Genomic DNA, 60948 nt, shown 5'->3' with positions numbered 1-60948 from the left:
TTACTTCTCTAAATCCACATTTTAAAGGATTTTAAATAAATACATTCTGTAAGACTTTATATAAATATTTTTTAGGCTTGGCTTTAATCCTCTCACCTTCTCCAACAAAAAATACATCATCATATATTAATAGTTGAAATGTTTTTCCTTGTTATATTAGTTTTATTTTATTAAAATAAATTATCAATATAAATATTATTAGTCAGCATTAATATCCCGATGCATTACAATTTTGGCAGCCACTATGTGGTATTCCTCCCAATCTTTCACGTAAAATGGCTAAAATACCTTATGTAGTTTTAAATAGACGTGAAGAGACTCAAAATGTATTTTGGATTTGATATTTTGAAATACATTTTTGGATTTGAGTTTTTAAAATACTTTTTAGATTTTTAATTTTTTTTGACAAATTATTTCTCCAACTTCATATTTTTCATGTACATTGTGAATAGTCGATTGAATGATTTTAATTTTTTTAAATAAAATATAATTTCACATTTTTAAATAATTCAAGTTGCATTCCTGCATTCTCATATATTCATTATATTCGTAACACTTTGATTTTTCTTTAATTACAAATATTTGAGAGAAACACAGTTTCATCATTTAAATGTGAGATGATTAATGAAAAAATTTATTGTATTCGACATTCTTAAGTTCAAAGATGTTTTTTGAAGTTTTGTACTCCATTTTTGCATGTTGTTGATTTTTTTTTTTAAGGTTTTGTTACTTTCTATTGTACACCACAAAATTACCTTAACCACCAAGGTTCACCATCAGTCACCACAAACAACCATCACAAATAACCATCACTACTTGAAAATAAAGAATAAGGCACCACACTTTTCATCATACTTGTAAAGATATTGTTGGAATTAAAACAAAGATGGACATGTTAGAGGGAAGGTATAGAAGTAAGAGGAGAATTTGTCAATTTCATTTCTTGCACTATATTTATAGATTTTATTTTTTAGAATTTCTTTTCTATAATGTATTTTTTTATTTGGAATTGGACTTTGATTTTTTAAATCTATTCCAAATTTTCATTTTCATGACACAAAAATCTATTTTGGATTTCCTTGTTTAGAATTTATTTTTTAATTTTAGATTTTTATTTCCCTAATAAGGGGCAAATTTGGAATTTCAAAAGTTAATTGAGTGCAGCTCTAAAATAAGTGGGTGCAAAAAGCAAATGTCTTAAGAGATGGGCAGAATCTTTGAGCCTAGTGATTTTTTTTTCGTTGGGCTGTGTTACCTGGCTATAAAATTTGGGGTTTTACGTAAAGAATATATTTTGGTGCGAATTAGCTATGATGGAAAGATTTGAGACAGGTGTCAGAAGAAGAGCTAGATACTGAGCTTGCGAAGGTAAGCAAGTGCACATCAAGCAAGGGAGCAGGAGGGAGGTTGATAGAGATGCGCAGCAGCATATAAGAGCGTTTCAATCCCCACTTCCCAAAATGGCTTCCACACTCTGCTCCTCTTCCACTTGTACACCAACACCATCGTCCCTTTTCTCCTCCTTCACGCTACGACGTCGTTTGCCCCTCGTCGGAGCCTTTTGCATGCTCAGTTTGGGACTCTCTAATCTCTACACCCCCTCGTATTCCTCTGCCCTCAAAACGGGGTGCGTTCTGTCTCTCTTGCGGTATTCGCTGTTCCGTCTTCGTAACATCGTCCACTTTCTCTTCCTTTCTCTCTCCATTGAGTTCAATTCAATTGCCTTCACGTGCGTTGGTGGTTGTGCAGGTAAGAAGTTGGCTGAAAGCATTGCCACAGAGAAGCTTGCAGCTTTTGTGAACATTGTACCGGGTGAGAATTTCCCACTTGAGATCTGTTATAATCACTCACAACACACTGCAACTTTGTGTATCTAATGGTTTAAAATTAGTAATATCTGGGAGGGGTTTGGTACTTCTAGATATTAATTGTAGTAACAGAGTACTTTTTCTAATTATGTTATTTTTTGTGATTTTGTCCCTGGATTTGAATTGATTTGATAAATACTTGATTCTGGACAACGAGAACGAACAACAAATGTGCTTGCCATTGCATAACAGTTAACTACTAATAATGTATTGGGCTGTGTACTGTCTTGAGTTAGATTTTTGTTTTAAATGAAATAGCAAGCTCCGGAATAAAAAAAAATTGCTTGTATTATGGGTTACTTTGTTTGCATATACCAATCAATGTAGACGTCCCTCTTTTTTTTATGTTCACTTGATCACTTAAATTGAACGTGATTCTATTAATCGAAAATAGTTTCTCTGATTGAAAATATTTTGAATATTTTTAGTTACCTTCACGCGTGGCCAGAACTTCTTTTTGCATTCTTTGTAATGCCACATGTAGGTAACCAAGACTTGAATGAATTCCACCACTTGACAAGTTTTCTTCACTTTTAGTTTATATACTTGTTTCACTTATGGTGTGTGTGACCATGTCCACCAGTGGCATTGTTCTGGTAGGGTGGAAAAGGCCAGTTTTGATATGGTCTTGACTAGAGCTGCTTAAGGTCTCTTGATCACAAGAAATTGGCATAACAGTTAGAAATAAACAAGCGCTCTTCTAATTGTGAAAATAAAACTAAAGAGGGATACCCAAAAAGCTGGTGGGCAATTGCAAGAGCAGTAGTTGTTTTTCTTCTTCAGTCCATCTTTCATACTGCTCTTTTCACCATGTTTCTCTTTAAATAGTTTAAAAGTCAGACTCCATCTGTTTATACTTGCTGCATGTGTGATTTTCCTCTAAGTACATCAGATACACTCAAAATATTATAAGATATTTTAAGAAGTGATAGAAGTCACATTCTATTATGCACTATCTTATGTATCCATATTCTATTGCTTTCATTTATGTTACAAACAACTTAAGTTTCCTATTGGTAGGCTTAGCATCAGGTTTCTCATAACTGGGTCTGGTTTTAAGTTCTAATACACCAAATGAAGATAGTAACTGTTATCAATCTATCATTAACATACCTCATTTTTCTATATTATGATATGCAACTTCCTAGTAGTTATCTGTACGTTTCATTCCCTGATATGATACTGTGTTGGTATGTTATTGCCTTGATATATGCTGTTTTAAAACTTTTTCTTTTTTCTTTTTAATAGTGTGTGAAAATAAGACGGCCTCAGTCATGCAGAGCTCTCAGCAATGGGTCGAGAAATAGTAACATAAGTTCTCTTTCAATTATTTCTATATTTTATTTTGTACAAATCTAATTTTGAATGTTGTAACCCAGCCGACCAAGGAAAGTGAAAGATGTTGCCCACCAAGAAGAAGTTGTTCGAGTGCTAACAAATACCCTTGAAACTGGAAGTGTAATTATCCTTTTCAAATACCTACTTTTCCCTTTCCTCCTCCTCCTCTTCCTCATTGAATCAAGCTAATCTTGTATTGCAGTGCCCCCACATGCTCTTCTATGGTCCTCCCGGCACTGGAAAAACAACTACTGCTCTTGCAATTGCCCACCAGCTTTTTGGGTATCCCTCTTTAGTTTTATTTTCACAATTAGAAGAGCGCTTGTTTATTTCTAACTGTTATGCCAATTTCTTGTGATCAAGAGACCTTAAGCAGCTCTATCTAACAACTACCAGCTTTGGTTGCTCTGTAGATCAAAATAAACAGAGCTGCTAAATAATATCTAATCAAGAATCCAAGATTGACTACTTGTAATGGAAACCAAAGTGATATGAACTATCTGTTAAAACTTTCTCTTAATATATGCTTTACACTCTTAAGAGTATTTCAATAAACCTTTGTTAGTCAGTTTCACCATGAAATCATTTACTGAGTAAAAAGGAAATCAAATCTAATTTAAGGAATACCTTAAGTTCAAATATTTTCACAAAATTTATATAACTACCTTTGGATTCTTGACATGTTGAGCCATAGAGATCCAAAGACTATGCAAATTGTGCATCACTTTAATAGCAACTTACGGTAATAATTTTACCAGGAATATTTTTTTATCAACTGTTAGTAATGAAAGACCTAATGTTACGCAGTAGAGGATCATTTTGAGGGTTGAATTTATCAAAATGTCAATTTTGTTTGTTTTATGAGTTGGGATTCATTGGTAGTAAAAAATGCTTCCGTTTTCTTCCTTAAGCTAATCTGTTGTGCTGATGGACACAATGGCACATGTAATTTAATTTCTAACAACTATATATTACAGGCCTGAGCTATATAAGTCCAGGGTGCTGGAGCTGAATGCAAGTGATGATAGAGGGATTAATGTTGTTCGTACAAAGATAAAAGATTTTGCTGCTGTGGCTGTTGGTACTAACAAGCGTAGGAAGTATGGGAAATCTAATTCTCTTAAAATCCTTTCCCCCTCCTTTCTCTGCTTGTAAGATTTGAATAACTTCCTCCCTGTTATGGTGTTTTGATATTGCAGGGGTCATCCTTGTCCACCATTTAAGATTATTGTTCTAGATGAGGCTGATTCAATGACAGAAGATGCTCAGGCATGTTTGTTATGTTTTTCATTTCTAACGTTGCTGTCTCAAAGTGTTCTGGTTTCACACCACCTTCAATTGCTGTACAGAATGCCCTGAGGCGTACGATGGAAACTTACTCTAAAGTTACAAGGTTCTTTTTTATATGCAACTATGTGAGCAGGTATCTTGTCTTCCATGCTAATATGTACTGTTTAATTTGGTATTCTCATATCTTTAAGGAGCTAATGAGTATTATAGTCACCATGATGAAAGTAATTAATCCAAATAGTGCCATGGAGTGGTTGGCTCCAAAAACGCTATAGCGAGTTATAGGACAATTGCTATTTTGAAGCTTTATGATACGCATAACATAAGTTTTATACCACACATATATATGCTGAAAAATAAGATAAGAACTCCTAAATTGAATAAATTTCTTAATTAATGACAAAGAAATGAGTTTGAGAGATGAACACATTAATAACAACCAACATCAAGGAATCAAACAAGTCTAAGCCTAAGGTTTAAAGCACCTAAATAAATAATTTTAACTACAAAATTATAATAGATATGTCCATAAGATACCATGACCATGATTTCCATCAATTTTGACATGTAATGCTAATGAAGTTTTAATTATTCTTTTGGTCCCTATTGTTGCAACACTTCCCCTTTTAGCCCTTATAACCTAAAACATCTAATTTTGGTCCCTGTATTTGCATCTATTTACCCTTTCGTCCTCCTTGCCAAGTGTTGGCTAACATTGTTTGAAATGAATGAGATGTGGTTCATTTAATCAACATTAATCTGAAATGTCGTTGTATGACTTTAGAGAACAATGACCCAAAGGGTAAAAACATGGCAATTATAGGAACCAGAAGAGAATGTTTTAAACTATAGCAACTAAAATGGAAAGTTGTTGCAATTGTAGGTACCAAATGGTAATTAAACCTTATGGAATCATAATATATTTGAATTATAGAAAACTTGTATAAGTATTTCTGGTAATATATTTGACCAACCAAATAAAACTTATCGTTTGTGTGAATCATAATTCTCAAGATTCATATTGATCAGGAATCATGATTCCCATGTATGAAAAGTTGCTTTGGTATCAAACGCCATGTTAATATGATATATTGATACAGTCCTTTTCCTTTTGTTCTTGTTAATGGTTTCCAAGGATAGAACACATTGACTTCATACATTATATGGTTGTCATTTTTTTCCATAGGATTATAGAACCACTTGCTTCAAGATGTGCAAAATTCAGGTTCAAGCCATTGTCAGAAGAAATCATGAGCAGCCGGATTTTGTACATATGCAAAGAAGAGGAACTCTGTCTTGATGCTGAGGTGAGAACCTTATGGGCTGTTTAGTTCAGTGGAGGGGAAGGGAAGGAAGAGGAGGGATTTTGATTAGATACTCTGTTTAGTTAAGAGGAAGGGAGGGGAGGGATATCAATAAAGAGGATAAGCAACTTGTTTCTTGTTTGGTTCACAAGGGGAGGGGAGACTTTTTAAAAATTAATTTACCTTCATTTCCTTGTTATTTTGGGTTCCCAAGTGTAAATAGGATTATTTTTGTCAATACATTTAAAATGTTTTAAATGACTTATCTTCCCCTCCAAATCTCCCCAATATTGGAGGGGAGCAAAAATTGAATGAGGGATTTGGCTCCCCTCCATTCCCAATCCACCCCCTCTTAGAATTTGAATCAAACAAAAAAGTTTTATTAAAATCCCTCTTCAACTCCCCTCTCCTCTATTTCTCTCCAACCAAGCATGTTAGTTCTCACACAATGTAGTATCATTCTTAATGTTCAGTCTTTTATCTATAGAGGTTTTGTTACATCATAATGGATTATTTTTCATGCCTTTGCTTCCATAGGCTCTTTCAACCCTTAGTTCTGTTTCTCAAGGAGATCTTCGCCGGGCAATCACATACTTGCAGGTGAGCGGCATTTCCTGATCAACACACTCAATTTTCAAACAATTAAGTTATATGATTTCTATTTTCTTATAGTTTTCATGTGTAATTTAACTGAACCTCTTCACATCAAATAATGTAATCTTTGAATGTGATGCTTTTAACATATTCTGCTTGACTCCACCAGACTAATGAGTAACATTCCAAGTGTGTTAATTCTGTGCTGTTTCTTAGGGAATAATTGTTACAAGAAAAACTGTTATTTTTCTTAAAAATATTGCTTTACAGTTGCATGTTGTCTGATTTTTAGGACATGTTTTCCATTTTTATTTATATCTAGTACTGAATCAACGATTAACATCAATGGAAAGTTGATGCGGTGATGAGGTCAAAAGTTCCCTGCTGATAAGATAGGAGAGCCTGCGCTATAAATAATATTTGTTTGATTGTAGGAACGTATGCTTTCATCTTCATGCTTTTCTAGTAATGGCATAAGAATAAAATTCAATGGAAAGATGCAGTGGAGAGTATATTAACACCAGGTTGATAAGAGAGGAGATCCTCTAGTTAAGATTTTCTATTGAAACTTGGTAGAGCATAGATGTGTTATGGTTTGGGTATTTAGTTGCAACCTGTCCTATCCTTTAAAAAATATTTTTCTGGCTTTCCTTCCTGTTGGTTTCCATGTAGACGTTGCTTTCACTTCATGCATAACTAATTTATTAGCATAAACTATAAAATGGAATTATCTTGTGTGCTATTATTTAATACACATAACATAATGCTATCACCAGGAAATGTAAATTGACTTTTTAAATTCAATCAAGGCAGTCCTACTGAAAATAGAGGAATTGTGTGCCTATTTATTTTTTTCAACTAACTTGGTATTTAAAATTGCAGTCTGCAGCTCGCTTATTTGGATCTTCAATTTCTTCAGAGAATCTGATTTCTGTGTCTGGGGTAGGTTGTTGCAGTACCTTCCTGCGACTTCTGTTTCTATTTTCAAAGACAACAATTTAATACATTAAAGTTGTTTATGACATTATTTTGTACGTTGTTTGTATGTATTCACATTGGGCTGAGGATTGATTGACATAATTATTGGCTGAAAGACAAGGATTTGGAATTACAATTTTGGCTTTACGTTAATCATGTGATTTTCACTCTTGCTTTTTAAGTATCTAGATAAGGGGTTTTTAACTTCTCCTAATAGTGTGGTTTCTTGTTATATAAGTTCACAATTTGCGGTCTATTCTATATGCTATTTTTGTGAAGCATTGGAGGTCAAAATTGCATATATTCTTTGAAGTGACCTCCTATTTGGGGTCTTCTCTTCAAGCTGTGTGCCACTTTTTTGCATCATTAACTAGTTTTCAATTCAATTTGTTGTTTTTTGCATAATTTCTGGTAACTATGTACTAGATGGCCTCTTCTTTTTCTCCCATTCCTGTTTATCTGGGCTTTCTAAAATCCCAATCAATATATCAGGTTGTTCCAGAAAAAGTTGTGCAGGCAGTTCTTCAAGCTTGCAGAAGTGGTAATTTTGATCTCGCAAACAAGGAAGTCAACAATTTCATTGCAGAGGGATATCCAGCTTCTCAAATGCTTACTCAGGTCTTTATTTGGTTGTTTCTGTTTCATTGGGCCAGTTTCAATTAAGACTTCTACTATTTTACTTATTTGAGTTTTGCTTTTCTTTTTTTTCCAGTTATTTGAAGCCATTGTTGAAGACAATGATATATCAGATGAACAGAAAGCAAGAATATCCAAGAAGTTGGGTGAAGCTGATAAGGTTACTTACGACTTTTAGGGAATTAATTATACACAATACTCCCCCTTTCCCATTTACTGTTCCTGGACATGATTTTACCACATTTTCTTTTTTTTTGGCATTTTTAACTTTTAAGAACTTCTAAATTTCACTGAAACGCAATTTGCCTATTTTGGGTTCAATTCTCACTAGTTGCTTATGGAATTGCAGTGTCTAGTTGATGGTGCTGATGAATACTTGCAACTTCTCGATGTGGTCAGCAATACAATGCAGGCTTTTAGCAACATGCCAGAAGGATTTGCTTACGAGTGTTAGATATTAGATAGTCAGCATATCGGAAGGATAAATTATTCTGCTGTAAACACGTTGACTTCTGTATCAGAAAATGAGATTTGGTAGTGTCAGTTGTTAACTTGCTTTATGTGGAATTGGATTGTGAAGATCCATGAGTGGATAATTAGACACTAGTTCTTGAGTACAAAATTGACGCCGCTGCAGATAAAGCGAATACATAACTGATCAATTTTCTGTTTTTGCACTTAAATATTTAAAACAGTTAAAGCACACTCTTTACTTCTCAACTCCTCCTCATCCCATAACGAATTAAATGCAATTGTTGAATTCAATATCAGCGGCAACTCAATTCGTTTGACATGTTACTCATTTGATTTTGTCAGTATAAATCTTGTGTAAAAGAGTATTATGCATTCGTCACTATTAATCTAGTTAATCACATCGGCATGTAGCTAAGCTTTTTGTCTGCAATACTGTGTATATACCAGTTGGAACGCCTCCTCGTCTTGTTCCAAAATATGCATCCACATATTTACTCAATATATTTTCATGCATGGAATTTTTGTATTTAGTTCGTTTTGCTTTCCAACTGGATATAATACCATCGATCAACTTCGGATTCAGCAACCTAATTAAAAGAAAAGCAAAGACCAAAATGAGTAGCTCTAACTGAAGTAGTTAATATAAAAAAAAACCACGGCTAATATCATTGCGTGGTAAGAAAATCTCTCCTCAATTCCAGTAACACTTCAACTATTGGTGTGCTTCTTTGGTTGTATGAACTTTAAATGGATATATGCAATTTCTCATGCTAGTTAGTACTAAGATCATTCGGTACTAACCAAAAAATTAGATAATACACTCTTAATCATTGTACATATGTTAATATCGGTCCAACGGTAAAATGATTCATTAAAGTCATATAAATAGCCATAACAACCAAAACAAAGGTACGTCGGTATTACCGTATTTATTGCATCAGCATACCGAATACTTACTTGAAAGTCGGATAACCTTTTACATGTACACTCTCAAGTGAGAATCGAAACCCGAACATTAGGAGAGGAGTTTGAAAGAAGGAGATCACAACTATTACATTAACTTGTACAAGATATTCTCTCGGTCCCTTACACAAAGAACAATACCTTTTCCATTTTCTCACCCGGCTCTTGCACAGAACCCCATTTTCCATTTTCTCACCCGGCTCTTGCACAGAACCCCATTAGAAGAAACACAATAACTAAGCTTGATTCCTTAAGGAAACAAACCATATGGCTACAACAATAACTCTATACCAAAGGGATTTAAATTCATGTGTTACTACGATAAAGTCAAGACCTCTAAGAAACAACCTTTTAAGCAGTAAACACACTCTAACTGGTTTATAATGGATTATTTGAAATCAACCCTTTTTCAGCCCATGACGTTTTAGGAATAATAACTAACAAGTTCAAAGTTGTTCACCACAATACAATTACAAAAACTTCAAATTTGGAAACAGAACAAAATTCAGTGAGTGCTTTGACAAAGTCAACTCAGGACAATTAATATAAATAAGACAAATGTAATACAAATTCATACCACAAGTAACTCACGCACTCCAACACATCCGGGCATGCTTCCGCAAATAACGAAGTAAAATCATGCATCATAATACAATCCAGTTTAAATTTTTTGCCACATTCCACCTTCACAATGTAAAGATCAAATGTTGCAGCCATGGCCAGAAAGTATTAAATATCAGATAAACTAAACATATATGAATCAGGATAGGATGAAGCTGAGTGCATATAGCACAATCACAATACATGCAACCAAAATTTATAAAGCATATCATTTGAAACTTGGAACTCATCCAATCACGAAGAAAAACCATGGAGCAATTCATGACAGCACAGGGAGTGTATAAACTAAAGTCAAGTCCTCTTAACAGTTACTTGTATCTTTCCACCCGTCACAATTCAAACACGAACACAGAATCCAATCATGAACAGCACGCAAAAAAAAAAAAACATATATAGGAGAAAACAAGGAGAAGAACAATGCCAACTTAAATCAATGCTGTACATTCGGAACTAGGAGCATAAAATGCTATCAGGCTAGTAGAGGAGACAAACCAAAGAGGAAGAACAATAATGAAAAACTTTGACTAGATAATAAGTTGACTGAATAAAAATGATAGAAAATTTATGAAGCTACTAATTAATTGAAGGGTCAGCACGCTGATTATTATTATGTTCTGGAAGCTGTAATTGGTAAAAAGAACATGGTTAGTATTTTTTTGAAGAAGGTTGGTGTTGAATGGGAATGTCATTATGAGTCATTGAGCCTCTTCTAGTATACTACTACTCATAACCTACAATTATGGCCATTGTTGGCCTACCACCTGACTTTGTCTTACTCTCTACTGGCGCCAAAAACAACTTCCTTTCCCCTTTCAAATGCCAGTGACGTTTTCATCTAAAATGATTACACATGCCCCAACTTGTCCCAATGAAAATGCACCCTACATACTGCTCTTCTATCTACCAATTTGAACCTTGTTTTATGCAATTTTTTACTATTTTTTATCTGATATCTTTTTCCAATCTCTTCAATAGAGATCATTTCTTGATTCATCATATTGTCTGAGGAACAACCCCTTTTATTACATTTAATCTCATTGCTTATGCTGACATGACCAATTGACTATAATTCATTGGGGCTGTTTGAACGTTCAATTGTTGTACTGAGTCTAGAGCTCATAAAAAGACAAGAACAGTAACTAAAAAATGGAGAAATTTATGGGTTGAAACAGGAAAGGTCAGTGGTTGATATTTTCAAATCCTGGCAAGAAATGCAGCAATAAAGATAGGGCCATGATGTGAATTCTCAAAAGACGTTTCAATTTTAAATTGTGAGTCCAGAAAGTCCAGTACACAAAGCTGAGTCACATGGTGTGTCTCACTTTTCTCCAATGGAGTTACTCAAGACAACAACAAAGTCAGATACTCGTATCAAAATGGACACGTAAGTCCCACCTCGTGTGGGCCAAACCCAGAGTCCCCACTAATCCATGCCTTTGATTTCGCAAGCACAGAACGTAGTCACTGTTCATCACCCATATAAATACACCATAGTGCCATAAGAAACACACTCGCAGTTCACAAACCATTGCTTTAGTTTTGTAATTTGTTTAGAATAGTAACGATATCAATAAAATCTAATACAATGGGTGCAAGTGTAGAATATGATGATCATGATTCCTTTAACAAACCAGGAGCAGTTCCTTTCAAATGGGAGGTAAAGCCGGGGCTTCCCATTGAGCAGCAAAAGCACCACCATCAGAAGCTGGATTCGCCGTCACCGAAGCTGAGGCCGCCGCCGCCGGCGGGCTCCTACCTGCTGTCTTCGGCGGAGCCACGGACACCGTCCTTCCGTTCCACTCCGAGGGGCCGGTCCGACCGGTGGCGGTTCGAGCGGCCCCTCATGACTCGAGCCGAGAGCGTATCGTCGGGTTGTTTCTTTTCGCCGTTTTTAAGGCGGCTGCAGAGGAGGAAGATGGTACCGAAGCGAGTGGTTGAAGAGGACTATACGTCGGAGCTAGAGACGCTTAGTCGGTGGTCCTTGTCGTCGACGAAGTCGCTGTCGCCGTTCCGAGCTTCCACAGCGTCGTCTTCTGTGGCGTCGTCGCCCCGGCCCGTTAGCGATGCTGAATGGGCCGGATTTGGGCTTTTCTGAAAGAGTAGCTGGGTCGTTTTTTAACTTTAACTTTTTTTGGAGTGGGCCTGCGTGTATGCGGAACGGAATTGAAGAGAGTTTTTTTTTTCTCAGAGTGAACGATATATAGGCGACGTTCTGTAAATATAAATATAAATATAAATTATAAATAAATATTAAAAAGATCATTACGAATGACCAGTGGATCTCTGTCAACATCTTTTTTTTTATAATAAAATATTATTATTAGTATTGCATGGGTTTTAATTATTTTATATTATTTTCAGTATAAAGTAATGAAGTTATATATATAATAAATTTATATTATTACAATTTATCCTTATATTTTAAGGGTTTATGATATAGTATTAACAACAAATAGCTTTCATTCCTATGTGTAACGCATTATATTATTTTTATTCAATTTAGATCTTTTCATCATTGACATTTCAATAAAAAAATTCAAATATATTCTAATATAATTTATAAATAAAAATATTCAATAAATTGGTAAAAAAAAATCATGTTATCTGTCTACATTAAAAATTAGTTTAATTTTAACCCTGGAACCCTCCTTGGACCTTTCCACTCTTTTATGCCAAAAATTGGGATCCCATTCCAATTTTATCTACGATATAATCTCAATTTAAAATTTGTCCACAATGCACTATGCTAAGTAAAAAATAAAAATGCATTTTATTTTTAAACTATAATTATGTGTTACTGAAATGTATTTAATTAAAGAATGATTTTTGATTCTTATGATAAAATGTATAACACAGTACAAAATAAATGTCATCTATTGATGGATAAAAACAAAAAATTGTTGTTGTTGTGTTACTTATGAACTATTTAAATTGTGAACTTTCAAGCAATGTTAATCTAGAATTAAACTAAAAGAGTCTAATGTTTAAATTAAGTGGTGTTTTGGTAAAATAATAATGTGAGTGACGAAGTATATCCTCATGAGATGAAAATAAATAAGATATAAAATATGATGTTAAATATGTTATCCTATCTGAATTTGAATCTCCCCAAATTGTGGAGATGTTGTGGCACAATTCAATGTGCCTATATTTGTGCATATGTTAATACAATTTATAACAAATTTAATGCTAATCTGTTTTGTAGTGTTCCACAACATTTTTAATAGATGGATTCAGCACTGGGACAATGATACTACTTTCTTTTAATACATAACATACAAAAACATTATCTCAATTAACACGCACCATTTATTTACATAAACAACACCAACTTGTTGAAAAATCGATGTCTCAATCTGGTTTTTTAGAAAGATTTCTCTTTTTTTTCTTCAGAAAATCAGTTAATAAAAATTAATTTATAATTTAAAAAATATATATTACTTTGATTTTATATTTTGGTGTTGTTAGATTATTTTTTAAAATAAAAAATAAATATAATAGGATTTAAATTATTTTTTCAAATTGAATAAGTTATTAATTTTGAATTCTTGTTATAAAAATCTAATGACTATTGTACTATTGTCATTTTAAATTAAATTATTTATAAAATACTCATTTTAAAATTGTACTGTTGTCAGATTTTTTATATCATCATATATATTAAAAATTAAATAACCATTTCAACTTTTAGTAAAAACTTATACTTTTTTCAAAGTCTTAAAATTAATTAAAATTAGTTATATTATAAACTAATAACTGGCAATAATTGTTTAAAAAATTATAGTATTTATATTAATAGTTTATTTATGAATTAAAATATTTATATTTTTAATTACAATACAATACCATTTTTAAAATATACATTTTTTTTTTCCATTTTTTCCCATCATCTTCAAAAAATTAAAAAATATATTTTAATTATTCAAAAATATTATAAATTAGTCTTCTCACATATTTTTAAACCATTTCAATAATTTTTTTGAAATTGTTTTAGTTTTGCTATACAAAAGTTAGTAAAAATTAAGTAATTAACCTTAGAATTCAGTAACCAATTGTTGAAAGAATTAAATAACATGTTGAGAAATCAGTTCTTTCAACCTATTTTTAATAGTGATTTGCATTATTTAGAGAAAAAAAAAAGAATAATGTGTTATTGATGTAACTTTTTAATTTTTTTTATGTTATCATTAAAATAAAAGTTGAACAACGACTCCTTTATCCATTTATCTGTTCATCATTAAGAAGTCAACTTGTGAGAATGAATTATCAGAGATGGTAATAGCTTATTCTAACTTCAGAAAACACTCACAAGTCCAATCAAACACGTGTTCTTGTGTCTGTCTATGACTTCAGAACACCTCCATCTCCATGCTGTGTTCATATATTTTAAGAACTGAATGAATCATGCAACACAGAATCACAAGAACATCTAACTATATATTATGTTGTGGTGCATAACGTTAAACTTCAATATGTCACATTCTGCAAGTTGCATATATGGACATTTAACTAGAAACATGCATTTTGCAGGCCACACACAAATTTTCTTGTAAGAGTTTTGAAGCCAACTAATTCCTCTTTGTCATCTTTTAGTTTCATATATGCTAATAAATTCATGTATTCCAGACAAATGGGTGGATTCATTACACAATAAGCCATATGTTAATTAACTATATATTATATAACCAACTTTGCAATGGGGTGGGATAGAATCAATTTATTGTTTTGTTTTCTTCATGAAAACGACTCTCAAACAGATATTGTCTTCAACACAGAATCATTGATCCTCATAAAATATTGAAATCCAATACTGATTTTAACAGTGTCTGATGCTTAAAAAAATACGAACTTTGTAAATTGGAGTTCATTACAAATTAGAAGGAGACAGATTGATGTGTTCTAATTAAAAAATTCATTAACCAACTTCCACATATTGATTAATAAATATCTACAAAATAATAAAAATCAATTTCAGATGCAAAAATAATTAATTATTTTATTTATTATATTAAATATTATTTTAAATATTATTTTAAAAATTAAAAAATTATAAATATATAAAGTATTTTTTATTATTAAAAAAATTTATAAACTAATATATACACGTAAAGTAATTTCTATTATTAATAAAATTTATAAATTATTATTTAATTAATTATTAAAGTTTTAATTATTATCTTTAGAATTTAATTAATTAATAATTAATTAAATATTAATTTATAAATTTTACTAATAATAAAATTTATTCTATATATCAACTAATTTTTTAATCTTTAAAATAGTATATAATTTAATAAATATAATAATTAATTATTTTTATTTAATAATTTTTTTTAGTGTTAGAATAAATTTTCTCTATATATAACTTAATTCCTCCTAATGGATAACAGTAAATTTTGTACTAATCAACTTATCTTCAGTATTCTTCTTTCTATCTATTTATATTTATTCTCTATATATAAATGTATATCAAGGGGAGAGAAAGGGAAAGGGAAAGGGAAAGGGAGAGATTGAGCATTTAATGAATGTTTCATTTGATTGCATTATTATCATATTATTAAAAATAACTAATATAACTCTATTTTTTAATTAGTGGCAAACACACATTATTAAATAATAGTTACAATTAAATACTAATCAACTTATCTTCAGTATTCTTCTTTCTATCTATTTATATTTATTCTCTATATATAAATATAAATATACAAATGTATATCAAGGGGAGAGAAAGGGAGAGATTGAGTATTTAATGAATGTTTCATTTGATTGCATTATTATCATATTATTAAAAATAACTAATATAACTCTATTTTTTAATTAGTGGCAAACACACATTATTAAATAATAGTTACAATACTTTTATTATTACTTCTTTAAATTCACACAACAATGCTACACGTAGAATAGATCTAAACCTTGTCTCAACTTAACACCTCCCATAACGAGATCATAAAATTAATACTTATAATTTTATGCATTAATGTAAATCATTTAATCATGTATCAATATCTTATTTAACGAATTTACTATGATTAACAACTATAGCAGATATTAAACTCATGAAATAATACAAAATACACTATTAACAACACAATTTATATCAACACTAAAATACTTCATTAAATTTTTTACATCAATTAAAAATATAATTAAATCAGAATATATATATAATTGGATACAAATTTCACTTAACAAACTAAATTTATGAGACTGAATTAAATATAAATTTACTTATTAATTTTTTTAACATAATTACACATTTTAAATTTTAAAATAATTACATATGACATAACTATACAAAAGAGGGAGACAAGTTTTTGAAGATATTATAATAAATCATGGTTAGAGAATATTACCTTGTCCAAAAACCATTTACTACTGATATGAGCTTGTGTAGAAAAGATACCCGACGGGGTTATTTATTAAAATGTCATACCAATGATTGGATGAGTATATTCCTAGAATCTTGACGTTGTCTTATTGAGTGCACCTCTTCAAAATAAATGGTAAGAAGGAACTACAAAATAAGGAGAATGTACATTTTCTTATTGATATATTGCAATAGTTTCTTTGAAAAGATGTACATTTTATATTAAAATATGGTTTAATTTATTATCATTAAAAATATTAGAGAAAATATTTAATTCATATTAATTAAATATATGGTCAAAATAGAATATAATTTGAAAAAAAAATTATCACATTACAAAACAGGATTATTGGCAATAAATTAGCTTCAAACTTATTGTAAAATTGTTGGGTATGAAGCCATGACCAACTGGGTTGGGCTGACTAGGCACATGTTTAGTGAGTGAGCTTAATCATTGTGTCTATTTTATAATATTTATTTAAAGAGATCATTGTACATGTAATTGGTGTGCAACAGGATATAATGAAAATCTAATAGTTGTCCGTGTGGATGTAGGTTGCAGTTGGCGACCGAACCACGTTAAATCTTGTATTGTTTATTTTTCTGCAGTTGATTCGAGATTGTGTGTTGCTTCCGCGTGCGTTTTTCCCGTCAACTGGTATCAAGAGCTTTGGTTTGTTTACACACTAGAGATCTGATCAGCATAATTAATCGAAGAGACATGAAAATTGTGGTTGCAGCAGCGTCCCAGAGTCAGGGTTTCGCAGGGGCTGCAGCGGCGTCCCAAAGTTAGGGTTTCACGGTGGCCCAGGATTCGCGACAACCCAGACTTGCGACTCGCGGCAGGTGCGCGTAGTAGGCGGTGCAACGTGCAGTGGTGTGGGTCGCGACAGGAGTGGTGGCGGCTCGCGACGTTGTGCAGGTGGCTTGCTCGGAGTAGGGTTGTGTCCAGGTAGTGCGTCGGCAGATCGCGTTTCGCGACGAATAGGTGCAGGTGCTTGCGGTGAGCAAGACGACACGGAGGTGCAGTGCGATGACAGTGACGGAAGACGTAGGGTGACGCGTGCATTTTTATGCTGGTGCAGCAGTGACGATGCGATGCTAGGCGCGAGGTGTGGCTGTTTTTCGCTACGGCACGAAGTTAAGACAATTCAGTTACTGAGCACATCAATAAAATGAGTTCGTTCTTAGCCAGACTTATGTCAGTGGGCATTAAGTTCGATGATGAAGTTCAAGCTTTACTACTGTTATTGTCTATGCTTGACAGTTGGTCCGGAACGGTTACAACAATTACCAGTTCAGCGGCATCCGATGGATTCACTTTTGAGAAAATTCGTGATCTCATTCTGGGCGAGGATGTCCGAAGAAGGAGTTTTGAGGAATTATCTAGTGAATCGCTATATGTCATCAGAGGTAAGAAAAATATCAGAGATAGTAGGAGCAAGAACAAAAGAAGGAGTCAGTCAAAGACTCGGGATTGCTCAAGTGTAACATGTTGGAACTGCAAGGAGGTGGGGCATTTCAGGAATCAATGCCCAAATGATAAATAAGTCAACATTGCAGAAGACTTCGCGGACGAGGACCTTTTAGTCTGTTGCGTGGATAACAGTGTGGTTTCATGGGTTATGGATTCTGAAGCATTGCAAAATCTAGTTATTGGAGACTTTGGAAAGGTAAGACTAGCAGACAACAGAACTCTTGATGTTACGGGCATGGGTGACATAGTGTTGAAGACATCAGTTGGTTTCTGGACTTTGAAGGATGTCAGAGTCGTTCCAAGCTTGAGGAAAAGTTTGATTTCTGTTAGGCAGTTGAACGAACAGGGACATGAAGTGAAGTTCGGAAATCAACAGTGGAAGGTCGTTAAGAGAAATCTTGTCATGGCCTGCGGAAGAAAGAGAGGTTCGTTGTATATGGTCGGATTACCGTTTGAGGGAGTGACCATCCCAGTTCAGAAGATAAACAAAGTCTGGTTCATAGAATCTCATGGGCAGAAGATGGTTGTCTTTACAAGAGAGAAACCCAAAGCCACATGTTAGATTCAGGATGAACGGGCATGGAAAGGTTAAGGTAGACCAGTCAGAGGTACTTATGGCAGTGGGAGCACGGGTCGTGCTTCAGCTGAGGTTCCTAGATGATAGTGGGTTATGAGAACCAGTATTCCAGCGGTTGAAAATTCTTTAGAAAATTTCTTGTTGAATATGAAAAGTGTTTGTTCTCAGGTTGTTCCAGGATCCGACATTTCTTGCAAGTGGGAGCCGGTAGGAACAGAGAACGGGTCAGTGACTGACGTGTTGAAACTCAGGGGAGTTTTAACGAAGTCTTCAAAATGATTAAGAAGGCTGATGGCAACTAAAGGTGGAACATTGAGTTCCGTCGACAGATTACAGAAGTACATGTACACAATTGAAGCGCAGGTGAACATTGTTCCGTGACTTCAAGTGGGAGATTGTTGGGTATGAAGTCAAGACCAATTGGGTTGGGCTGACAAGACACCATGTTTAGTGAATGAGTTTAATCATTGTACACAGTTGAAGCACATGTGAACATTGCTCCGTGGCTTCAAGTGGGAGATTGGGTATGAAGTTAGGACCAATTGGGTTAGGCTGACTAGGCACATGTTTAGTGAGTGGGCTTAATCATTGTGTCCATTTTATAATCTCTATTTAAAGAGATCATTATACTTGTAATTGGTGTGCAACAAGATATAATGAAAACCTAATAGTTGCCCGTGTGGATGTAGGTTGCAATTGGCGACCGAACCACGTTAAATCTTGTGTTGTTTATTTTTTTGCAGTTGATTCATGATTGTGTGTGTTGCTTCCGTGTGCGTTTTTCCCATAAAAAATGATAAGAAAAGTTACCATAGAAATTCATATTGGACCTAACATACTACATGTTATTGATTCATTAGACTACCCGTGTATGTTTATATCACAAACTTTTCATTGGAGATATATAGTTTTGCAAACTATTAAATTTAATTTTTAGTAAAGTCATTTACCCTGATAAGTTGGAAGAATTCAAAAAAGATAGTTATTATCTTATGTTAGTTGCATATATGTTTTCCTGTTTTCCTGCTTTTTGACATTATGGTGCACTTACATTATCATTTTGTAAGAAAAATGAAAAATAAGATTGTACAGGTAAATTTATTTAAGATGAATGTATTTTATTGAATGTTATATAAATTTATTGTAAAGATATGTCAAAAATGTATATCATTGAAAAACCTGAGTATATATGACTTTATAACAAGTGAAAATATATGTATTATAATATATGCATTATAAACTCTAAATCCTAAACGATAAATTTATAATATATGTATTATATTTTTAGTGTTGTTAATATTGGTTATTTTGATTTGTTAACATTTATATATGATTGATGATTAAGTTTTATCACTTCTGACATGCCTTCTACGAAATTTGGTAAATGATCTACTAGATTTAGGTCTCTACATTATATATGATGCATAGGTGGTGAAAGTACACCACTCAAACTAACATCAAGATTGGAGTGACCTCTAGGGACAAATGTTGAGTCTTCGTTTTGAGATCATGTTAATGAGAAAAGGCTCATGATAGGAAAGATATATTGGTAAAACATATAGTTATATTTATGTATTTTTTAAAAATATTAGTTGGTTTATTTAAAAGAATTAATTGATATTTTGTTTTATTTTCAATATAGGTGCATTATGATATTCCTAATATGAAGACGTTGAGATCGAAAGTTTTTTCTTCAATCATAGTGAAATTTGGTCAACTAAGTCAAAATTGACCATGACTTATGCATTTGGTGTGACACAAGGTGAAAATCCTAATACCAAATTAATTCACGAGGATCGACAAATAATCTTGACAAAATTTTCTTTAAAGACGACTAAATGACAAGTAAAAGGTTAGTACATTTTTTTTTCTAGTGTAAGTTATAATTAAATATATTATTAACTAATATATAAATATTCTTTAAATATTGGTACACAGTTAGGAAAAGGCACAAGCTAGTAAAAAAATGTAATTGGACCTCTTCACTTATTATCTCGAGGAGGTTCTTAAAAGAGCTTTATGCAAAATATCATAAATGAGAAGTACAAAATACAAGATGCACCTATTGAAGATACACAATTCATTATTTATCACCATCTTCCTTCCATGAGAAATAGAAGATAAGTTTACCTAAAACACTCAGACACATATACTTCTTCTGAATCATGTTGATGGTTGAGTAGATTGTAAGTAAATATATTTGAGTTTATTTGATATTATATATAATTGACTATAATCATATTATATTTTGGTTATGTTGTATGATTTCATGGTTTAGCAGAGCACATTGATAAATGTCAGATTTCAATAATATTTCATATTAAAATACAGGCGCTTATGAATATTAGTTGATAAAATAACTATAAAATATCCACTTATTTCTGAAATTAACTTTTTTTACATATTTTGTGATTTTAATTTAAATAAGAACGATTTATGCCTAAATTGAAATGAAAAGACAAAAAGAGAATATACAAAACTAAAATGAAAAAGCTGGAACTCACTTATCTTCTTTTCAATTTTAACTTTTAAAATACAAATCATTTTATTCAAAACTATATAAAATTATAATCAATATAATTATTAAATTATAATTCATTCAAATAAAATAACATGTAATTATTATTATTAAATAGAATATATAAATAAAATAATAATTATTAAAATAGCATAATATAAAATAAAATAACATTATAAAATAGCTAATTATTATTATTATTATTATTATTATTAATGGTGGGACCTATTGGGACGGTTGAATCACTGTTGACTCTATTCTGCAGTGTCAGAAAAATTAAAATGGAGTTTTTCACATTTATATCTGTTTTTGTATTCACCTTACTTGTTCTCTTACCTTTAACGTTTCTGATAACTGGGTTTTAAAGTGTACTAACTATTTTTTAATTATCAAAAAATAGTGTGGACACGTCGATTAGTGAGTGTATATATATATTTAGCGTACTATATTTCTGTTCTTATCGAGGTAGTACAATTTATATAGGGATTGATTTAATTAAGGGAAAAGAAACAAAACATTCCCACTTTACAACTTATTTTAATAATATAATAATATATTTATAATTTATATTAAAATATATAAAAAATATGATTAAAATAATAATATTTTAAGTTGTAAAGTGAGTGTATATTTTTTAACGATATGAACGTTACCTTTAATTAAATTTTTGAAAAATAAATAATTGTATATAATTTTTTATGTGATAATTTTAAAAAAAATCAATTTTTTTATAATTAATTAATATAAAAATAATAATATTAAGAGCTTTAGAATGGAAGTTTTAAAAAAAATGATAATCGATATATCATTCTTTTTAAATTAATTGCATGTTGTTAGTTTTCACTTTGCCCAGTTAATTTATTTTCGAAATAACTACAGTGGTCAAAAGTTTATGCAAATTGTTGTGATTTGTTTGGAGAGAATAAAAATTAGAGGGAAATTAATACCTAATCCATTGACATGTTAACTATGTAGTGAAGGAATCAGAATATGATTAAATTAGAAAATTGTATTCTTGGCACTAATATTTTGAATTTATAAAATGTTAACGAGTTTTTGTTGAGTAAATATCTAAAGATCGAGTGGTTAGCAATAATTGGATGGTTAAAAAAGTAGTAGAATGGTTGCAGGATTATTTTCCTTAAACAATGAAAAGTTATGTAAAAGATGGATATTAGCGTAAGTAAATGATTTAATTATAAGGTGTAGAAGATTCATGCCATCTGCAATAAAATAAAAGTTATTTACCACCTCAATTTTTATACAATTACAACTTTTAAAACTATTATTTTAATATCTTTTTATATCATTTAATAACAAATTTATCTTTTACTATATATATTTATTTCTAAACCTATCTTTTATATATATATATATATATATATAACTCCAATAATTATCAACTTATCATTTTCCATAAAAAAATATGCTATGTGGTGTCAGGTAGCTGAGAGTAAAGAGGCATGAAAATGGAACTCTTAATTAACTTGTCTCAACTCCAAACCAGGCATAACTATTGAGTATTCACTATAAATATAGACACTTTTACATTCACTTAATCACCCTTCATCCTTCACCTTGCATTGCATTGCAAGCACACAAAACTCTTACATGGCTAGCTTGATGCAACAACAACCAAAGGGAGTTAATGGAGGTAGCAGCCGCATAGTCGCAGTCAATGTCACTCCCTCTAACCATCTTCCTGCATCATCTCCTCATGAGGTCCTTCTCCTTCTTAAGATCATTTCTCAAACTTTTATTGGATATGTGTTAATTAACATCAACAATGCAATGAACTTGAGTTAAGAACATGATATATATGTATAACATATATTTCACATTGTTCATCACAGAAGCCTGGGTGGAAAAAGTTCATGGCATATGTAGGACCTGGCTTTCTCGTCTCCTTGGCTTACCTTGATCCCGGAAACAGTAATTCTCTCACTCAATTTCAAAAATTACTTCTCTTTCTAGTTGTAATATGGTTATGTGTCTCCCACACTTTATCATGTTTTCTTGTATCTGTGTAAGCTTAGTGATTCTTTGCCATTTACATATATGCAGTGGAAACTGATCTGCAAGCTGGAGCTGACCACAAATATGAGGTATATGACAACAAATTACCCGAACTGTTATACATGTCAATGTTAAAGATGTTTTGAGACAAGTTTTTGTTTGGTTAAATACATAATAAAGGCTCGAAAACTGAAATTACATGTTTTGTTGTGCTAGCTGCTGTGGGTGATACTCATTGGACTGGTGTTTGCGCTTATAATTCAATCGTTGGCTGCGAATCTGGGCGTAAGCACTGGTAAGAAAGATCCAAAACAAACAATACAAAATGAATGAGATTGATATAGTTTGTGTTTGACAAATTATTATTGTGATTTTGAATTTTTCAGGAAAACACCTTTCAGAATTGTGTAAAGCCGAATATCCATTATTGGTGAAGTACTGCTTATGGTTATTAGCTGAGCTCGCTGTTATAGCTGCAGACATACCTGAAGGTTCTCATTTCTTTTTCCCTTTCAACTTCAATCAAAATCTTATGAGTGTAATGTTCTTAAAAAAAATACTTTCACAACAATTTTTATTTAAAATTTATTGACTTGAAAAAGAAAATTAGATAAAGGATGTCATAACATCAGCTTGAGACAAGAAAGAGTATCTCAACCCACCTCAGCATCAGTTCCAATCCATTTAGGTTGGAAAAAAATAGCTTTTTTTATTAAGTATGGATAAAATTGAATCTAACTTACTTAATCCACTAACTTGGAATTAGGCTGACTCATAACTTATTAATAATAACTCTTTATAATTTTTTTTAAACATTTATGTATATTATTTGAATAGTTTAGATGTTTAATTTATTATATTGCTCATTTATATAAATTAACATTTTATAATAATATTTTTTACTTGTGGTTAGTGTTTAGTGAGATGGGTAAACATCTCACTGAATTACTATAAATAGACGAGATATTGTATCGTAAGAAATTGGAAAAATAAAATATATTTAAATAAATCATCTCAAGTAACCTATCTACCCTTGGTTGGTCAAATTAGGTTAAGATTTTTTTTGAGTTAACTCATTATTAAACCAATTCAAGCCATACCCTTAATTTAAATATATAAAAAAATCATAACTATGCTTAACAGCTTAGAAATGGTTTCTTGATTTTAAAAAATAATTACAGTTTTTCACAAAGTTGGCATCTATATATCTATCTATATGTATATAAATAAATAAATAAAGTTAAATCAAAGTGTAGACATTGACGGTAATTAATTTGATCCAAACTTGATGATGACAGTGATTGGCACAGCCTTCGCGTTGAACATACTTTTCCACATCCCTGTATGGGCAGGAGTTCTGATAACTGGCTGCAGCACCCTCTTATTTCTTGGTCTGCAGAGATTTGGGGTAATTTTGATCATTTTGTTGTTGTAATAATTAAGAATTAAGATCCTAAAACCTCATGATGATTTCTTAATTTTCTTTTTATGCTTTGATGTGTTTGTCAGTTTGTAACAGTAGCAGAGGATTAGAAAAGGAGAATTTAAGTTGGTCTTTTCCACAAATTTGTTTCTAAATGATTACAATTTTCTGAGTGTTGGTGTTGTTTGTGTAGGTAAGGAAGTTAGAACTGCTGATATCAGTGCTGGTTTTTGTAATGGCTGGATGTTTCTTTGGGGAAATGAGCTACGTAAAACCACCTGCATCTGGTGTTTTAAAAGGAATGTTTATTCCAAAACTCAGTGGTCAGGGAGCTACAGGCGATGCTATTGCTCTTTTGGGTGCCCTTGTCATGCCGTATACTTCCTCTTTTCCTTCTACTTAGTTACTACTTTTTTCCATTTTCTCCCCTCAAAAACCACTTTAAACTATCAAACACTCCTTCACAAATTTAAATTTCTCTGTTACATTCATATACTATGTTACAACTCCAAACAGAAATAATAATATACTGATTTCTCCTGAAATGGATCAGTTGTGAAACTAACATTTCTCATTATTAATACATCATTATTTTTGTTTAGTAGCAAAATGATAGCAGCATGTTTTAATTTTGTTTCAGTTTATTAGCATAATGCACCCAACCAAACTAAGTTTATAAACTAGTTTAGCCGCTCACAAAATGCAGGCACAATCTTTTCCTCCACTCTGCTCTGGTCCTGTCAAGAAAAGTACCCAGTTCCGTGCGTGGCATCAATGTAAGCCACTCTGAAAATAAAGAAAGCTTTTAGTAAGTAAGAGTAATATGTGTAACGTATTTGCTTGATTTTACGCAGGATGCATGTAGATACTTTCTCATAGAAAGTGGATTTGCTCTGTTTGTGGCATTCCTGATCAATGTAGCGATGATTTCTGTGTCCGGAACTGTTTGCGCTGCTGAAAATATTTCGGCAGAAAATGCTCATCAGTGCAGCGATCTTACCCTTAACTCTGCTTCTTTCCTTCTCAAGGTTAATTATCTAGTTCACTACAGAAGTTGCCATAGTAAAATCATGATGCTAAGTTTAATCCTATTTCGGCTCCAATTTTTCTGACACCAAAAATTGTTGTCCTTTGCTTGTAGAACGTGTTGGGACGGTCGAGCTCTACCATTTATGCCATAGCACTGCTAGCTTCAGGACAAAGTTCAGCCATCACTGGAACCTATGCAGGGCAATTCATCATGCAGGTTACTTAGAAATATCATTAAACACTGTGTTTTTTATGATTTGATGAAGGATATATGCTCAAGTTGTTGGTTTGATGAAATAGGGTTTCTTGGACATGAGGATGAAAACATGGATTAGAAACTTTGTGACCAGGTGCATTGCCATAACACCTAGTCTTATTGTTTCGATCATTGGGGGTTCTCAAGGAGCTGGTCGGCTTATCATCATTGCATCGGTTTGTATATTCTACAACTCTTTTCTAGTAAATGTTCTAAGAGCATTGGTTAACAAATCAGTGAATAAAATTATTATATTGAAAAGAAAATCACAAAAAACTGCATTGTAAATTGTTTTGCAGATGATACTTTCATTTGAGCTTCCATTCGCTTTAATACCTCTCCTTAAGTTCAGCAGCAGTAGTACAAAGATGGGACCTCACAAAAATTCTATGATTGTGAGTTGTATTCTTCCCTCGTCTACATAAATGCTGTTTAAATTATGGTTTAAAGAATGATAGACTTTAGAGCATTATGTGTTGGAGCAAGATTAAAGATTTTAGATTGAAAAAAAGTGGCATAATTTTGGTGCAGATAATTGTGATCTCTTGGATTCTGGGCTTGGGAATCATAGGTATCAATGTGTACTACCTTTCTACTGCCTTCGTGGGTTGGTTAATTAAAAACAGTTTACCAAAGGTGGCAAATGTGTTCATTGGGATCATAGTGTTTCCTCTAATGGCACTTTATGTGGGCGCAGTAATATACCTAACCTTCAGAAAAGACACTGTTAAGACGTATATTGAGAGAAAGAATGAAGGAGCAGTGCAAACCCAGATGGAAAAGGGGTTTATGGTTGATGGTCAATTAGAGTTGAGTGAAGTTCCCTACAGAGAAGACTTGGCTGATATCCCCCTACCACCATAGGGGACCTGCACTATACTAAAATGCATCACCATCACCTCTTCTCCAATTGTCACCCATGTGTTTCTTCTGTGTACTACATAGTTAACTGCCATGTTATGTAAGCTTTAAGTTAGTTTATATGAAAAACCATTTCAGTGTAAATCCCCAGATCAAGTGGTGCCCAAAATTTTGGAATAAAACCCCCCACGGTAAGTACCTTTGCCATTTTCGACTTTGTAATGCAAAGTAACACATTCATCTTACACTATGCATTTTGTTGTATTAAATCCATTTTCTTCGAGTACAAGAATGTGTTATTCTCACCTGCACACTATATATACATACACATACTAGATTGCACTGCAACACAGGCATGGAGGACACATTTAACCATGTCTGAGTGATACATAAAAATATTCATTTATTTTTAATATAAAATTAGAATATATATTTTTATATTATTAAAGTTAGTTGTTAAGTGGGAACATTTTATTTAGGAATGTCAAACTAATCTTCTTTTTGGTTTAAAAAACATAAACAATATGATACTTTAACATCTATCAAATAAAAAATATTCACTTGACATTTTTAAATAATAATATTTTAATAATATTTACTTTATTTTTTAATTTAAAATTCTAATATATACTATTATATTATTAAAGTGAATTGTAAAGTAAATATAATTTTTTTGAGATAGTGTTGAAAGAAACATTTTCCTTATGTCATTTGATAGTGGAATACGTTAGATTTCTTTTAGCAAACATTTGAAACACCTCTATTCCACTTTTATGTGGATTCTTGAAACAAAGACACCAATGGTAAATTTCACATTAATTAATCATAAATAAATTTATATAAAAAACAAGAGTATTATTTTTAGTTCAAAACTTTAATACAATAAATTTGTAGATCTTTTTATTTTTATTTTATTTTATTTACTTTTTTTTATCTTTATTCAATATCAAATTTCCAAGTCATTTTAACAAATATTTATAATACAGTGAGGTTTTTTTTTTCTCTTGAAACGATTTAGACTATTGCAAAAAATTATAATACATTAATCACAATAAATTCTTTAATTTCACTTTTTTATACAAGGCGTTCTTCTATTTCGATTAAGATTTTTTTTTCAAACTTGATTAATATATACAAGTTAAATATCATATTTAATTTTTACAAAACTTTGACATTGTTTTATTTAAATACACAACATGGACATGATGACATTAAATCTACCGCCATCAAAATTAAGATGAAACATGACCTCTTTGTATTAATTAAGTATAGAAAATTAAATATTTAAATTGTTTAATTTGAACAATTCCATACTCAATACAATATTTTTTAATTTAATTATTTATTATATTAGTATTCTCAAGCTGAAAACTATACTTACTCTGCGCAATGAATAACAACATAATTAAACACACAAGTTATGAAGTATATAATTAAAATACATTTGACAACAAAATTAAAATATTATAATATATTTATTCCTACAAATACATTATTACACATTAAAAATATCATATATGTTCCTTTTATAATGGTCGTTTAAGGTTTATTTACCTAACCAAGGGGGAAAACTATTTTTCGATATTTTTAGTGCAATTTTAAAAGAGTTACTTATTATACGACAAACAGCATGAAAATTGCGATCTTAAAAATTCTACTTTTACTATCCCGCTTCCTACTCCGGTCATTAATTCAACAGTGTCTCTCTACACTTATAGTATCTGCAAAATTCGCATTAAAAAATATTATAAGTTTGAAAACTTGACATTAAAACCCAATCACTGTTTTCTTTAGAACTTCCTTTTGGTAGAAATCCAATCACTTGATATTTCATCAGTAATTTCTTACCACATGCTATTGTCCATCACAGCAGAAACAATGCCTTTCAATGTCTCCTGCATATTGATTGAAATGTGTATGGTTATTTGTTTGTTGATTCTTTTCCTTTTGAGTGAGGAAGAGCAAAGCAGTAAAACATACCACAGAATGGTCTTTAAGACCAAGCGAGAGCACCAATGGCCTGGAGGAGCCAGACAAACTGCAAATCAAGAATTGGAGAGTCAACATGATTACCGAAAACGAATTATTAAATTATACATGAACAAAAAAGGGTCACATATTAACAATTTGAAATATCTCTTTTAAGGGATATTTGAAACCCAAATTAATTTTTGAGGAAAAGTGGAACACTCTAGATGCGTAATAAAATCTGAAAAAGTTGGAGATTTTCTCTCAAATAACAAAAGAATACCTACCTCATGTGCTCAATCAGCTGGCGTCCACATGCTACTAACATTGGCTGCATCAATGTATTCAGTGAACAATAAGCCGAATATGACAGAAAAGATCAAGGATAATCTCAGGCATAGACAAGCATACCTCATCCCGTTTGCCGAACATAACAGAAACGTTGAATGTCGGATTGATGGACACCCCTTCTTCCTTTCTGGCGTTGAAAAGTCATATGTGCAACTGTGTGAGTAACCCTTTCTTTTTGAAACATATCAATAATTTGAAAGTGCATGATGATACATAATTTTAAGCTGACAAAAAAACAAGGATTTATCTAAAGTCCTAGTTATTTTAACAACTTTTTAGTTTGTTAGTTGTCAACAGGGGTTTCCAATTATTTGAGTCAACTCATGAGCATAAGGGTTTGGGTCCCCAGCAAGGGTTTCTAGAAGGGTTGATGGATTCAGAAGAATTAAATGAAAAGGGTACACAAAAAAGAAAAGAGAAGACAAGGAAAATCAGTCAAATCAGTTGGATTACTTCTAGAATCAGTTATGCAGGAAAAGTTAAAATGAGGAAGATCTCTTGACTAATAGGAGAGGCGTAGAAGAGGGTTCATTCAGATTGTAAAGTTTGGGAACTGAACAAGTAACTTGGTCAGGAAAACCCTTTGTCCACGGGGAATCCCAAGGGAGTTGGGAGGATAATTCTCTCCTCTGACCTTTTTATTCGATAAACCATTACAGGGTAGTTTCTTCTCTTTCTCTCTTCTCCATCTCTTAATTCTTTCCCTAATATCTAAGAACTTTATCTTGGATCTACAACAAGATAGGCCTGACCTGCCAGAACATGGACCTGATGACAGAGGCTTTGGAAAATCTTGTGGACAACCCAGCGAACATGGATTCCAATTACATTCTCTAGATTCTAATGTTGGAAGACTTGGAAGTATGTGAATGGAATAGAAAGAATATTGAATGAGGAGAAGGTTATGAACAACTCACTTCTGATACACCAAACTTGTGGCTGAATAAGGACAAAGCTGAGAGCAAAATCAAATTGCCATCTCAACAGCAGCAACCTCATGATTTGGACTGCTAGTGCAGAGAAATTTTTTTGAGGTATGACAGCAGAAGCAAAAGAGTAGGTATGTTGTATTTAGAGGCAAGGATCAGTCATGCATTGATATGGGGGAGGATTTTTAGGCTGCTTGTATGAAAGGCAACCAACTTAGCAGCAATCAAGATCAGCCGGTAATGTATATACAAGATTTCAAAATCTTGGTGGTGCATGTATTGGATGTCCCCAAGGAAAAACTGAGATATTTCTTGGACGGATGAAGTACTGAAGTGCAATACCAAGTATGAACACAATCTTAATAATAGTACAAATTCCATACATCTTGCCTGAGATATCAAAGAGGAGTTGTGTGCCAACACAGTGTTTTGAGCATTGTTGTCAGAACCGGACGGGACCAGCCGGTTCAACCAGTTGAGCTGGGAACCAGACCAGTCTCCATTCCAAAGCTTCCTAAAAACTGAAATTCATTTGAACCAGGATAAAACCAGTTGAATCGGCCATGAACTGGAAAAATAGGGAAAACCAGCAAATTGAGAGATTCAAACAGTTAGCTCTAAAAACTTGTGTTTTCTTGTCGTAGTTGGTGTTTTTAAAGAGACTTACAGTTTCTAATGAACTTTATGTTATTTTTTAACTTAAATATGATGTATTAGATTTGTTTGGTTTCATATATAACTTAATTCTCTAATAGGTTATGTCTTACGAAACTTTTAAGTGAAGTTTAAATTCAAATCTTATAAATTCATGTGTCATCCTGTTTTAATTAATACTACTTGTATATAGCATTATTATATTTAAAATATTAAAATGATATTATTTTATTAAAATTGACTCGATCCTCGTTGAACCTCTGAATTTGAACCTTAAATGCATACCTTCACCAGTTCAGTGACTGGTCCGGTTTTGACAACCTTGGTTTTGATGTCAAATCTACACATAACTCAAGTGAAAGAGGAATTGCAACTCAAACTGGGATCCAAGGAATGAAGTTGTCACGCCTTTTCAAGAATACTACTGGCCCAACCAAAACAAAATTCAGAAAAAGACTGTGTGGAGGAAAACACAGCACCTGCACAATCAACTACCAAGTCCTGTACTATTAGTGCTTATCCACGATGAAACAGAAGCGTTAGTAGCCATATTCCGAATAAAGAAGAAGCAATGAGGGCAAGCGTTTTCACTTTGGCTTGGCAGGTCAGCCATTTAGATGAAGGCATAGATGTCCAAGAAAAGTATCAGGGTTACTATTTTGGCAGATGATAAAAATTGGAGGAAGACGAGATTGAAAAGACAATTCTCAGGAAGGAGAAACTCTGTAGAAAGATCCACCAATTGGATTACATGTTAGATGCTCAAATTATCTCTCTTTTAAGTAGGAGAAATTACACAACTGAGAACTATAAAGTGTCATCATGTGGACAAGTCCTTTTGTTTTGTAGTTATCAAGATAGATGGTGGGGCAAGTCATATTTCATTGCTTGGGAATTAGTAAAGTAATTGGGATGTATTCCCGACCACTCCATTTGGAGTTAGATTATGGGATGGACACAAAAAATTTACCCCGAGGGTGCTGTCAAAATTTGAAGTTAACGGTTTCTTTAAATGACCCTGAAGGAGATTGACTTGTTCAAGTTGGGAGGAGTGGATCCATTTTTAGGGGTGGCATGCATGGTTAGAAGCCAAAGGTGACTAAAAAGTTAAATAAAGATCTCTACATGTCCATTGCACATTAGGGGATGGATTTTCTAATCAAAGGTGACCTGAGTGACTGAGTGTAACAAAGGCAATGATATCTCATAAAACTATATAAACAAGGTCTTAGATGTGGAATTCTCTTTAGTATCAGTAGTACTATATTTATTATCAGGATTAGTTGCTCAAAATTTTACTGGTCAAGAAATATAAATGAAATCAATGATATTGCACAGAAGTCACATGCAGACCTGGCATACACTATTGTCCCCATGGTTCCTATTTGAGTAGCAATAACCTGATAAGCAGTCAGAAAATTAAGTACTATCACCATAAAAACATAGAAAACAACTCCATCGGCACTCACCAGAAAATGATCTTCGTATCTCGAAATAATAATCTCCGTTTCATTTCCCTGCACGCAAGCAAGCAACTTCTAAACATTAATACCAACATTTTAACATCAGTATTAATTATCAACATTAAAAAATATAAATCAAACAGCTAAATTTGAACCTCTAACATTGACTTTGGGAATTTAGAAAATGAAATGAAGATCTGTGTTTAAAACTTCATTGCATCTTCTAAAATTATAAAATCAATGGTAGGGAGTTCAAAATTAGTTGTTGGCTACTAAGAGTTGCAAGAAACGGACACTCATGCATGCATACATTGATTTCCCGAGAGAAATTGAGTTGAGACACTGGAAATTGTGAAGTGGAGCTTTCCGTATTCATTGACATCGGCGCTGATAGGTCACACTCACACTACTCAAAGCGTCTCACAGTCGTTACCGTTATCTCAAAGTATTTCTTTTTCGAGAATCGGTTTCAACGGAGAAGATGAGATCGCCGCCGGTAGTGCCGACGAAGCGGAGAGGCGAGGTTTTCGTCGTTCCTGTTGAGAGAGAGAAGAAATGGGAGAAAATGTGCACTTCTGTCTTACTCTTTGCTACCAAATTTGGGTCTATTTTGAAACAAAATTAAAGTAAAAATTTCTAAACTCAACTAAATAAATATACTTTCATAGTTAGTGAGTTACAGTAAAATTGTGTTATCTTATGGATAAATTTGTGATTAATAAACCTAAATTAAATAAAAATAATAATATTTATCGTCTTTCTTTCTCCTCGTTCAAACTTGAAGAAAACATTAGTTCCCTCTCTCTCAAACCATGACTTATTTTTCATTGTCTTTACTACTTCCTATTAGGGCAACGTATTACTAGAAACAATAAATATTTTAAAGTATTATTTAATGCATAATCAATTATGAGATAATTAGTTATAAGTTTTTTTTCGTTATTTTATAATAATAATATTATTATTAATCATAAATCATTTAAAAAATAATATTAGAAATAATAAATAAAATTATTAACAAATAAAATCATTTTAATTTGTATCTTTTTTCTACTCTTCATTTCTCATTCTAATTCTTTTTCTTTCTTTTATACTACAAATAGAATAAAAAAAGTCATAAAAACAAGTGCTTTTATTGATTATCTTCTAAGCACAGTATTGTTACATTTAGGATATAACAATACATTTAGGATATAACATACACGAGCAGTGAAAACAGCAGTCTTCATAGCGTGGCCCTTTTCATCCAAGTAGTTTTAATGTAATCTAACTAAACGAGATCTGTGCCACTTGACATGATTTCAAGGTACCTAAAGGCCACAAGAAAATAAACAAGAAAGAATTTGGAGCATCGCATAATACTTATTTTTCCATTAAGCAACAGTTTCACAATCAACTGCAACGAATTACAGGATCTACAGAGTAAATAACTTTTTTGGCACATCCACCTAACCTCCTCTTCGCTTCTGAAATAGATGATTACCAAAGAAAATTACACCTTTAAAGTTCCAAAACTCAAAATCTACTCCCCAATTTAACCTAAACCAGAGTTAGTTCCTGATACAGGCCTCAACAATGGATGATTGGTTGTGGGCTGCACATTACCGGGGGCATTGAACATGGCAGTTGAAGAAGCTGATTGTGATTGTTGTATCATAGACAGCGGTAATCTTTGCCCCAACCCAAACATCGAAGGTCGTGGGGCAAAGGACATATGCGGATGAACTGGTTGGTTGCCGCCATACCCTGAGATGCTGGGCTGTGAGGGAGAAACAGAGATCATTTGTTGCCTGTTGTTGCCGTTGCTAGCCATTGAAGGACCAACACCCGATGTAGTCATTGTGGGTGCGGCTCCGGCAGCTCCAAGACGTGCTGATATTACACGAGACCGTTCAGCAGCAAACCTTTGCTTTGTTCTCTCCAGTTGTTCGCATTCTTTCATCAACAATGTTTCAATTTCCGCAAACTGTTTCAGCTTCAACTCTAATCTTTTCAGCTGGCAATAACAGCAAGCCACTAACAAAAGTTAAAAAACATCAAAATACTAGCTCCGCACCTGATTTTGAGTAATCTCCAATTGCTTAATTTACTTTATTCTAAGAAAAATGTTAACTTGTTTGCACACATAGATGCATACCATCCAGACAGAAATGGACAAAATAGAAATTAACTACATCTGACATTTTAGTTTGATCAACTGGAATTACAGTCAGAAAACAACAGTGATACCTGATGATTAACTATGTTAGCACACAACCTCTGAATTTCTCGCTCTTCATGATCGGCAAATAATTTTGCTTTCATCGCTGCTGCAGAGAGGCCTGCTTTAGCTGCATCTTTAACTTTCTCAACAGATAGTGGGGTTGTCCTACCATCATTTAGACTCCATGAACCATGTACCTTTGCCTTATCCTCTGAAACGAAAAGAAGTATTCCCAAGAAGAAAATTACATACTGGGTTTTATTAAAGGGCTGGGGTAAGGTTGTATATCGGCAACATAAAAAGCAACCAAAACTGACCATTACTATTATTTGATACCGCTGTTTCTCCATGAGACCCACCATCTCGACAACGTATGTTTTCGGAATTTGTCCTGCATATGTGAAAAATATTAATTTTTATTACAAAATTCTTAAACTAGCAACTTTACAAAAAGAACCGGACAAGTAGAGCTTAATCTTCCGCTCCACCCACCATACTATTCTACCATCGGAACAGGATACAGACACAAATTAGTATTGTCTATTCTTTTTTTTTTCTTTTACGGGAGTTTTGCACAAGGTTCGATTCCACTTAAAGAATTGTTTAATAAAATAAAAAGCCCAAAAGCAGAAGATAAGATGTACAAGACCAATGAGTAATAACCACGGAGAACACAGTTCATCCAATAAAACTGCACTGGCTATGACAGACATACTCACCTATTATCATGTCCTGGTGCTTCCACCTGTGAACTGTTGCCAGAATTATCCATTGACAATACTGCTAATGCTGCATGAGCACAAGAAGCAGCTACTCTTGGTCCAACTGCAGAGGCTAAAAAGGCAACCTTTGGAATGCACCAACCAAAACAAAACATATAAGAACTGCAGAATATAAAAGGCAGTTTAATTTGTTGTGAAACTTAAAGAGACTAGATACAATATCTTAGTCAGCACATCACCCTTTAACGCTTTAGTAAGCATGGTGACCAGTAATGTGGTGGTTCCATCAAAGAGAAGCGATGTAACTTGAAGGAACAAGTTTTGTTTATAGCTTTTTTAATAAATAAACATGAATAAATTAGTTAAGTACATGATGTTAAGTGCAGAACTATAACCACATCCTATGCTGATAAACATGTTTTCAATTGCCTTAGTTGAATAATAACTTAAGCATATCCTTAGCAGTCACCCACCAAAGCCATAACAGGATTTCCAGAATTTGCAAAAGGAAGCCTGCTGTCAGAATCTCTAATTTGATGGACAGGCCCTGTAACAGCATAGATACTAAATCAAAACCATATAACAAGCAGGTTGAATTAAAAGTATAAGATAGACCTGCAGTATCTCCGTTTGAGTAACAATGCAGTCTTCCACTACCATCTCTATCCATTGCATTGGATGACACAGAGGTGCTTGGAACATTAATATTTTCCAATTTTCCATCTTCCATGGGTAGACGGAGAAAGTGAAGAATGCATTGTGCTTTTGACTTGGTACCAACATGCTCAGCAATTTCGTTCCAATTCTCATTGTAAATCTCCATTGCTTCAAGAAGCAGTAAAGTTTCTTGATCAGTCCAATTATCCCCGTCTAGTTCACCATAATCCCTTGTCGAATCCACCCTTAAAAAATCTATACTTGAATGACCAATGACAAATCTCCCATCATGAAAGCAATCAGTGCAGAGTAAAATATCAACCTGTAACAAGAGATTCTAATTCAATATGATGGAAGAGGTGTTCAAAGTTAATCTGCAGCTTACTTAGTAACCAGGGTCAACTAATAATGGGCCCATAGTTTACAAATTTTCTATTACTATATATCAGGTAAAGGAACACTTAACTTATAACATTTGTTTTTCTTAAAACTTTAATAGTCCTCTTTTACGAAGCACAGACTTGCATACACTCAAAATAGTAAACATTTCTCTGCTGTGAGATCAGTCACTATAATGGCTATAAGACAGATGCTCCATTCCAGTCTCGATACAAATCTTAATTTCAAGACACAAGTAATTGGGATAATAATCATAGTGCATGAAGGGACCCAAGATACAAGAATAAAAGACATTGAGCCAAAGAAGTTAAAGTAAAGTAATTATAGATAAGTTAGGTACAATAGAGTGGTCACACTGTTGACCAGATTGTTTAAATAGTTTAGGATTCATTCTGAATAGGACCGAGCACGGAAAGCTTGGAAGGAGAGTTCTCTGCTTTACTGCTTGTCATACTATATACTTCACAAACGCAATTGAATGCTTTCTTGTTCTCTGTTCTCAGTACTCTTTTATAAATCTCATTTTGTTTTTTGAGTTTGTATTTGTAATAAATAATAATTTAGTTTGACCTGCATGATCTTTTACCATGGAAAAAATGGGTAAAATTGTTAGACAAATTGGCAATGTTTTGAGTCACTGACCATGGAATGTGATTATGGGCAGCATATATAGCAGAAATCTGGAAGAATATGGATGGTATAGAATTTTCTTTGGCAACTATTGGATAATAGCATCAAGAAACAGGGAATTAGCCTTGAGATTGAGGAAGACAAGGAACAACCAGTCAAGAGATGCTGAATCTGCAGCTGAATAAGCCAAAAGGCAGGCAGACAATATGATGGTAATTGGCAATTTCGTGTACATTGTCAATGAAGGCAATCTTGGGCAAGAAAACACCAACTTGCCTGATTTCAGTGGCAGCAACCCAATAGTGGTGGATTGATTGCAAAAAGAAATCCTTCAAGGTACAGAAGATCAAGCTGGAAACGAAGGTTACTCATATTAGCATGGAAGGTTTAGCAGGACACTGGTTCCAAGTTTAGAGGAATAAAATGTCAAACTTGACCTGGAAAGGGCTGATGCAAGCATTGATTCCAGGATTCATTCAGAGAAAGAAATGAAGGCAAAGCATATATGAGAGGTTACCACTGTGTGACAAACCACATTCGCTGATGACTATATTTGAGAATATGAAATTTTGGTGGGGCATGTATTGGAGATCTCAAAGGAACTTCTCTTTAGGTATTTCTAGGGGGGATTGAGCACTGAAGTAAAATGCAAAGCGCAGGCTGATGGAACACCAGTAGATAAAAGTGATAAAAGATAATTTGAACAATGAAATCGCACACAATACAGCAACACACTTGCTGTCCCAGTCCCAGGGACAAAAAATGTCTCATTACACAAATACAGCAATTCACTTGCTGTCCCCAGAACTAGAAGTATCTTACAGAGTGTAATCTCAGTCCGCATACTGAAAATAACTACACAACCTAATATCAGTCGTATACTCCTAACATAATACATAACAACCAGGGTTATTTTCTACACATAACTTCCGTTCTGCAGTTTCTAATGCAGAACTAATTCTAGCAGTTATTTTCAACACTTAAAACAGCCATAGATCAGCTCCCATCACTATGGCCTGCAGAAAAATCAGCCATATCACTAAGGCTGGAAGATAAAAACTAGTTCTCCACATTATTTACCTACTTCAATGACAATTACTTCTCCATCTTTGTTTAGGGCTTCATTAACTACCAAAATTAACAATCTCAATTGTTTCCCTGCATATTGATATATGGGACTGAACTTTTCTTCACACCTAAAACATAAACCCTTGCTTTTCCTTTCCATCAATTCTTGATATGTAAATTATGCAGGCCTTTATTGTCTTTGCTGAATTTTATGTTAATACTCTGTTCTTCAACCTGAGAATGCCATAGATGAAGTTCCTTTGTTTTGTCCAGATTGAATGATATTTGAGTTCAAACCTGGACTGAAATGACTTTGGCTTCCATTCCACCCCGCAGTCATCTTGTGGTAATAACTGATCCTGCATCACCTTCTGGGCCTTATAATACAACCGCTTTGATGGCCTTGAAATAATGCTAGAATATCCCATTTTTGCAGACAAACCTGCACTCCCAGTTACAAACCCACACAATTGCATTTCTTTCGGAATTGGTACTGCATAACAAGAATTCTTGTTCTGATCTGAGTACAAGAACTTGGCTCGTGATGCTTAATTTCAAGTTGCAAGCCACCCAGAAAATAACCCAAATATTGTTCTTCAGGTAAACAATTGACTTGTGATGAGTGCAATTCAAATACTTCCATAAACTCCTCCACCAATTTATGAATAGCTGGGGGAAATTCCTACATTTGAGGCTTTTTCCTCATCTTAGGTGGCCAAACTTTTTTAGAACCTAAAAGCTACTTTGAAGTTGAATTTAAAAACAAAGCTTTAAAACTAAAGCTAAATCCATTTGATAATTATATAATTTTTATGTCAATTCAAAAGAAGTTCCTTTCATACAAAAATTCCTATTGGAAATTATGAGAGAAAAGATGGAGAAGAGATAAAATAGTAGTAATGAAATGAGAGGTCTAAACACATATCTAATACTCCCAATTTATTAATAATGGGTGAGGCACTATTGTAGTACAACCAATACGAGCCCTAGCATAAAACACAACAAAATAAAGGAATGTTGAGGAAATGTTTCTTATTTTTATTACCACTTTTGCTTTTAAGTACCAAATTATCACCTTGTTTTCATTGTTGTACGGGAAGATTCCTTATGTTTCTTAAACAAACTTTTGAAAACAAGAAACAAATAGAAAACAAAGTAGTTGAAAGTGAAAAAAGGAAAATGAAAGCAAAAAAACATTTTTTCAAACCAAAAAAACCCCCAAGACCACTAAAATATAGGAATATTAATATTTTAACACTCCCTCAAGTTGATATTTGGTGAGTAAGTGTGAGCATTGTATGTTTACCTTTACATGGCATCCTTGCAATACAGCAGTAGATGCATTCGCATATGTCAAACCAAATCTCACTTGTTATTTTTATCTCTTGCTTTGTTAGTGTAATGAGCCTGAGTAAAGGGGGAAATATTCAGAGTGCCAGGTGAAATATAACATCTAAAGAGTACTCCACTGTCATGCATATATAACCCATCTAAAGGGCCATGGAGGTGATAACTATTTCTTAAAACGGAGGAACTAGACTTGGTGCTATAAATAATCTTCAACTAAAGGGGGTTTATCATGTCCTGCAACTATATGCATTGAATGCGAAATGCTATAGTAGCACTGTATACTCATGCAAGGTGGTCATGTGCCGTTAATCATAACGGAAGCCCTTGCTATTCAAACTTTCATTAAGACCATCATTACCCACATGACGAAGGCAATAAATAGCCACAGGACAATAATATAATATTAAATTTGAAACAAAAATCCAGAGTACCTCTTTTTGAGACTGGTAGTATACAACAGGAAGAGGACGAGAACAATAATTGCAATGATTCTCCGATAGATGCTCTCTTATTCTGTCCTCCAGATCAAAGAAATCGGCATTGTGTGCAGTCAATGACGAATAAATTTCGTCTGCTTTCAGCTTACAAATGGGATTGTCAAATTTGATCAAACTATCAATAGATTTCAAAGCCTCTGCCGGTACACGGACCTCTCCACTAGGCTCCTCCCTCAGGCAAGACATAACATTGGGAGACTCGAGACTCGGCATCTGAACACAGTAATTAATAATTCCCCAATGATCAAGGAACCTCACAATCCGAGTCAAATCTTCAACATCAACCCCAGTCAACAAACCCTGGCAATCAGAAACCGTAATCCTCTTCCCAGGCTCCTCCAAATGCAACGCAACAATGCAGTTCCTACACTCCATGTACTTCTCCGGGGTATGATCCGGTGATTTCCCTGAAAAGAAATGCGGCACTGCTTGCCTCTCTAACCTGTGCACGGTGGCAGGCGAAAACCAATCTGCTCACACAAACCCAAACCAAACTAACATCAATCCAAAGCGTCCAAAACTCAGAAAACAAAACAGAAGTCAAACAAGCACAAAACCGAAATTCAATTAACCTGAATGCATTGGAACCACAAGAACCTTAGCTCCAAAGCGCTTAACAACGCCACGACCTTCCAATATGGCAGGGGGAGTGATGACAAAAGAGGAATCACCGTCAAAAGCGAAATTATCAGACGGCACAGACGACAGCGCTTGAAGCTGGCCATAAGACACGTTTTCGAGAACAGGAGGAGTGAGAGCGCTCTGAGCCTTGTTGTCTCCAGACTCAAGAGCTCGCTCCAGAGCCACGATTGCGGTGACGGAGGAGTGAGGGCGGTTCACGGAGCGCTTTACCACCGCCGGGAACTGCGAAATGAGCACGCCATGGTCGGAGAGGACCTCCGTCTCCACGTGCGGTTGCGAATTAGGGTGGTTTTGGTGGTGGTGCGTTTGTTCTTCGGAATCGTACTCGCGTTCCGCATGGTCGTCCTCCGCATTGGGATTTTCCTCGTCTTCCTCCTCGTCCTCCTCGTGCTTGGGATGGCGCCGAGCGATTTGCGAATCTCTCTTGCGCTTCCTCCATCTGGTTCGGTTCTCTGCCAAAAAAAAACTCAAATGGAAACAAAATTGAGAACAGCGGTTGGGGAATTGAGCACAGAAGAGAAAATTGCGGGAATTGGAAACGCAAGGTTGGCATTGGGAGTGTGAGGGTTTTAGAGAAGTGAATGAATACCTGAAGGAGAAGCTGGCATGGCAAGAAGAGAGAGGGGTTTAAGGGAGAGAGAGAGAAAGAGAAAGAGAAAATTGTGGGAAAGATTTGAGTGTGGGGTCGTTGATTGGCGCAAAGGGTTGGGATTGTTGTTGGAAGAAATATTTTTGAGTTGGAAGATCGATCTCTCTCTCTCTCTCTCTCTCTGTGCTGGATGGATGTGTGATGTGTGATCGACGAGGAAAAAAATGGTTGGCGTTTGGGGGCAAAACACAGTGTTGATGTGCGTTTTTGTGGCTGTTACCGGAACCACACTGGAAGACCGTGTAGGGTACAATTCTGGCGCCTTCGCTTCCCTCGCGCGTGCTTCAAACGCTGCATTTCTATTAGCCTGTGTTTCGCACGAAAGGTTCAGATACTTACTTCACATGCCACCTTTGTATCCCTCGCTTTTTTTATGTTTTAATTATTCTGTTAAGTTCTAACGAGTATTTCAAAGATGTTAATTAATTAATTGAGTAATTAGTATCTTAACATCTATGTTAATCTTTGAAAAAACATCTATATTATAATCAATGTTGCTAAATGTATTTTAGATCTTTTTCACCGTGTCGAATAAGTGGAATTTCTATCAAGTTTATTGATAATTAATGTTTACAATTACAATTTATTGATGACATTTAATAGAGTATAACACTTAAAGTTTACTTTAACTAACATAATGTTTGAAATATATTTTATATTTATGATGAATAATTTAATTTATGATATAATACTGTTTTTAACTGTTAGTGTTTTTAAAATTGATTGGAAATTAATTTATAGATAAACTAAAAGCATGTGCATTGAAAAAGGATAAAGTAGAAAGTTATGAAGATGTGTAGAGAAAAGGTAAAAAAATTATAGTTTAAAATAATCGACGGAGATTTTCTTAGTTAATTACGAAAATAACGTCAATAATGTTCATTTTAATGGAAAAATAGAAACATTTATTTGAGGGAGTAAAGATGATATATTTTTTTCTCTTCAAAATATGATTAATACATAATAAACAATATACTTTAGAAAAATTAAACTAGAGATCGTTTAAAAACTGTGATACAAGTTTTTTGTTTTTTTTTGTTTTTGTTTTCATAACAATAATAAACATTCTAAATATTATTATATATATTAAAATGTATTATACATGACTCTATATGATTATCGAGTGTATATTACGATCGATATATTTCGGTAACCTAAAACGAAAAATTAATCAATAACAATTAAAAAATAATCAATTGATTTTAATATGTTTATATTATTAAATTAAAATAATATTAACTTAAAAATTGTAATAAACTTACACATGAATATTGTTCTAGTCTAGTTCTATAAATAGACTTCTATAAATAGGTAAATATTATTTGGTAAGACAACATTTATTAGCTCAATGATTACAAATACCTTCACATTATAATCGAAATTCTTGAAATTATCGAGATTCGATAAATAATTTACGCACAAGTATAAACTTACTAAATAGATTAAAAAAAAACAGCTTCTAAATACTAATAATTTTATTAGAAAAACAAAAACATATTTTAAATCTTTAATGCAATGGTGTATATCTATACTAATCAATAACTACAAATAGTATTAGATCATTGCAATATTTTAATATTCTATTTTTTAAAGATTTTAATTTTAATCTAAATGATAACTAATTACATATTAGATGAAATTTATTTATTTTCAGATACAATACAGAATATATATATATATATATATATATATATATATATATATATATATACACACACGAAGTGTTTTATTGAAATTAAAATACTACTTTATATTAAGTGTTTTTTCAAAATTTTCAACTCATGTTTCTTTATCATTTCAAATATTAAGGTAAGGGAGATGCATGTATCACATTTATTTATTTGTTAACTTTACAATTGTTTCTGCTTTTTTATAGGTCTCTAATATCATTTTATTTATTTGTTCGTTAATTTTATAATTACTTTTGCTTAATAAGGTATTTTAAAACTTATTTTATCTATTTTGTTAATTTTATAACTATCATTTATCAATGAGTTCTGTAATGTCATCTTATTTATTTAATTGGTTACTTTATAATTATATTTATCCATACTCATAATCTCATTAAATTTTATTTAAAATTTGTCTTTGTTTGTTAAAGGATTTCCAACTCATTTTATTGTTATTTAATATATATATATATATTAGTTATTTTTAATTTCAATATTCATTATTTTTCTCTGATTGACAAATAGACATTTTCTTCTTCTTACATATTTTCTTGATTTTTATATCTTTATATAAAAAATATTATTATTAAATAGAAATTGCTCCTAATAACTATTTCTCGAGATTAAACAATTTTCTCTCATATGTTAACATGGTCAAATTCACTTATAATCAACGTAAAACTAATTCAAAAGTTTTAACATACAAAAATTGAATTAGAATATATTGATAAAAAATGTAAAAATGATAAGCATATATATATATATATTTTATTTTATTTTTTATTATTAAAATAATATAATAACATTGAAAGGACAAGGATATCACTTCTAATCTAACACTCTCTGAAAGTTTGCTACAATATTTTTTACACATCTTATATTGTTATGATCATTATTCTTCCAAAGAATACTCATATTAACTCATTGTATATTATATCGCTTTACTATTCCTTTTCTTATTTTTTTAATATGTAATTGAATTACAGTCTTACCTTAAAATATATATGTACATATATATATTTAGATGGTGGAAAAGATGTTAAAGAAATATTTAGATGATGTTTGTTAAAAAATAATTTATATATTAATTGATAGATCATGAATTAGTTGATAGTTGGTAAATTGGTATTTAACTAGTAAATGAAGTCCTAGTTGACAAATTTTTAATTTATTATTTTTTACATAATAAGTTAACTCATTAATTAAAAGTGTTTGATAGAATGAGCTAATAAGTTAGTTAGTAAATATGATATATAAGTTTTATTGTATAAACAAATTATAATAAAAAACTACTATTATATAATTATAATTTCATATTTTTAAAACAATTAATTTTAATTAAAATTTGTAGTGCTTCTATGTTTTTAAATACATTTTTTTAGAAATGATTTGTTTAAACTAATTAAGTTAACGAATATTAATCAAAATAATAGTTATTTCTTTGAGAATAAAATACTTTATAATTTGAACTACATAAAAAAAATAAAAAAGTAACACAAGTGTAACATCCTAATTTTATTCATATTTGCTAATATATATGTATGCAATATCTAATTAACAGATAAACATATATTGTTTTCTCATATTTGTATCTCAAAACAAAAGATATCCCTCTTCATAGGGATTTAATATATACATCAAAAAGTTTTAAAAAAACAAAAACAAAGTCAAACATTCAATTTACATCTATCTAATCCTTCTGTTGCTCACTTAGGAGTTCTATTCCCTGCAATCTCATATCCAAACAACAGGGTAAGCTAGCCATATAAAACAAAATTCTATAAAATTTCACTTTGAAATTAATAAAACATAAATCATAAGTCTCATACAAATTCTCAAATCATCAAGTGTCATACAAATTCTCAAATCATCAAGTGTCATACAAATTCTCAAATCATAAGTGTCATTCAAATTCTCAAATCATCAAGTGTCATTCAAATTCTCAAATCATCAAGTGTCATTCAAATTCTCAAATCATCAAGTGTCTACTAAAATTCAATATTCATTTTTCACATGTCAGACTTCCACTGACTCATGTCACATAGACACTTGACTCTACTTCCGGAAGACTCGTGTATTGAAACTAGAATCCTGAGACCTACACCTGTCATACTACTCGTTGTGAATCCACACAACCATGCGCATAAACATCTCAATATCTCGTATGACAGGGTAAATTCATATGACATGAAAGACCAGATTATATTTCAAACCCCAGACAAAGTCATATGAACCTCCATCGACTCTCACCGACTCAATAACTTCGTCTATGTGATTCCATTATATCAGTAGAGTCAGGATGTCTCATTACGGGCCTGACAGATCAATACACTCTAACAACAATCTCAACACGGTATTTCCTTTCCTGAAAATACTATGTCTTGATCACACTTTCAAATCATTGCACACTTCATTTAACACGTCAATACATCATTCAATCATAATATATAATTTAAACTTTCTAACAATCCAAATATATCCAAAAAGTTATTTAACAATAGTAATCTAAAATAAACTATGCTAAAATAATAAAAATAACAATATTCATATATGTATACAAAATTTTGGTTTGAACGAAAATATTTTAGGTTGATCGAAATCACACCAAAGAGCACCCAGGAATTTTGGTTTGAACGAAAATATTTTAGGTTGATCGAAATCACACCAGAGAGCACCCAAAAATTTTGGTTTGAACGAAAATATTTTAGGTTGGTCGAAATCACACTAGAGAGTACCCAGAAATTTTGGTTTGAACGAAAATATTTTAGGTTGATCGAAAATCACACCAGAGAGCACCCAGAAATTTTGGTTTGAACGAAAATATTTTAGGTTGATCGAAATCACACAAGAGAGTACCCATAAATTTTGGTTTGAAAAAAATATTTTAGGTTGATTGAAATCACACCTGAGAGCACCCAAAATAACAAAGTCCCTGCTATAGCTAAAATTACTCTAATCAACATCAAACAACCAATATTCAACAACATTATAATTGCATAACAACAACCATATATCAAATTTCACCTTCAAATCTTATAGCTTAGTGTTTTATTGGAAATTAAGACTAGCTTCCTTTACCTGAAATTTAGAAGATATTCACTAAGAGCTCCAAAACCACTAAGAACCCAAAGATAACTTAACCTGTAACACAGAGTCATAATAAAAAATCTAACTATATCACTCGGACCCTGAGCTAACAGAGATTAACCCTTAAGCTAAAAGGGTCACATGCAAGCAAGGACAAAAACAACCTAACAAGTTCCAAATTTGACTCAAAGAGAAGAGCAAAAATGAACTTACTCTATCAGATATTCTGATCGGACAGTCTTGTAGTACTCACTACCAGGAGTCATTTAAAATATACCACTTCTACTCTAAATTAATTTTCTAGATCCTTACACAAGTAATATTAAAATAGTGTAATAATTAAAATAAATATTCAATATCTTAATTATTGAATTTGAAACGCTTATCCTAATAATGAAAGAAAAAATAAAATATCAAAAACTAAGATCTAGAAACATGTAATTTATAAATTGAAAGTGATTTCCTTTTTATGTTAATTGTATATAAACGATATCTTTTAATAAACATATATACTAATTATTAAAATAAAATATATATCAATTACTTCAATTATTTACTTCAATCATTAATGAAGTTTAAACAAAATAATAAAATCATTTCTTTATTTTATTAGTAAGATTTTTTTTATTTTTTATCATACTAAAAATAAAATATTTCAATATTTATTATATTGAATTTACTGTTCACTTTATTTAATTAATGACTTTGATTAATTAAAAAATATTTTCAGTGGATTGCTAAGCATTTGCCTTTTTTCATAAATTTTACACAAGTTTCTACTAATTTAATAAAATATTTGAAGTAGTTTGTTTGATCATTAATTAATTTCGTAAGTCTTTTTTTTTCATATGTAGCAGGAAAGTTATATGAAAGTTCGTTGATTCACCTGAAAATTACAGATTCGCATTTTTCAACCCCTACATTCAAGGTGAGTTAGTTTACTTTGACCTATTTTTTGACATTCATGATATAGGGTAAAGTAATTGAATATCATAATAATTTTGTTTTTCTTTTTTTCAAAAATAGTTGACTTTGGTTCCTAGCTTTTGTTTTTGAAAACAAATTTTTGAATTAATTTTTAGAAACAGGTTTTATTAAAAAAAAAAGAAAAATAAAACACATTTAAAGTTATTATTCAAAAACATTTTATGGTTATATTTGTAAAATTCTTAGAAAATGACTGTAAATCATACAAAATTAACTTTCAAATTTTAATGGAGATTGAGGTTTTGACATGGCGTTTAAAAATATTTATTTAACACAAAATTACCGGTAAAATATAATGAAAAAAAATTGAATGTTGGCATCGATGATAGGCTGTGATAGGCTGCATTAGGAAATGCATGTTTCTTTGTGTTTTTTTTTCACATGTGTTTGGTTTAGTCTTATATTTTTGTTTTTTTATGTGATAGTAGGTTGTATTTAACCTAAAAAGTGAATTATAAGTTTAATTAAACTTTATAAAATCAATTTATAAGATGAGGTTTGCACCCACTTATATACAATAAAATATTTTCATCTCTAATCGATGTGTGATCTCCAACATAATAAATGCATCAATTTTATTTTACCTCTATTATAGAAAATTAGATGATTGGAAACTTCCTTCAATATTACTCACAAATTACTCACAAATTAGAGAATTGAGATTATTGTTGGATGCTTAAGATATTACTATTGTTATTTTAGTTTTCACCTTTTTTTGCATTTTATAATAAGAAAAAATTATGTTTTTCTTTACAATTTTAATTATAGAATTGAATTGGTTTATACTTTTAAGTTAAAGTAATTATACGTACTCTTTCTTCAAGTTATTGTTTTTCTTTCCTGAAATTCTAAATGTCGTGTAATTGAAGATATTTGTTATAAATATTTGTAGATATTTTTGAAAATTTGTTATATAATATTTTTATTTTTTATTATTTGTTTTAAAATATATTGTCAAATATGTAAAGGATTTGACACAATATTGTACATTTGAAAGAGGTAAAAGATATTAGTTTTATAACAAAAGTTGAGCCATGAATGTGAATAATGAATGTGAATATAGTAAGTACGATTTCTACATACATTCCGATCTTCTTGGAGCGAGATTCTTTTCCATAAGTCTCGATTTCTCTTGAAATTGGATCTCTGCAAGCAAGACTTTGACTTTTGAATCTCCTATGCTAGAACAGTATTTCGTGTCCCACTTAAACGGGAAAAGGAGCAACGAATGTTGTTTTCTTCTCTCTCTCTATAAAATGGGTTTCTTACACCTTTTCAATATCGTCTCTTTCACGATTTCCTCGATTCACTTCTTTATTATTTTTGTTTACTTTCTAATATTTTCAGTGTTTTGGGTTCTTATTCTAAAAGAGTTTATTCGCTAGTTTTGTCGATATTATTCAAGAAATTATTGTATCCTTAAGAGCTTGCATAGTACACCACATATAAGTACTTACGGATAGTGATTATCCACGCTTCAAAACATTAATTTTGTTTGTGTTTTGAGTTTTTATTTACTACACACAATACTAAAATAAGTTATCTTAGTTAGCCATTTTAGAAACCAATACTTGAAGTCCAAAATTCTTAAACTTTATTATATATTTACCAATTTTTTTCTTATACTATTTTGTAAATATTACCTCTTCATATCGTGATTCATTATCAAATCAACTAATTAAAACTTAAATTGTTTTTAATAACTACCACACAATGCTCAATTATGCGAGTAATTATGAAATAAAATATATAATTTGTAAAAACGCTAATTGTCTACATTGTCAAACTCATATGTTTGGTAAATAAATGAAAATGGTTGTCTAAATGTTGACAAATAAATGTTGCATATTCTACTAGTTTAAGGCAATCTAAAAAGTAGATGTGGTTATAAGAGAAAACTTATTGCCTTTGAGCTATACTCATGACAAAATACTCCAAAATCATGAAAGTGTGGTCAAATTATTAACTAAAGTTAGGTCCTAGTTTTTTTTTTAACTTTACAATACTATATTATGTATCATTCACCTCTCATATTAAAAATTCTTTTTTTTTTTTTTAAAAAAGCATTTTCTTTTGACAATTTCAATAATAAATATAGTAAAAGAAAAGGTGATTGAAGTAGGTTGGATTTTTTTTTCTTCCAACTAGTTTTTCCTCATTATCAACTAATTGTTACCATATCAAATTCTACTTAAAAAAAATAATTGAAATTATTGTATAGAAAAATAAAAATGAATATATGAACATGTCTTCAAATAAACAATTAACAAAAAAAAAAAATTAATACAACATAAAAAGAAAAGTATAGAAGAGGAAAGTTATGTGAACTATGCACAACTTCAATGTAAAAATAACTGAGGTTGGATAGATTCTGCAAGACTTCAATGTAATATACAAATAACCATTATCACCTAACTAAAATCATTAAATTTAAACACTTGAATTCTTCTATATGTTGATAAAAACAATTTTATTAGAAACTTAAACAAAATCATCATAATTGAGATAAAATAATAAATAAAATAACGTGATCGAACACGACTTATTCATGTATATAATTTTTTTTAATCTATTTTAGTAATATTAAAAAAAATGCACTAATTTAGTAAAAAAATATGAGAACAATGATATTTATACCGAGTAAAGATTTATATACGTTAACCAGGCTAATTTGAGTGGGGATTTTAAAATCTCTTTAATTCAAACTTCAATAGTAACGAGTCAGTATCATCCGACCCGACCCGAGTGGACACGTCCTTGTTTTACCGGTACGTTGTCTGTCGTAACCCGAGATAGGCAGATGAAGCCGTTGCATTTGCGACCCATCAAGGTCTCTCTCCCGGCCATGACCACCAAGAAGAGAAAAAGATCCCCAAAACAGGTCCCAGTCCCTCCCTCAACGCCCCCAACTCCCCAAACCCAGGCCCGCCACTCCCTCAACACCGCTAAAGCCCGGGCCTGGGCCCCTCTCAACTTGACCCAGGCCGAACTCTCTCTGCCACTCACCTTCCCCACGGGCCAAACCTTCCGCTGGAAAAACACCGCCCCTCTACAATACACCGGCCTCGTTGGGCCCCACCTCATAACCCTCAAACACCTCCAAAATGGCGACGTTTCCTACTGCCTCCACTCCCACTCTAACCCCGAAAAAGCCAAAACCGCCTTGCTAGATTTCCTTAACGCCGCCGTTTCTCTCGCCGACTTATGGAAGGCGTTTTCCGCTTCCGATGCGAGGTTCGCGGCGCTAGCGCTCCATTTGAGCGGTGCGAGGGTGCTCCGGCAAGACCCTTTCGAGTGTTTGATTCAGTTTCTATGCTCTTCCAATAACAACATTGCACGAATCACGAAGATGGTTGACCACGTTTCGTCTCTGGGAATACACGCGGGAGACGTTGGAGGATTTCAGTTCCACGTTTTCCCTTCCCTGGAACAACTTTCCTCCGTCTCAGAGCAACAACTCAGAGACGCGGGTTTCGGTTACAGGTTCATCAGTTACTAACCCTAACTACTCTTATGCATGCATTCAATTGCAAATGTGTTTGTGACTGTGATTTATCTGTTGCTAGGGCTAAATATATAATTGGTACGGTTAATGCTTTGCGATCAAAACCTGGTGGAGGGGAAGAGTGGCTTCGTTCTCTTCGTAAGTTGGATCTTCCAGATGTTATATCCGCACTTTCTACGTTACCTGGTGTGGGTCCTAAAGTGGCTGCTTGCATTGCTCTCTTCTCGCTTGATCAGCACCATGCCGTTCCTGTTGACACTCACGTCTGGCGGGTAAGCTTACACTAAGATGTTATTTATGGTTACTGTTTGACTATTGCATCTTTTGTAGAATGTTGTGATTCATAGAGTTTAGCATCGAGTGTTTATTTGGATGTTTCTCTTTTACACTTGGGTAAGATTGCCACCAAGTATCTCTTACCTGAGCTTGCAGGTTCCCAGTTGACACCAAAGCTCTGTATTCGTGTTGCAGAGGCATTTGTTACCAAGTATGGTAAATATGCTGGGTGGGCGCAGACTCTATTGTTCATAGCTGAATTACCTTCACAGAAGGCCATCATACCTTCACATTTGTGGACTATCAGACAACGAAATCCTGCAAAGATAGAAGATGGCCAAGAAATTGGTAAGATAAACAAGTTTAATCTTTTGTTCTTCACCTTTTAAATTTGCACATTATACGTTCAACTTTCTGGCAAATATTTACTACCTTTTGTTTTTTCAACTAGAGTGAGATCTACAAATGGTGTGATTCTCAGGACATAAATGTACGAGACTTAGTGTGACATGCTGCTGTCAAGAATTCATTAGGTAGAATATGGGGATACCATACTGGTTATTCTATTATACATACTGTTGACTGCTCTTTCGTCTGGCTATAATTTTTGTTCTTTGCATTTTATTAGATTTTATTGATCTGTTGTAAACCGGTAGCTCACGTCTTTCTTCTTCACTAGAATAGAACAAACACCAAAGATTTATCTTTCCCCTTGTTATTGGACTTGGAATTTTACTTTCCCTGTAAATAATTACTATAATTGATTATTTACTTTTTACCTCCCTTTCACTCATTTGATTCTTGTATTTGTAATGAAACACATCTGTTTGCACATGTTCTTTTGTTTAATGAATGTTGATGTGTACATAAGCATTTCCTCTAGGGACATGGTTATATAGAATTTAGTTTCTAACGCATTCCTTGATGTTTTTACTCTTTGCATGCACGGTATTAAATTGCATCAAACTGTTTCTTATTTTGTTATTCTTCAAGAGCTACGGTAGTAAGTAGGTACTTTGAAAAGGGTGATATTCACACAGACATCCGTATTTAAACTTATGTGGTTTTCTTAGTTCTTCTTGCAAGTTTCTTTATATGTATACTATAACTTTGTGTTACTTCTTTCCTTTGACTCATAATTTGCGCTCCTTTCAGTTGTAGTGTTGAGAATGGTGCTTCCTCTGTCATAATTGAAATCCTGGATAAATAAACTTTCTCTGTCACTGTGCACACTTCTATTTGATTATATTTCCCTGATGATGTAATACTACATATACTATAGGAGTCTTGTGTAACCCCAACAACTTAGATTGGTATTGAAAGATAATATGATTTGTTGAGTTCTTGATTGCTGCATGCTTTTGGGGTATGTTATGCCTGAATAAATATGTTTAGTTGACATGCACGTTGTAGACTAATTAAATTGTTAGGTACGTAGGCAGTGTAGATTTAAATTTGAAAGCACAAAGGAGATAGATAGTCATTCAAACCCATGAAACTTATAAAAGTCTGTTTTTTTGTTTGTTTGAAAAAAGCTTTATAACATAAGCAAATGATAATTTTAGAACGCCTAAAAGTTATGTAAAACCTCAAGTTCTATTTGATTGTTCTTGTTTATATTGTGTAATTTGTATTAGCAGTTTAATGATGGCAAGTATCATCTCCGTAGAGAATGATTTTTTGCTGACAAGGACAATCAATGAACATATTAAAAAGTCCTAGCAATTAATGACAATTTGTTTCTCTAAACCCCCCCTTTCTTATATTTTGGAGATGTCTATGCATATGGGGGGGGAGAAAGAGAGATACAGGGCCATGCTAACGTATATATTTCCTTTTTCTGTACACCTGGGCTCTCTGCATCCATGTAAGAAGATAGATCATTCCTGTTTACACATAATGTGTATCTTCTACTGTGATGTGATGTAAACTAAGTCTAGAGTGATTGCAAGTGGGTTCCCAGTTTCTTCTTCTAGTAGAACTAGTAGGTTCCCAGTAGATTTAAGGAGGGATCGGGGTATGTGATACCTGAATAAAAATGTTAAATTGTAAGTGAGTAAATGCTTGACATGCTGGTAGGAGACTAATTATATCATTAGGTATATAAGCAGTGTAAAATCAGAATTTCGAAGTGTGAATAAATAGAATATTAATTTTCCAAACACAGGGCACTTATAGATATATGTTGCATTTGTTTGAAAATTTATATACTCTAAATGACCATTAGGGTTACCCATTTTGAAAGTGGCTACACAATTGAAGTTATAATATTTTATTTATGTATAATGGTTGTCCATTATATAAAAAGTGTGCAGTTTATTTATTTATTTGAAGAAGTTATTGTTTTGGAAAACTGTCTTAATTGTGGTCACTAGGAGCCCGCCTTAGTTGCTGTCTCTTTTGAAGGTTACCTTAATTTCAATCTCTAGTGATGGTTTACTTTCTCCTCTATCAATGATAGAATAAAGCTTGGACCATCCTCAATTTTTACATGTCGGTTTGTGGGATTGAATTAGGTTACAAAATCAATTTCCATGGTTTATAAAAATGTTCTGCATATTTTTACTCTTGTTAAAAAATAATTACATAACTATGTATTATAATCATCGGGGGAGGGACTTCCTTAAAATCAGCGCCCGACGTGTTTTGTGACATTATTTAGGGAAATAAGAATGTTTAAAAAAATTATGGCATAGGATTATACCATTTTTGCGAAGCTGTTCCCTTTGGTGTGTGGAAAGATACCCAATATCGACCTATACCTTGGCCATTAACCCAAGCATAACCCTTTCCCATGGAACCAAGGTTAAGCGCTAGTGGATCGTTGCCCTCTGGTGCATCAAATGTGGTCTGTCAATAATCATGGAAATAAAATATTGGTAAACTGTTAAAACAATATTGTAGATAAATGGTAAGCAGTTGTGATGTAAATGGAGAGCAGTTTTCAATCCGTAAATAAGGGCTTTTAACATGTTTAGTTGGCCTGTACTCAATATCCATTCTTGGTTGAGGAAAAAAAAGAAATGACAAATTTAGAATGATCATTGATTATTGTTTATTGATGATATACCTTATACCATGTGAGTGGCTTCGTTGAGCTTTGAAAGCTTTCCCAGTGAACTTTACTTGATCCACTACCTGTGTAGATTTGCAATTTTTCTCCCAACAGCCCAACCTTAATGCAACAAATGCAAGATCAGCACGCAATGTGCAATATTTAGTTTAATGATTAGCAATCAAAGCGGAGGGTTCAAGCACACCTATTTCTTATAATTTGAAATTTTAAGAAGCTGATAATGAGTATATGCGATAGAACAGAAATCTGTTTAGTAAATGATATAGGCAAAACGATTTATACTATTCAACTACTTTGTGAATAGTATGTCAAGATAATTTACAACTGATGAAGCATGAAGACAATTGAAGTTTCATTGATTAGAGACTCTAAGTGGGTGTCTCACTGTTTAGATATAATCACCTGATATCCCCATGCTTGATTAGTGAAATCTCGGCCTTGAACTTTCACTCCACTTAAACCGGCAACTTTGTGCTCTAGATATGCTCCTGAGTTCTTCAAGTAGAAATAAACATATATTTCATGTAATCAATAATCTTTCTCTGGCTACCATATTGTCAAATAGTTATTTGTATGATTTTAAGCAAACTGTGTCTGTATCTGCAAGCGCATGCCTGCCAGATATTTGTTCAATAGTAAAGGATGCTTCACTATGAGTTCTTAGTCTACCGTGATCTTAAATCTTGGTAGAAGAAAAGAAACATGTGAGATGAAATAGCACCGGATGGCGGGTACGTCATCTTTGGAATTTACAAATACTGCGAAGATTAGTTTTTTAATTTATTCTTCATTTAATTGATCCTGAATATAAAAAGAAGTCTTAACAATTAAGACAATTACCGGCAATCCAACTGTTGCACTGAGGAAAGAAATATTGTTCACCCCTTGTATAAGATTGAGTTTATTTTCCATGACAAAAGATGCATTTTTGTGACTTCCGTGAGCAGAACCTAGAGTTAGAAGCATGTAGAGACCCCAATGTTAGCAACTCAAATTGTAGAATGAAAGATAAAGTAAGTGATGTACAACGTATTCAAGATAAAAGAAAAATGTGCGTTATAACCTAAAGTAATATTTATGCAATAACCAAGTCTGTAGCCAAACGGATCAGTTAGTTCTATCGCGAACAAAGATGCTTTCCTTCTATCTAAAAAAATGGGATCGTCAGGTTGAGGTTTACCTACTAAATTTCCATTGATGAAGGTATGCAAAACATGTCCTTGGCTGTGTGCTGTTAGAATGGATTGAGCATTAGGAGAATTGTCATTAAACCTGCACGAGATGTCAACAAGAGGCTTAGTGGAATATATATGGACGTTGTATAGCATACATCTCTGTATGTAGCTGGCATCAAAAAAAAAATAAAAAAAAATGTAGCTGGCATCAAGTTCGTATGTTGCTATTTTACCTGAATGTGTACCACATATAGTCAGATGTATCTTTTGCTGTGCTGATTTGATCCAATAGTGCATTTGCTCTTAATGAAGTATCGTCAAAGCTTGGGATGGCTTCTTTGTACACTTTCCATTTTTCAGCTGAATTGAACTGTAAATGGGGTTTCATTGATCTGTCATTTTGTGTGCGTACCTATAAGGACAGAAAATATGAATTGCCTTTTACTAGCATCAAGATGTTTGTCTTTAATTTAATATAAAGATTACGTAGTAAACAAAGCACAAGGAAACTATCCAGCACATGTCTTGTCTTTTAAATAAATGACACTATATATTGAGCGTTTGATTTTTACCTTGGCAGTGTTAAAGGCTACATTCTTGCAGTCTGGTAGAATACTGATTGATTTGGGGGGTAATTGGTATGGAGTGTTTTGAAATTGAATTGTGACACTTCGATCTGCATTGTTTTCCAGGAAGGCAGCACATTCCGTTGAGCTACTTTTGAAAACATAAGCCTGAAGAATGATGGAAAATGATTGATTTTGTTTGAAAGATCCGTCTTTTGGAGAGTACTTTATAAATTGTGACTCAAATACTAGAATTGTTATTCACCTCATGCTCGGTTCCCTTTTTTAATTCTGGTTAAGAAGGTAACAATTTAGTAAATTAACCCAATCGTTTTGTTTAGTTTTCTTACGTTCTGTCGTGAGCCCAAGCTGAAGCTAGTTTGAGTACCATAAAGTAGAGATTTTGAACTTGACTTGATTGCTGCATGCAGCTCCTTAAGATGGCCCCATTTTGGTTGCCTAACCAAACCTGCTTAACTTAGGGTAGTCAATCACGCAGTGATTCAATATCTATAATTTTACCTAAATGGAGAAAGGAAAGAAACATACCATATTCATCCAGTGGAGCTTCGTCATAATAGGCTGTCATTACGAAAGCAGAGGCTATCTTGTCGAAATTGGTTCCTCCATGGTACTGCATCAAATCCAAATAATCCATCACGCGACTTAAAAGACAAAATAATGGCATGCCTGCTTACATGCTGGGGATAAAGAAAAGAGAAACCGTTACAACAAGGTGCTAGCAGTAATGATACCATGTAGTAATTGACATAGCTTCCTCTCTTTGCAATGAACAGAGCAACATTATATGCAATGTCTTCAGCCGATCTTACATACGGTACTCCACCAAAGACTTGGTAACTTTAAATTTTAGTGTGGAATGATTGGAGTTAGACTTCTCAAACGCTTTCAAAGTAGTACTTTCTAAGAAAAAACAGTTTGTAAACTGTGATGCAGAAATTCACAAGAACTTACAAGCTTGTCCAGTTCTCTGTCCAGAGTGAAGGCTTGTTAGGTGAGTTAGGCCCCTTAAAAGTTGTCCCACACTGCATGCCATTGCATGTGTTGATCTGTAGATTACTTGACTTCATTAATCGATGTTATAAAACCATAATATAACTAATTACGTGTTGTGAATCGAAGGCTGGACTTGATAAGAAGTAATAAGAGTTAGTAATTAGTAATACATTTCTTGAGTGCATTTTGATTGACAGTTCTCGCTTTTTTTTTCCGATTCAACAATCCATTTTTGAGCAAACATTCACATCCCTCTGCAGTATTATTAGATAATGATCCAATGATAGGTATAATCGTTGTCCTTTTCTCTGACCTAAGTAATATTTATTACTCATGAGCTTGTATGAAGTGTTTAGTTCCAAATTCTTCAATTCTTGTTTAATTGAACACTGAATTTAAGAATCCACGGAAGGTAAAATAAGTAGTAGACACTAACCACGGGATCAGGAGCATTATCTTGCTTGCACATCACCCAAGGCACACCAGTTTGGAGCCCCACAGCCATTTGGGCAGCCCAACGAATATAAGATAGTCCTTTCTCGTGAAACGCCCCTTCAACGTTCCCATATTCGTTCTCAATCTACATTCACCATAAACCCTTTATAAATACAAAAAATAGAAATAAAACAAAAAGTCCGAGTGGTACATAATTGTCAAGTGTCGTCGCTTTGAAGTTTAAACAAACCTGTGATAGTATTATAGGTCCTCCTTGTGAAGCATAAAGATTGGCTGATTTCATAACGTTGACTATTTTGGCAGCGAACCTTTGCATGTGAAACTGCCATTAATGAACGGTCTGTTAATACCAGATTCGAGTGAAAAGTATAGTAAATAGTAAATTGTGTTAATGTCTAAGGAGACATGACCCAAATACTAAATAATATTTTGGATAAAGTAACAAAGAGACAGATGAAGTACTACGTCTGTGTAGTTCAAATTACAGTGATGATCACATTCAGAAACTAGAGTTGGATACCTTGAATTGCTCATTGTCAGATCTGAATACGATACCCGGAATATCATGTAACCATATTGGTAGACCCCTGCACCAACAAAACCGCCACTCAGTTTCTTCTACTACGGAATCATTATCATATTATTTCGTATCATCGAATTTCCCAAAGCAACTTCATTGAGAACAAAATATGTTTAATTCATACCATGATACAAACTCCTTTGTGCTGGAAATTTGTTAGCTTAATAGGGAACTTACCCATATGTGCATTCACTCTCAATGTATGGTCCAATTCGGAGGGTTACATATAAGCCTTGCGCTTGAATTTCCTTAATGAATCTCACTATATTATGCCTCCCTCTAAAGTTATACTACAAGCCAAGTAAAAGATCAAGAACATCATTCTTCTCGTGATTAATGAGCTTTGAGAAAAAAATAAACAGAAGAATAATATAGACGAGTTTGAGTTTGTTCACCTGGCCTTGTTGAGGTTCGTGAAGGTTCCAAAACACGTAAGTTTGTATGACATCTAATCCACCTTCCTTAGCTTTCGCAATTAAATTAGGCCACATCTGTTCAAATCACAAGACACAATTTAGAGATGCTTATTTTTTTCTTGTTCTTAGTTTCCCATTCCATTAGTCCAACACACAACTTTTCTATACCAACATTAATTTCTGCCCTCGTTTCATTGAAATTTGACTAGATTATTGTGTGATCTTCCGTCTGCATTAATATTAATATAGTATTTTTTTATTCAAACGTAGACAAATTTCTTCCGTTCATAAAAAAAGTTATAATGGAAGTCGTTTACGATGCCTACTAGATTTATAATTGATTTTTTGAATTCAATTCCCATTGTTTAATCCTTCAACGAATTTGTGTTAGCACTGTAGCTCGTTTTGATCCTTAACTCTTTTTGATAGTTTAATTCAACCTGCATTCAATTATTGCAAACCCCCCAAGAAAACCTAACCTACTAAAATTGACAACAAGGTTTACATCCCAACTATGAACATTATTTTTTCACGTGAAAATTAATGAACATGTTAGAACAATATCATGTGCTAATTATGTGATTTTATGAATACTTATTTTACCACATATAATAAAATGTAAAAATATAAAGAGATTCTACAGTGTTCTTCTTATTCTTATTTTTATTATTATAATAGTAATTTTGTTGCCATTAATATTGGACCCAATAAGAGAACTTGAAAATATACATAAAAGTTTGCTACAACAAATTAGGTGTCACGAATTAACATTCTCAAAAAATTGAAGCATGTATTTTTTTTAGATATATCTCTATATAATACGTTTTCCCACATTAGAGGTTTTTAAAGTTTAAAGCAACGAATAATTCACAAAATGATCCCTTATCATAAACTTAAATTCAACTTTTTTTTCTTCTCTGAAAAAAATAGACAATTAATAATGCCCGAACCCTGGATTATTTTTAAAGTTCCAACATTAAGCTACGAACCAATAATTTTAAAAACTTGAAATCTTAAATTGTTTATACAGAACACATTTTTTTTTTTTAAATTGCATATCTAACACTGTTCACTAGTAACTTGGTTTACCTATGTTTTGAACCTCCTATTATCTATTAAGCATAATCGCTATGTGAATTTTCTTTTGGACACAAGTATGTGAATTATTTAACATTAAAAAATGATATATCATTATCTCAACATATAGACACTGTATATCCAATATAATTAATCAAATCCCATCAGATAATTTTTGGAATATTTATTTCGTTAATTAGGTTTGAGAAAATACTGCACAAACACATCTTGATTTTCAGTTAACAATGATTTATGAAGTTGCTTTTAAACATCATATTTTACAAGTATATTTTCTACAAATTAATTACTCTACATTTCATGTTAGTCTTTAATCTCCCGAATAGAAAGTTTGTTAGTAGTGAATCCACTAAACAATTATTAAATGCAACCTAAGTAAAACATATGAAGCTAATACACTCTTTTTAAATTACGTGTCTTGACACACATATCAAACACCAGCACTTGTAGGACGTGTGCAGTTTAAAAAATATTTATTGAATTTCTGATAATTGTAATACGAGTTTAACACGATTTTAAAAAAAATACATTAATTTTTTTAAAAACTCAAATTTATTTTATAAATTTTTATTATAATTATAAAAATAAAGAACCAATCTTTTAAACTAGTCCGGAAAAAAAAATTTTACTAAAAGAATTTGAATTAATACACATAAATATTTATTGTTAATTTATATAATTTATAATTATATAATATATAAATTTGTGTTCTATCATTGTTATACGTATTTTCATATCCGTATTTGTATTTCAATCTCTTATATTTTAATAATTATATGTATTTTCATATCCGTATTCATACGATATCAGTGGTGTAGTATGGTTGTTACATATATTACACCTACACCTAGATTTAGTGAGAAAAGAAAGTGAATCCAATGCTCTTTTGACTCCAATGAGATCCGATCAGTGATTAAAAAATAAATTAAGGAGATCCAGTCAAAGCTATATGGATGAAGAAAAATAGGAGTAAAAGATGGAAGTTCCCTTAAAAAATAGTATAATTCCCAACATGAAAATAGTCAGCTGTAAACAGTTTAAACAAAAAGGAAAGAGAGTGAGAACCATGAGTCAATGGTCTCCATGTGAACTCAAACCTTCATCACACTGCTACACATGCATCACAAACACTAGATGCCATTACAGTACAAAAAACAATTACGTTATTTAGTAAAGCACCAACACTTTATATATATAGTCCATATAATAGAATTAGAAGTCCCTGCAGATTGCTTTCTTTTATAATAACACCAAAGAGAAACAAACACCTTGTCTTATTGTCAGATTATTTATGCCAGTCTTATTTTTTTATATTTTCTTTGAAGAGTGATGTTTAAACTACGACCTTGTTGCTATATTATATATTTCTATCACTCATTTTATTTTCTTCCCACCACATTATATTATTTATTTATTTTCTGTATATTTGTGTAGGTTGTTGGAGGGGTCCAACAATATTTTTATTATTTTTTATTACGTTTCACATCAATGAAGAAGTGCAAAACAAGAATAGCGTGAACCAACCATAGCGTTGCAAGAATAAACCGTATCAACGCCAAGTTGCTGAGAGTATTCCAACGATAGAGCATTGTTCATATTTCTTACCTAACAAGTACTACAACGAAAACCAAACGGTTCACTTTTCACATTATCTCTCTGTCCTAAACCCATAAACATAATAAAAACACCACATGAACATTACAGTACAGAAAAAGAGAAAATCACAATAATCAAGCTATTAACTGTGCAAAAATTTAAGATCAAAAAGCGAGGTTGCGTACCTGAGGAGTGCTACGAGGATAATGAATTGAACCGGAGAAGAGGATTCTATGTTGTCCATCAACGATTAAGGATCTTCCGTCGTAGGTGACATTGCCACCACATACGCCACCAATAAACGCCGCTAAGATGAGAGCGAAGGGAGAAGACCATCTCCACCACCACCACACCTTCACCATTTCAGCTTCAGCTGTTGCTGTAACTTTGTTAGCTTTTGGCAATGAAGAGTGTGCGTTTATGCTTCTTTCTTTCACTCTCAGTGTATGTTGTTTGTGTGTGATAGCCATTTATTTATATTGACATCGTTACGTTAGTGGTTCATGTATAATATATGGAGTTAATATAAATATGAAATGGTATTATAAACAAATTTAAAAGGAATTAAATAATGTATACAATTAATTTACCCCACAGGCCCACATCGTATGGTTTAACGTAAAAGAAACCAATTTCGGAATTCTTTTTAATGCATTAATCGATTAATATCA

The 60948-nt window shown here is 32.5% G+C and overlaps 7 protein-coding genes across 16 annotated transcripts; 4 read left to right on the top strand and 3 right to left on the bottom strand.

Annotated features, from left to right (window-relative positions):
• The first annotated feature begins 1291 nt into the window (after positions 1–1291).
• On the top strand, positions 1292–8711 carry LOC137820636 (replication factor C subunit 2-like). Of its 2 annotated transcripts, none has more exons than XM_068624810.1 (14): positions 1292–1648; positions 1750–1812; positions 3117–3174; positions 3248–3326; positions 3409–3488; positions 4184–4306; positions 4406–4475; positions 4556–4629; positions 5683–5803; positions 6338–6400; positions 7277–7336; positions 7865–7990; positions 8085–8168; positions 8358–8711. In XM_068624810.1, exons 3-14 carry the CDS (start codon positions 3143–3145, stop codon positions 8460–8462), a joined length of 1017 nt encoding a protein of 338 aa, XP_068480911.1. In that variant the 5' UTR covers positions 1292–1648; positions 1750–1812; positions 3117–3142; the 3' UTR covers positions 8463–8711. The 2 variants fall into 2 exon arrangements, with proteins under 2 accessions (XP_068480911.1, XP_068480912.1); XM_068624811.1 differs by having other exon boundaries at positions 1414–1627.
• A 2877-nt stretch (positions 8712–11588) lies between these two features.
• On the top strand, positions 11589–12335 carry LOC137822883 (uncharacterized). Its single transcript, XM_068627900.1, has one exon. The coding sequence runs from the start codon at positions 11652–11654 to the stop codon at positions 12159–12161; it is 510 nt and encodes a 169-aa protein (XP_068484001.1). The 5' UTR covers positions 11589–11651; the 3' UTR covers positions 12162–12335.
• Positions 12336–22537: 10202 nt separating this feature from the next.
• LOC137821905 (metal transporter Nramp7.2-like) lies at positions 22538–26898 on the top strand. Its single transcript, XM_068626700.1, has 13 exons — positions 22538–22730; positions 22862–22940; positions 23073–23113; positions 23241–23319; positions 23411–23515; positions 24323–24432; positions 24641–24822; positions 25154–25223; positions 25302–25475; positions 25589–25693; positions 25777–25908; positions 26032–26127; positions 26264–26898. The coding sequence occupies exons 1-13, from the start codon at positions 22620–22622 to the stop codon at positions 26594–26596; spliced, it is 1617 nt and encodes a 538-aa protein (XP_068482801.1). The 5' UTR covers positions 22538–22619; the 3' UTR covers positions 26597–26898.
• Positions 26899–28230: 1332 nt separating this feature from the next.
• On the bottom strand, positions 28231–32581 carry LOC137821605 (uncharacterized). Of its 2 annotated transcripts, XM_068626278.1 has the most exons (8): positions 32269–32581; positions 31965–32012; positions 31849–31895; positions 28973–29039; positions 28849–28892; positions 28574–28631; positions 28442–28488; positions 28231–28314 (listed from the first exon to the last, which is right to left on the bottom strand). In XM_068626278.1, coding segments are annotated over exons 1-8 (384 nt in total). In that variant the 5' UTR covers positions 32341–32581; the 3' UTR covers positions 28231–28313. The 2 variants fall into 2 exon arrangements, with proteins under 2 accessions (XP_068482379.1, XP_068482378.1); XM_068626277.1 differs by having other exon boundaries at positions 28231–28488.
• A 719-nt stretch (positions 32582–33300) lies between these two features.
• Positions 33301–41098, bottom strand: LOC137820415 (SWI/SNF complex subunit SWI3C). 2 transcript variants are annotated; one of them, XM_068624497.1, is made up of 9 exons: positions 40716–41098; positions 40057–40578; positions 39419–39954; positions 35499–35862; positions 35357–35430; positions 34881–35008; positions 34479–34552; positions 34188–34372; positions 33301–33974 (listed from the first exon to the last, which is right to left on the bottom strand). In XM_068624497.1, exons 1-9 carry the CDS (start codon positions 40732–40734, stop codon positions 33951–33953), a joined length of 1926 nt encoding a protein of 641 aa, XP_068480598.1. In that variant the 5' UTR covers positions 40735–41098; the 3' UTR covers positions 33301–33950. The 2 variants fall into 2 exon arrangements, with proteins under 2 accessions (XP_068480598.1, XP_068480597.1); XM_068624496.1 differs by having other exon boundaries at positions 33301–33954; positions 40716–40973.
• Positions 41099–49152: 8054 nt separating this feature from the next.
• LOC137822702 (N-glycosylase/DNA lyase OGG1) lies at positions 49153–55471 on the top strand. 7 transcript variants are annotated; one of them, XR_011082966.1, is made up of 5 exons: positions 49153–50002; positions 50086–50296; positions 50496–50648; positions 50752–50833; positions 55244–55471. XR_011082966.1 is itself a non-coding variant. In XM_068627649.1 (4 exons), the coding sequence occupies exons 1-4, from the start codon at positions 49320–49322 to the stop codon at positions 55273–55275; spliced, it is 1152 nt and encodes a 383-aa protein (XP_068483750.1). In that variant the 5' UTR covers positions 49153–49319; the 3' UTR covers positions 55276–55471. The 7 variants fall into 7 exon arrangements, 2 of the variants coding, with proteins under 2 accessions (XP_068483750.1, XP_068483751.1); XR_011082963.1 differs by having other exon boundaries at positions 50423–50648; XR_011082964.1 differs by lacking the exon at positions 55244–55471 and adding an exon at positions 51456–51650 and having other exon boundaries at positions 50423–50648.
• LOC137822701 (beta-galactosidase 16-like) lies at positions 51878–60814 on the bottom strand. Its single transcript, XM_068627648.1, has 18 exons — positions 60463–60814; positions 57566–57661; positions 57348–57460; positions 57111–57177; positions 56820–56912; positions 56571–56714; positions 56093–56187; positions 55873–55978; positions 55667–55751; positions 55468–55586; positions 55124–55285; positions 54785–54963; positions 54557–54648; positions 54217–54326; positions 53779–53871; positions 53371–53475; positions 53005–53150; positions 51878–52328 (listed from the first exon to the last, which is right to left on the bottom strand). Exons 1-18 carry the CDS (start codon positions 60745–60747, stop codon positions 52211–52213), a joined length of 2208 nt encoding a protein of 735 aa, XP_068483749.1. The 5' UTR covers positions 60748–60814; the 3' UTR covers positions 51878–52210.
• Between the last annotated feature and the right edge of the window lie 134 nt (positions 60815–60948).

This window comes from Phaseolus vulgaris, chromosome 9 (genome assembly GCF_000499845.2).
Source record: "Phaseolus vulgaris cultivar G19833 chromosome 9, P. vulgaris v2.0, whole genome shotgun sequence".
Classification (NCBI taxonomy): Eukaryota; Viridiplantae; Streptophyta; class Magnoliopsida; order Fabales; family Fabaceae; genus Phaseolus; species Phaseolus vulgaris.
Note: the sequence above shows the minus strand (reverse complement) of the source record. Positions and strands in the feature narration are given on the sequence as shown.

Excerpts from the sequence above, each read along its gene's own strand:
- LOC137820636 (XM_068624810.1), top strand. The coding sequence starts at position 3,143 with ATGCAGAGCTCTCAGCAATGGGTCGAGAAATA. Across the intron at positions 3,327-3,408 it reads ATACCCTTGAAACTGGAAGT|TGCCCCCACATGCTCTTCTA; the intron begins GTAATTATCCTT and ends CTTGTATTGCAG. Across the intron at positions 3,489-4,183 it reads ATTGCCCACCAGCTTTTTGG|GCCTGAGCTATATAAGTCCA; the intron begins GTATCCCTCTTT and ends TATATATTACAG.
- LOC137822883 (XM_068627900.1), top strand. The coding sequence starts at position 11,652 with ATGGGTGCAAGTGTAGAATATGATGATCATGATTCCTTTAACAAACCA.
- LOC137821905 (XM_068626700.1), top strand. The coding sequence starts at position 22,620 with ATGGCTAGCTTGATGCAACAACAACCAAAGGGAGTTAATGGAGGTAGC. Across the intron at positions 23,114-23,240 it reads GAGCTGACCACAAATATGAG|CTGCTGTGGGTGATACTCAT; the intron begins GTATATGACAAC and ends TTGTTGTGCTAG. Across the intron at positions 25,909-26,031 it reads GGCTTATCATCATTGCATCG|ATGATACTTTCATTTGAGCT; the intron begins GTTTGTATATTC and ends ATTGTTTTGCAG.
- LOC137821605 (XM_068626277.1), bottom strand. The coding sequence starts at position 32,340 with ATGTCAATGAATACGGAAAGCTCCACTTCACAATTTCCAGTGTCTCAA. Across the intron at positions 31,896-31,964 it reads GATACGAAGATCATTTTCTG|GTTATTGCTACTCAAATAGG; the intron begins GTGAGTGCCGAT and ends ACTGCTTATCAG. Across the intron at positions 29,040-31,848 it reads GGGACAATAGTGTATGCCAG|AAAGGAAGAAGGGGTGTCCA; the intron begins GTCTGCATGTGA and ends TTTCAACGCCAG.
- LOC137820415 (XM_068624496.1), bottom strand. Across the intron at positions 35,009-35,356 it reads GAAATCCTGTTATGGCTTTG|GTTGCCTTTTTAGCCTCTGC; the intron begins GTGGGTGACTGC and ends TGCATTCCAAAG. Across the intron at positions 33,955-34,187 it reads CTAACATAGTTAATCATCAG|CTGAAAAGATTAGAGTTGAA; the intron begins GTATCACTGTTG and ends TGTTATTGCCAG.
- LOC137822702 (XM_068627649.1), top strand. The coding sequence starts at position 49,320 with ATGAAGCCGTTGCATTTGCGACCCATCAAGGTCTCTCTCCCGGCCATG. Across the intron at positions 50,297-50,422 it reads TTGACACTCACGTCTGGCGG|ATTGCCACCAAGTATCTCTT; the intron begins GTAAGCTTACAC and ends CACTTGGGTAAG. Across the intron at positions 50,649-55,243 it reads AGAAGATGGCCAAGAAATTG|GAAGGCAGCACATTCCGTTG; the intron begins GTAAGATAAACA and ends ATTGTTTTCCAG.
- LOC137822701 (XM_068627648.1), bottom strand. The coding sequence starts at position 60,747 with ATGGCTATCACACACAAACAACATACACTGAGAGTGAAAGAAAGAAGC. Across the intron at positions 57,461-57,565 it reads ACGAACCTCAACAAGGCCAG|TATAACTTTAGAGGGAGGCA; the intron begins GTGAACAAACTC and ends CTTGGCTTGTAG. Across the intron at positions 52,329-53,004 it reads GGAACAGCTTCGCAAAAATG|GTATCACATACCCCGATCCC; the intron begins GTATAATCCTAT and ends ATTTTTATTCAG.